The sequence below is a fragment of the Manacus vitellinus genome, unplaced genomic scaffold (genome assembly GCF_001715985.3).
Source record: "Manacus vitellinus isolate BGI_N305 unplaced genomic scaffold, ASM171598v3 scaffold_13_pilon, whole genome shotgun sequence".
Taxonomy (NCBI): domain Eukaryota; kingdom Metazoa; phylum Chordata; class Aves; order Passeriformes; family Pipridae; genus Manacus; species Manacus vitellinus.
This window is the reverse complement of record NW_021938999.1, coordinates 2,285,012-2,357,100: the sequence shown is the minus strand read 5'-3', so window position 1 is coordinate 2,357,100 and position 72,089 is coordinate 2,285,012. Positions and strand designations below refer to the sequence as shown.

Below are 72,089 nucleotides of genomic sequence, written 5' to 3'. Positions count from 1 at the left end.
CTCTACTTGGTGTGAAAATTTCCAGTCTGACAGTTAAATATTGATAGCTGCTCTCTGATGACATAAATTATTTTATTTTAGACAAATTATCAGAGTCTGATCAGTACATGAAGAATTATTGAGCAGATTCTGTGAGGAAGATACCTGCCCAAAATTTTAAAGATATGGGAAGAAAGTTTTAACAAGGAACAGGAGTTGTTATTTATAATGTTTTGGAATTCTCATTTTACTTCTCTAAGGTGTATTATTTCCATTACGGTTAATACATAGCACTTTGAAATGCAATATCTGAAATGCCATTAAGCCATCTTATTTTTTTATGCATATACACTAGGTATATATGATAACCAGACTTTTTTGATTATTAACCTTTTCTTTGGTGGGTGCAAATCTGCTGAGAACAATGGTCAGTGGCTCTCCTGTTACTTTCCTCTCTATCAGACCTGTACTCGGCACCTCTCACAAGTCATTTAGAAGATTGTAGCAAATTTTTGCAGTAGAAACTTCAGTTTTTGGACGGTGTAATCTCTACATAGCCACAATTCTTACCTGGCTCTCTGGAAATCTCTCTGCCTTGTTACAGTTTGACTAACTGGAAGACACAAAAGGAATGGACACAAAAAAATGAAAGGACACAAAAATGATGGATATAAAAAAGCCTGCCTGAAAGTACCTCAGTGTCAGTAGAGAATATTCAGCCCAGAAAGCAGCATTTTCTGTGACTCCAAAGTTGAGTGTTGCTAAGTACCCCTTGTCCTCCCCAATATAACAGCCCACTAAGAGTGTCTGAATTTGAATCTTCAAAGTTTTTATCAAGATGCTCCAAAAAGGCCCACAGGGAAATGCAACTGATTTTTTTTTTTCTTTTTTTTTTTTTTTTTTGAGAATGTATTATTCTTCTGTGAGGTTTTTGTTCCCCCTAGGAGAGAGCATGGTTGAACAAAACTGATCAGGATTCAGGCTAATCTATTACCAGTCCTAGAGAAGTGCTCCTTCTTTTCCTTCATATGGTTTTCTTTGCTACAGCATCTGACAAGCAGATATCCTTTTTTAACCCTCTGGCACTACTCCTCCAAGATATGTGAGTACTGTTGTTCCTACTAACAGATGGGAACTGAGATAACTATCTGGAAACGAAATTAGGTGTTGCAATGCTGAAAGCTGCAAGGCTCTTGCAACATACCTGAATCTTGGACAGAAATTTGCTGCCTAGAAGTTCCTGAGTAGTGTGTGTGGAAGTCAAGGATCTCCAAATAGGGTTGATAAGACCCATTAAATTGAATAGTGTATCTTAGGAGCTGCCTAAGGTAGCCATTAGGAAATGCTAAAGAGAAAAGTTCAGATAAACTCCAACTCCAACTTTCTTTATCAAGGCTCAGGATAAGGGCACAAAGTCCCTCCAAACTAAAGTATGCATGTCAGAAAAACATTTTGCATCTGGAACTCTCAAGAGACAATTTTCTCCTGCAGATAAGAACAGGGAGACAGATTTGATGCCCTCCTCAACCAAGGGACTTCAGTGGTTTGGGATGAACGCCCACCCGCAAGAGCAGGACTGTAGTGGCTTGGGAAACCTAGCAACCTAAATCTGCACTTCTGAGGACTTACTTAAAAGTTTTGTGGTTCACACTCTTAAACTTATACTGAGCATTAAAGAACCTTGTGTAAGTGTCAGTGGCTCTAATATGACTTGGTGTTTCTGAGTGTCTGTGGCTGGCCCAATGCCACACAGAATGACCTAGAATGGATTGAAGTGAGTGTTCTAAGATCAGCAAGAGTCCACCATCCTGACTGACATCAGTTAACACCAGATAGCCCTTTCTGGGAAGACTGTAAGACCAATGACACACACAGCACCTCCCAAGTCAGCAGTGTAACAGGCAGGGTCCTGGGGTATACGGCACCAGGCTGGACTCCAGAGATGGAGAAAACAGGAGGAATTTCACAGGCCTCATTTCTTACAGTTGCTCTCTGTTAAAGGGGTTGATTTGCTTCCAGATGCTTTCCAATAAAAGACTTATTGACTGAATAACAAAATGTACATACATGAAACATAAAGGTAAGTAATTTCAGCACAGTTCATGCAGCACCAATTAACGTGAACGGAGCATCCGCAATGCAAGGCTTAGCATTGGCTGCAGATAGGCACACCTCTGGAAGCTGTTGTTGCTGATGTATCTCCAGGTAATTCCCATCCTTAATCGCCAGTATAAAGCACAATAAGACAGATATGAAAGTACTTCTCATGTCCAAAGAGATTCCTGGTGTCTAGAGGAAGGTTAAAACTCCTGTTGGCTAATTGCCTCAATTTAATACTGTTAGCAAATGCATTTATAGTTTTAAAACCGTTTTTATGATGTCTAAGTAATTGCATCAATTTGGCAACCATCTACTTAATTTTAAACAGTTTTAAGAGAATGCCTACAGTTAAAAACAATTCTTGTCAATGCTACATAAATTGGCTCATTTTAACTGCTTTTTTTTTGTGTAAGGGGGCAATTTGAACAATTACTTTGCAGTGAAAACAGCTTTTGTCACTGCTAAATTGAGTCACTTGAACTGTTATTTACACATGCTATAAAATTTTATTTACTGGCAAAGGACTTTTCTTGCACTTGAATTTTCATTGTGATTCTTACATTTTGTTTATACTGAAATGGTTAATTTATTGCCTTTCATTATGCATAGTTGGAAACAAATCAATCAAAAGTAGAATTTTTAAAATAAAATTAATCTCCACCCAGCATTACTCAGGTAAAAATCATTACCATTACTCACTTCCAGTATTCACTTTTATTGAAAAGTGGGAGTGTCACTGATTGAGTTTTCATCATCTTCCATCCCAAAGCCCAGCTTTCCTCTGTATTTTGTAGCTGTTACCATTACACAGCCCTTACATGCTAGAGTAACTGTAGATGAAGCAAATAATCCCAGACAAGATGCAAAATATCCACTGCTCATTAGCAACCAGCTAGTCCATGAGAAAAGACAGCCACAGTGGTACTCACTGATGTAACACATCAGTTACATCACTCATATCTCACGTTTTCAGAAGTGAATTCAAGTGGTTGTCAAAAGTGCCAGCTTGCCAGCTTTGGAAAGTAGAGTCTTATTTGACCAGATGTGACACAGGCTGTTTATCCTGCCCTGCCCTTTCAGCCTGCTTTATGTGTTGGTGGAGAGCTTACCCAAGATGAATGGTTTGTCCTCTGACTGCTTGCAAGGTCCTCTGGAAGAATGACTCAGCTCGTGTCAGTCACAGCGGGGCTTTACACGTGGGCTCGCCCATATTAGGAATAGACATCTGTCTAATGAGTAGTTATTTTGTTTGACCTCAAGGCTGGAGGTGAATTGGTAATTCACAAAGTGAAAGGTCTTAATGAAGAGAGGGACTGCTGTGGCTGTTTGACATTTTAAAATACCAACTAGCCTCCACCACACTAATTCAAAATGATCATACGTGGTTCAGTGAAGGGGATTTCCTGGGCTTTCAGCATCCTCACACTCACTACAATGTGGACTTCTTTGCTTTTTTTGGAGGACGGTGGGAGGAAAGCTTGATTGTGCCTTGGGCTAGTAGGTGAATTTAGTGACTTCTCTAGTTCCCGTTCAATCTGATTTTCTCTGTTGATTCTTCAGATTATTCTACCTCCATGTACTCCATCCTCTGTATCATAGCATGTCTCTTGCAACTTTTCCTCAGTTCTAAAAGTGATTTATCCCATTTGCCCTGGGTCCACTGTAAGCCCACCCAGCACACACATACACCTCTTTTCCTTCTCGTTGGCAGTTCCTTGGTTTGTTTCTTAGAGAACCACAGGCTGTTTCATTGGCTTTCTGATCACACACATTCTTTTCACTCATAGGTGCAGCTTGTGGAGGGTATTGTCAAGGTCCTTTGTCCTCATCTTCTTGAGGCTGCTGTCTCAGGGTTTCACTGCAAATTAACTACAGATCTCTGTTTGTTTTCTTCGATTCTGCGGTATGAATGATTCTCTTGTGCTAATGGCAGAACTATCACAGGCAGAAGAATCTGTTGTGTTTACTCAACAGCAGCAGTAGCAAATTGCTGTTATTCCGGACAGTTTTATGTTTCTTTAATGCCATTATTTCTTTTGCTTCCAGAATCTCAAACGTTTTTCATTTTGGTTTCAAGAACTTTTTTGACCCTCTTTTGACTTTGTGTGTGTGTTTTCATAACTGTGGCATCAGAAAAGCCAGATGCCATATCTTCTTTGCAGTTTAAAGGACTTCACCTTTTTCCCACGCCTGCCTATGTATGCTCACTAGTAGGTATTCAAAGACAGGTGGTTATATATATAACAAAATAATGACTTGCTCTGCACATTTGGTCAGATGAGTCAGATGGTGGGTGGGTTTTTTGTTAAATCTCTGTTTACTACCAGATCAGATCTCAGTCTTTAACATAAAAAAATGTTCTCTTTATAGCCACCCACTGAAGCCACCCTGCACCAACAGTGAAGCTACTTGGCATGGTAAACCACTGCATTAATTCTGAGTCCTTAAAATGTTTTGTAGTTCTAGACTTCTTCTTAATTTGCTGAAATTCTGATGCACATTTGGGAATCCTTCCTATATATCACAAATCTGCTGTCCATCTCTAGATATTGTGCAGATATCCCTTTCCATCCTCCTGGCCTTCCACACCATTAATACCATGAGGATATCAGACTGGCATGAGAAAGATTTATGGATCCAAGCATCACAGGCCATTCCCAGCACAGTATACATAAAGATTGTCTAAAAATAGGATGTGCTTCTGTAATCAAAGACTGAACCATGATATCCCTGAACAGCTTGGGGTGTAGGGATATTCTTCACAAGAGTCACTTTGGAGTGCTTAGTTCCGTAGCTTAACACTAGCAGAGTATTTCTTTGTCTTGTATGATTAGGTCTGATGTGGAGGAGACTCTTGAGGGGTTTTTATTATGAGATGCTGTAGATTTAAATATCTTTAAATCTTTCGTGAAGTGGTGGTTTATTTTTTGCAGCAGGTGCACCATTTTCAATCTTGGCAATTAAGCATGGAGCCCTTGTCAGAGTCATGAGGCTGCATTTCAAAAACTGCAGATAGTTGAGAGATGGGAAATAAAAGACTTTGATTATTGAATGGTTTTTCTGTAAGCATTTTCATTTGTAGCATCTATATTTGAAAGCCACTTTAGTAAAACAGGTAATCTAAGAATATCCTGGAAAATTCAGATAGAGACTAAAAAGCCCGAAGTACAGGGCAAAGAAGTTACAGGAATAGAAGTCCTCTCTATGTCCTTGTCATAGTCTCTTTAGATGGTAACTGTTTTTACATCTGCATGAATGGATTTTAATTAAATGTATTCATAAATAGAATACTGAAATGGCACATCTTGTTGCAAATACAATCTGTCAGCAAACAGCATCTGGAAGAGATGGTGCTCTGTCAGCTAAAGCAGATAAAGGAAGCCTGAGTCCACTCCCCTTTGAGCTGAGTATTACCTCTGTTCTCTGAAGGCGATTCATGTGGTCACTTATTTCTCAGAGTTACAATGAAGGATCAGATCTCTGCTCTTAGATCCACACTGACTGTTTCCAGTAACAAATTTCTGATACCCCATGTTAAAAACTATTCCAAGAGACTGTCCATGTATCAGCGTCAATCAGCTAAGGCAGGAAGCCCATCCACCATTCATCATCCGCTAGAAATATCTTCATGGCAAATAAAAGAAGATGCAGATATATGCTAACAAAAAAACCATTGTGGACATCTGTTGTGGACCTACTTGAATTTTAACATGGGCACCTGCTAAAGCATAGGATAATTCTGAATTATAAGTTTGAACAAATGAAGTGGTGGCACATGAGAAGGATAGGTTGTGTGCCAGTACCACTGACTGCCATACTATGCACACATAGCCACCTGCCACGTATGATGGGGTTGTTTTAAGCTGTGCCAAAAGCAACCTGTTTTCAATATTATTTTTTTTTTACATTCTTTCATGCAGTAATACTTTTTGACTGACTGCTTTAAATCATCTCCAAAATGTAAAGCCAGCCACTGCAGGTCATTAATTCTGAGGCACAAATACTTCAGTGAGATTTTCCCTAAGTTTACATATCTGAGACAAAGTCAGTTTACATATCAGGAGGCTGTAGGTGCTCACCTTGGTGCCTGTTGTGATCTACATTGCACATTATCACAGCAGGGCTTGCAGACTGAGGTCTCTGAGTCCTACTGTTCTATAATAATAGCACTCACAACTTCTTCAGGGAAGAAAAGCATAAACCCGGACCTATCTGGAATCTTGCAGGTTTTTGTCTCAGATGCTAAGAAACCACTAGTGACGCAAGGGTTTCAAAGTTTACTTTGGTAATAAAAACAACTGCAGTTTTTAGTAGGTGTATTTAACAAGCACAAGGTGACACAAGCAGTAGGTATACATTTTCCATGAGACATCTATTTGCTAGGCACACCAAATCTTTCCTGTTATGCTAAATCTGAGAGGAAGTTGTCTAGACTCAGCATTGCATTCCTGCATTCATTAAGACAAAGGAAGACCCTTCTTGAAGTCTGATTACTTTTCAGTAGTTCCTTTCTTCCTAAGACAGTGAATTTACTTATCATCAATGCTTTCTCCTCTTCTGAAAAACAGCCACTCTATCCCAAACCCTGTCAGACTTCACTCAACTGCCCGTCATCCTGGACTGCCTTTCCTAACAAAACAAAGCAACAACAAAAATTAATTTTTGTAAACTCAAATACACCATATATTCAGACATTGAAAAGTTTGTCATATGTTTTTGAAAGCATACACAGACTAATAAAAGCCAAAGCCAAATACACAGAGAAGGGATGGAACACCCCATTCTGGCATCAGTGCCAGGAGAGAGGGAAAACAATTCAAGAGACTGTGATGTATTTTAACAAAGAGCATTTCTTAACAACTATAATGCTTGACCCTTAGTCTTTTATTAGTCTTTTATTATCCATCTGGAGTGCTAATTACCTGTAACAATACCGTGCTTCTTGAATACTTGCAGCTGATTTGTCTCTGTCTCAGAAGACATTCTTAAACAAAAAGAAGCAGAAAAAAGCAAAACCAGAACGCTGAGCATTATTGCATGAGAGGGGTTTTGTGTGGTTATGTTGTGTTCATCCTTGAAGTGTGGCACAGTGCAACCTAGTGCTAGAGTAAAATGCAAGACTATGTGCTGTAACTTTTATATACATTACTGGTTAGGTTCTGCATTGCAGAGCAACTGACCACATGAAACTGCTGAATTCAGCTAAAAATTCAGTATTTACAAAAACTGAGTTGCAGAATGCATATTCTTATTCCTAGATATCTAGGCATATCCTTGGGAAACTGGTATCCTTTTATATCCTTTGTTCATCTGGTGAGCTGCCAGTTAGGCTCCTGATTCCTATTAACAATTGCTAAATGGCATATGTGATGCTTCTTATGTAAAAGATTCAAGGAAATACAGCCTGAACAGAGTGGTTCCTTTCCACAAATTTTACATTCCACCAGTAGCCATAGATTTTCAATCATATATTGATACTATATTCCATTAAAGGCACTGAAAAGATGTAGTTTGAGCATTAAGATTAACAGAAAGATACAGCCCAGACGAGCAGAGGAATGTGAAGGGATTCAGTCTCTCAAATGTAGGCATCAGCATAATCAGAGGCATATCAGTTTCTTAATGTATATAAAACTACACAACTTCCATGCAGAGTGTTGTCACTTCCATTTCACAGATGGAGAACACAGGCACAGTGAACCTTAGTTGGATTCCACCCCACCCTGAGCTTATGTCCAAACTAAGCTCATCTTAAAATCAGGCAACCGTCCTTTTAAATGTAATGCAAGCTGTGCAGGAAACGTGTCCAACTGCTTTAAATGCACAACAGACAGGACAAGACAGCTCTGAACACCTCCAGAGAGCTATTTAGAGAGCCTAAATTAGGACTTTGCATGTCTCAACTTCTCAGTGTACACAGAGGCTCAAAGGGCCGCTTGTCCCTGCACGGCTGAGCAGGCCAGCCAGCTAGAGACAATCAATAGCCAACACTTAGCACAGGCTCTCAGCCCTGCTTTTATCATCTGAAACACAGCAGTGCCACTGTCTGTCTTCCTGCATGGCAGCTTGCTTTCCAGGGACCCCTACCAAGCAACAGCAAGCCCTGAATCTGGGCTGTCCACAGCCTGGAAGGGTTTTAGCCCAAGCTCCCTGGTCCAGGGAGGATACCCACACATCAGAATATGAGGAATTCACGGTGGGAACACTGCTCCATTTGCCTGCTCAGTCCAGACCACTATAAAGCTGGGGAACATTAAATCTGGACTGGGAAAATGGTAGCTTGGGAAAATCTGATTTTAACCTAGATGATTATGCTTTTATTCGAAGATGGCAAAATCATGCAATGTCTTTGGGTTATTTCTGCTTTTGTCATACATTTGTCAGAGGCATAAACACTCTTATAGAATCATAAAATATTCTGAGTTGGAAGGGACCCACGGGTGGGTATGACTGACTGGCAAGCGTACGCATGAAGAATACTTTCACATCCTCTTGTTTCTGCCTGATCATTCGGTAACATGATCTTCCTCAACATACAACATGACTTAATTGGATGTATATTTGCAGTAGCTGGGAGTGTGTGTCTAAATAAGTTCTTTGTTTGTCTCTGCTGGGGTACAGCAAGACCAGTAAGGACACACAAAAAACACTGGTACTACAGAAACCTTGCCATTGCAAGCAACAGTAGATGAGGTAAAGGCCCACTCTTGCAAGACTTTAAATTTTACTGTATCAGCAGCCATTATCAAACTAGTGGATGGAGGCATTGCTTTTTCTATCCAAATATTATGGTTCTACTGCTGAAGCAATTAACCCAATAAAGGAAACCAACACTTTGTTCCTTTTTTTCAGATGACTGTAGCATTGTTTTCTTCCCTTTACCACACAGCAGAAAACAATTCAGCTCTTTCAGAGGCTATATTAGCTTTGTTTTCTTTTTTACACACTGTATTGCCACAGAGAAACTCAAGTTTTAGCAGAGAATGCTCTCTGTTTAACTTGTAGATATAATGTCTCTCTGGAAATATTTCCCACATGCAACAAAGCATTTGACTTGGCTTTTTAGAAGCTTCACTGAAGAGGGAATTGAAAAGAAAGCCTCTTCAATTATGCAAACAGTTACTTTCTTATGATTGCTGCCATTAAACAGAGAAAAAAAAAAATCCAGCTGTGATTATCAGAGAGGAGCACATATGGATAACCAGCCATTGCTTAAAAAGTAAAGATACAAGGTAAAATTTCCTGGACAAATCTCGAACATCAGTTGAAAAGGAATCTGTTTGCTTTTCACAACAACATCAGTATATTTTAATTTGGGGGTTTATATATATATATATGTTTAGAAGTCTACAGAATGGCAAAAACTTACTAGAGAGTCTGACTGACCTATTGATATAAAAATAGATTGATAACTTAATAACTACTTTATTATTGTAATAAGATTAGAAAACTCCATTTACCCTTGTAGTTCTTTAATTATATTAGTTTACATAATTAATGGAAAACCTGTGAACTTTGGTGTGTATATTTTTGAAAACAGATTTGTCCCCTCTTCCAACATAACCTTAGTGTTACTGACATCTCAAAGACAACAAAAAGTTAATTCCTCACTCACGTGACTTGAAAATATCATACTAGGCCTGTCAGTACTTTTCTGCCACTAAAGTTGCACATCTCAGCCAAAATTAACAGTGGTATATACTGTATTGTCTGGATTGGAGCTCATGGTATTGGAAACCTAGGAAGACTCATGTTCTATCTGCTGACCTTAATTATTCTATAAAATATCTTGCCATAATATTAGATTATATGAATTAATTGTAAAGAGCAGGTTAGGTTTCGCTTCAACACAGATTGATGTACAGATTAATGAAAAAGGGGGCACAGTGATACTTCAATACAATTCACAATTCCAGCAGTATTTCTGGTAATGAGAGACTAACTGATTTTATATCATACTTTGATCACTGGATACACCCACCAGAAGAATATTTTTTTTCCTAGTTAATTAGCTGTAGAAAACAGGAAACATACTTTTTATATATATGAAAGACAAACCAAAGATGTTTCCCAGATGGAAGCTTCTCAAATTCCCTGATGTCTCTTAGTTATTGGCAACTTGTCCATTTTCCATTTTAGAACAATTTCACGTCTTCCCACCCACAGTAAAGCATTGATCTCATTTTGACACAGATTATTAAAGATGTCATGGATGAAATTCTGGCTTTATTGAAGTCAGCAGACATTTTGCCAGTGATTTAAGCAGAGTCAGGATATTACCTGGCTGTCTATAATGCCTGGAGCCTTACAGTAAAACTAAAGTTGTTCATTTCTCCACCAGAGATAAATCTGCTGCCCCACTCAACAGTCTGGGGCTTGAAGTATACAGTAGCTTTTGAGATAATTCCACTCATGACAGAAGAGATATGTACAGATTTTTGAGGGCCCTCAGACAACACACCAGTAGTTTCTGGAACTTAACCTTATGAGGCTTTGCTGAACTTAAAAAAATTACTGAATAATTAAAGAGTTACTTGAAACATAATCATTTTAGTTCAATAAGAAAAGTTTGGAAGATTCTAAGCTTTCAGGTTGTAGATTACAAAGAATATTGGCAAGGATTATTTGATCACAGTAAAATGCCATGATTATGATATGGTTGCCATTATTATTATTCCTAATAATATATTTTTTCACTTCTATCCTGATAAAAACATAACTATATGCAAAAGCTCTTGGTCTGTAAGGGAAATCACCAAGTAGAGGCAGTTGGAAAATGGTTGACTAAAACAACAAAAGAAATTACTCCTGAGACAGCTGAGTGCCCTCTCTTCTTCAGTCTCTTAATAAAACAACAATCCCCAGGAGAAAACTTGCTGAAAGAGACACTGAGACCAGGTTCCCACAGCCAGGTAACTTTCAAGACTAAATACAAGTTAGTATTTCCCTCCGTCTTGTTAACACCTGTGAGCCTGGCTCAGGGTGCCTACTATGCTTGACATCATATATGCAGATAACAGAGTGCTACTGTCATCTTTCAGTATAAAGATGAAAGCCTGCTTGGAATGTCCACCAGGACGCATTAATCAGTACCAGAACGGCTGTTCATCCCAGCTAGCATCTTCCATGTAATTCCATGGCCATACTGTCTGTGGTGTGTCTCAGAAGCTGCTGCTGCACACGAACAGATAAATCACCCCACTCGCTCCATCTGTGCAGTTGTTGCTGTGCCATATGTTCGAAGGCACTGACTGGATTTTATTGTGTGTGTCATATAACCATCCTGTGCATATATAGAATACCTGTCTGGGATGATGGAGACCTCTCCAGAAGTATTGTGCCCATGTCCTCCAAAATCCTGAATGTAGTCCTGACAGCTCATCAGAGAATTTACAGCTTTCTGGGTTAGGAAGCTGAAATTTTAAAAAAGCAATGGAATTTAACAGAAAAATGAGTCTTTGTCCAGTTTCCTCTCCAATTTTATCATGATACAATAGGCAGAGGGAAGGTTGTAGCTTGAATACATCAGTGATTGTAGTCTGCAAAACAGCAATAAAGAAGATACCCAACACTTTTTATTTTATTTGTTTTTATCCAACATGTACTAAAGGTACGCTAAATTAACAGCTCTGTCTGAAGCGGAGTGAGCAGAGACAGTATTGATCCATCCCAAACCTGTGAGCTCTTTCATCCTATTACGCCTGAAGTGCCAGCAGGATCTGCCTGGTACTTGCTCTGTGAAGTCTGGCTCACAGTCAATGACATCCTACACCAAACTTGTGTGTCACTGTCACATCGCAAACAAATTCAGCTCTACTGAAAATTATTCCTCTTCTTCAAGTATGGCATGATCCTAGTTCATGTTGCAAGGGACAACTTGCATTTCCTAAAGGTATTAGCTAAAAGCTAATATATATAAAAAAATTACCCAATATTTTCAAGGAACTGTGAAGAACTAAGAAAGTCCCTGCTTTCACTGCTTTTATCCAATTCAGTTAAGATAGGAACAGACTTTCCATAGACTAATTACAGTGCAACTGTTTTTCCGTTTCTCCCAAACTATGGAGTGATGGTTGCTGTTCTTTTCAGTGAAAAGGTAGCATTTCAGCAATCTTATTGGTCTGACCAATAACGGACATAGCATTTACTCTAACTAACTGCAAAGCAGGGCCCAGGAAAGTCTACAGAAAGAAAAAGAAGAAAAAGAAATAGCCCCAAGTCTTACCAGTGATTTATGTTGGTTTAAATACATTCATCTTGCTGCAATATCTAAATTCAGCTCAGGGTCTTTCACAAGACCAAAGACAATGGAAAATATCACTGTTAGTCTCAGGAGAGAACGATGAAGGTACAAACAGAACATGTGAATTATTCTGGATAACCAATTTATCTTTCTGCCACTTAACCCTCCTCGGTTGTAAATACAGAGCTGTAGTATCCATCCAATGCTTACTCCATTATCAAAAGCAGGATGAGGTTTGCTTTGCATAACTACTGTGTTTTGATGCCAGTATGTCTATATCTGAAAGCATCTTAGTTTATTTTTCCCCTCCTGAAAGGAGAAAGGGACACACACATTGCACTGCTTACTGGTTTTGGTATAGCACATTGCAGAAGATAATTTCATCAGATTAAGTTTTGCATTAAATTTGTTAAATATTCAGCTTCTAATATAGAGTAGAAAAGAAAAACAAGCAATAAAACTAGCAGTCCATTGACTTACGAAGCAAATTTCATTTCTCTGTGACTGCAAAAGAATATATGCTGAGTTTTCTTTGATTCATTGTCTCTATATGTAACCTCAGCTAGAGCAAACAAGAGATAAAAAATATTTTTTGTACATACATATCCCCCTATTACCCAAAGCTATCCATTTCAGCAATATCTAGGCCAGCAGTTTAATAAACACAGCAGGACACAAATGTCTCCAGGTAGCAAAGAAAAGAGGTTTCTCCAAGAGACAGAAAGGAGTTCTTGGCTATATCAACTCCATGTTATATGTATGTTAAAAGGATCATCACTCGTTGCAGAAGAGACTGAATCAAGAGGATAATACTCAAGGGACTGTCAGATACAATCCCAAAGGTATAAACAACAGCTTAGGCTGAGTTGCTGAAACTTCCAAAACCAAATGACGGTTCAGTTGCATGGTTCAACTGCAATTTATGCACTTTTTTTATTCTTTTGCAGTCTGAAGGTTCTGAAGTCTTTTGCCTTGAGGTAGATCTCACACACTCAGTATTTAACAGGAGTCTTTGTAAAAACAATGGATACAAGTCCATGGAAGAGTTTGGAGTTCTCTGCTGTAGACTATGGCAATATTTGCTTAAAATATTTTCCACATTCACAAATCTTTTGTGAACATGAAAAAATCTCTTCAAGTATATTTAATAGCAGATTTTGCAAGCCTCCTCAAACATCTAGTACTGTGACTACTGTAACACCTACAAAACTCTTGCACTTTACATGCATGAATCATACCCTGCCATGGGTCAGTGAGATTCCCTGCACTCTGCTGGTCACAGGAAGACCCATGGACCTCTTGGACTCCCACACCAGTGGTTTGCAAACCAACATGTGCAGCTAATATAAAAGCATGTCCATCACTCTTAAACACTTCCCAACTTGGAGAAATACTCTAGGGAGCCAAGGAATTGCTGGTTTTCCCAACCTCCTATTACAAAAGATGACAATGTATGCAGGAAAGGGATGCCTTTACATTTGACTGTGACCTTAAAAATAGTTTTATCTCATAAGGTGAAATCTTTAAAAATCGCTTTATCTTATAAGGTGATCTCGTGTCTCTTAGGCTGAAAGCAAATAAAGTTCTTATTTGCTAAAGACAAAGCAGAAAACACATTTGCAAAATGCAAAGTCACAGATGTGCAGAAGTGAAAGTAAATGAGCACTTATTTGTAATAGTTCTCCCATAGTTGAGTAAGGAATTTAGCAAGTTATCTAATGCTAATATTTTTTACCACAACAACCCTTCATGTTGTGCTGTGAAAAGCTCGAACTTCAAACCTTAGCTCATTAATACATGATATCATATATTTAAATAGAAAGTGTATCAGCTATCATAACGTATAGGCACGTGTACATGTGCGTGTTTGTGTACCTACACATGTAGTTTTTACATATGTTCTGCTACTTTAGATTGAGAGCAAATACAAGAGCTAACCAACCACTTTGCAACAACCTTTGAGGTGTGTTGTCCCTGTCTTTGAGGGACAAGGGGCCAATGGCGAGGTTTTGCTCCATTCTCATCCCTTTACCTCCCTTTTGCTTCATTCTTTTAGTAAATAGACCCTGTTCAATATCAATATCTTCAGAGAAATCCACAATGCATCTCACTTCATCAATCAGGTTGCCTCCTGCCAATTGCCTCTCATCCTCAGGAAGTAGCTGATAGTACCATTCCCAGAAGGAAGGAAAAAGCCCTACGATTAATTACTCTCCAGTTAAGTGCAGAAAACACATTTTCCATTACACATTTATCATCTCACAACATTCCAAAAAGGCTAACATCTTACACTCTAAATGGAAACACAGAGACTGTGTTCTAAGAAACCAGAATCTCATTTCAGATGCACCAGAGCAGAGACAATAGGGAGGGACCATAAGAAGGGAACTGGATGTAGAGAGAGGTAACTGCATTATTTCTCAGCTGAGTTTTGGTGCAATATGGTTGGACAGAAATGAGAGCTTGACTCATGTTTTGCTTAAGTGGATCTCCTTATTCTTTGTAAACGTCACAGCAGAATTGAGTCTTGTGGGTAACCTAAAGCCAGTGTCCTATTGTCATTAAAAGCAGTAGGAATCTTCCTGCTGATCTCCATGGACTTGGGCTGCAGCATCAGCATCCCAGCTCTGCTTCACTGTTTCTGTCAGGTTTGTTTCTGTTTGTTGTCTGTTTCTGGCCTGGCAGCCAGAGTCCAGCCAAGGAAGCAGTAAAACAGCTCACACCTGCCTCAGCAACTCACAGATTTTTATATTAACTTAAATTGCCACCTGCATCTGCTGAATGCAACACCAAAACTCTCACCTGCTGTGGCTGCAGTGTAGGGCTGTTGCCCATCCAAGCACCTGTGCTGCAAGGAGATCAACTCTGGCAGGGAAGTGGCATGAAGAGATAGGCAAAAAAGCTTCCTCAGCTGAAACAGCTCCACCGCCATCAGAAAAACCTCAGTGGGGACCAAGAATGAGAGGCGAGGAAGAGGCAGCCCCAAGTGCCCCAGCATTAGTGGAGGAGCCCTGCACACAGGAGTGGCATGAAAGGAAGGGCAGGCAGAGGAAAGTGAAGCAGACAAATGAGCATCATTAGGGAGCAGCACATAAAAAGGAAGACAGATGAAAGGGATGAGGGAAACAGTCACATAAATCTTCACCCCCTTTGTTTATCATATTAATTTGCATGGTTGTTATTTTTGTGAGGAGATTTTTTTTTCCTGAGGAGTAATCTGTCAGTTTTCATTAGGCCCTGGACCAGCAAACCTCAACCACCAATGATGACCTCCAGTTCTCCTCCCTGAAAGGTGCCATTCTCACACTCCAGGTTTTACACAGCATGTTTCATTGTTTGCAACATTTGATAGTGCAGATTGGCTGCACCTCATGCAAAATAAGGGTCTTGAGCCTCAGTGTATCTGTGACTCCACTGACTTCAGTGGCATTTCACTGATTTATAGCAGCTTGGCATCAGGCATTGAATTTTATTACATTAAAAACTAATGACAAAGGTTTCACTGTGCCCATTAAAATTCTCTGTTTAAGAGTTAGCGTATAACAATTAAATGTCATTAAAACTACCCACTAAAATTATTAATACATTTTGTTCTGTACATTGTGAAAATATCTCTTGCTGTTCCCTCATCTTTCATCTCTTGTTTTAAAGACATTGATTTATTAGTTTACAGCTCCAGTAAATTGAGAAATCCTGATGATCAGACTTCTTACATGTGACTTCTGAGTCTCATTTCTCAAATGTGCTGCACAGTTAATTTGACAGTTATGCTAGATTTAATTAGGAATCAGTTTTCCAACAGTTCAACTACTGCAGCATTATTTTGTTAGTGTTTCCCTCTTTTATGTTTAGCTCGACATAGACTGAACTACAACTTTGAACTTTGTTTTGCTATATGTAAGGCAGTATGACAGCTCGATGTTATTCTCAGTGAAAAAAAATAAATACACACCAGTCAGAAAATTATTAGATAAACAAAGTCCTTTTGAATGATAGTCACTCCCTTCAATGAAGCTGCCTTGTTCCCCAAGTCCTTTGTCTTTTTTGCCAAGACTTATAAACCCACTTGTAAAATTTTTCCAGATCATCATATAAACATAAAGGCAAAAAGGGCTTCAGTGACCTTACTATAATGTGATTTAAAACAGTCTAAAGAAGTTTTTAAGCAATGAAATAGCAAATGTGTATAGCATTAATTGCTAATCTCTTCAGCAATATATTTAAAATGTAAGTCATAAATGCATTCCATTATCTTTCTCCGCTCTTATATTTTCAAAACACAATGTCTTCAGAAAGAATGGTTGGTTCTAGCACTATAGATCTAAGTTGTCTATTAAATATTGCTTTCCTTAGGCACTAAAGAAAGTGGGGCATTCTACCCCCACTTTCAGGCCATTCAGGTCTGATTTTTGTGTAATTGATGCAAATGAAGCATGTAATAGTGTTTTCTCAAACGCATGAAAAATGGCTTTAGTGCTTCCCAGTTATAGAAGAAATGAAAATGAATTTAAGAAGTTAAAGAAGGTTAAGAACATGTTAGATGATTTCATTCTTCCAGTGATCAAAATGCCCTTCATATTCTTGTCTGCCTCCAAGCCCGAATGGGTCCTGCACTTGGGAAAGAATGACCCCATGTACCAGTACAGGCTGGGGGCTGACCTGCTGGAAAGCAGATCTGCAGAGAAGGACCTGGGGGTCCTGGTGAAAAACAACCCGTCCATGATCCAGCAGTGTGCCCTTGTGGCCAAAAAGGCCAATGGAATCCTGGAGTGCCTTAGGAAAACCATTGCCAGTAGTGAAAGAAGTGATCCTGCCCCTCTACTCAGCCCTAGTGAGGCCTCACCTGGAGTGCTATGTCCAGTTCTGGGCTCCTCAGTACCAGAGAGACACAGAGCTCCTGGAGCTGGTCCTGCAGAGGGCTACAGAGATGATTAGGGGACTGTAGCATTTCTCTTACAATGAAAGATGAGGGCGCTGGGCCTGTTCAACCTCAAGAAGAGACAACTGAGAGAGGACTGCACCAATGTATAGAAGTATCTGAAGGAAGAGTGTCAAGAGGATGGAGCCAGGCTCTTCTCAGTGGTTGCAAACAATAGGAAAGAGGCAACAGGCAGAAACTGATGCACACAAAGTTCCACCTAAATATGAGGAAGAACTTCTTTACTGTGTGGGTGATCAAGCACTGGAACAGATTGCCCAGACTGCTATGTGCTCTAGGGTGACCTGCTTGAGCAGGGTGGTTGGACCAGGTGACCCACCATGGTCCCTTCCAACCTTACCCCTTCTGTGTGATATACTAAGTTTAAGTTTTGGCAGCTAAAACACTTTTAGTTCCTAGACCACGCAACGAACAGACCAAGGACACTTGCAGTGATATGAATGATATCTAGAATAGGCCATGTGCGTTTGCTGATGGTTGTGGGCAAAACACAAAGCATTTCTAAATGTTAGGCACTTAATAAAGCATCACTATACTAACTAAAAAGTACTCCCAAACACAGATATTTTATGTTCTATCCATTTTTTTGTCATTTAGTGCATTTAGAAAAGAGACAGCTGCTAAACCTTAAGGTTGAAACTCATGATTCGTAGGGTTTCAGAAGTTCAATACAGGTTGGGTCATAAGCATTGAGAAAATCTCAGAGTGCAGGGAAGACTGTGCAGAGTCAGAGCTAGGAGCTAGGATCTGAGGTTACAAAAAGCTTAAAAGGCTCGTTGCCTGGATTATCTGACTTCCTCACAAGTAAAACTAACAAAATAAAGCTCTCAGTTCCTGGAAATAGAAGATAGCCCTCCTGAGCATTTTATAGTAAAACCATATTTTCTTCCATTTCATTTCACAGCAGACTTGCTTTACAGTGACAGGAATTCACCTTTGTCAAAGATGATGGAGTTTTGAAAGGTAAATGAAACATACTTTTTGACCAAGCCATTTCTCCACTCCTAAGGAGGTCCTACAGCAAACCGGTGGTTTTCCATGTGACACAAGGGAATAAACTGGCCGATAAGCAGGTGCATGATAAATCTGGTTTCCTTCACTCACTATGGAAGCTGAAGTTGTAAAAAGATAAAAGAGGTCTTAATATGCCAGCTTTCAGATTGACACTAAGACTCAGGATGCTCAAGGCATCTTTCATCTGCTGCATACCAAGCACCAAGGAAATGATCAGAGTGACAGTTCAAGAGCTGAACTCTGGGATGCTGAGGAATGAGACTTTGTCCCAAGATAGCATATACTTAAGGCTGTCAGATGTGGAGTAGTGTAGGAGGCGTGGCTAAGGTGGCACAGAGGATGTGCCCAGGTACAGAGCCCAAGGAGCATGCCCCAGAGTTGGTGAACTGATTGGTTAAGAAAGTCACATGATGTGTAAGGATAAAAGAGCGCGGGAGTTTGAATAATTTCTCTTTGTCTCACCACCGCACGAGGAGCATGATTCATTCCTTGTTATACAAGAGTTTAACCGCCACAGAATAGTATTACAGGTTCTTCATTCATCTTATCTGGAACCTGAAAGGTACAGTGTATAAAAAATATTGAAATTAACATGGACCATCTTGATAGATTTTTTCTAGAGCACTTACAGACCTCCATACAGCATGAGTACAGCAGAAATGTTTACATATAATCCACATTAATTTCTACTGAAGAGAGGACGTTGGGCTCTTTCTTCCTTGTGACTGATGACCTCTCCTTACAAAAATCTGATTAATTTTGACCTTATTCAAGTAGGCAGGTAGCCAACCACCCATCTGCATGTACAACTACACTACTAAAAGTACACAGATTTACATATTTATATCCAATCAAAGTCCCCACATGGGTATTTGGGGGTTGTGAATGGATCAAGACCTAGTGTGTTTGAAAATAAAGTCTAACCTTTCAAAACACAATTTACTCCTCTCTAGAGACTGAAAAGGAACTACTGTTTTGCTAAAGGTCTCATTTTAGCCATTTTTTGAAGAATATACTTACATATTGTGCAACAGATGTTAAGAAATTGCCTTTGTCTATGATTTATAAACATTCAGCCACTTTATGCATTTATAGACATACATATTTCTATGCTGTCTTCTGAACTATAGAGACATCAGATTAATTTCTTAGCCAGAAAGTTGCATTTCTGGGTACAGAAGCAGTTGTTTACTCTGTGAGATCTACTCATCCCTACAATTTCTGTGTTCATATGTGACTAGAAAGGGGAAGAAAAGCTGACACATAGCATCTCACCACTAGGATTCACCACACCTGCCAAAAAAAAACCAAAAAAGATACAGCTATTTGGTTGTTTTAAAACACTCCATTCAAGTCCTAATGCCATAAACCTGGGGAAGAAGACAGATGAAGGAAGGTGCAAGACACTGCATAAATGGTCTTGACTGCCTTGAGATCTACTCCAGCCTCTTTTTCAGATTAGAGGACAACCTCTCCATAGCATACATGGGGGAGAACCTTCCATAGGTAATGCTATCATCATTAGAGAGGACAGGCTGTCCAAAGCATGGAAGCTCTTTTATGCTTGAAGAACAAGGTTCTTGGTCCAATATGGCTGTATTGTGCAGCCTCCAAATCAAGTGACATGCTGCAAACTTGGATTCCTTGTCCTTTAATTGGTAAATAACTTTAAATACCAGCAGTGCATGTGCCTGGTTTTACATTGAAGGATGGATTAGAGAAATATATTGACTTGTTTCCACTTGAGTGAAAACACTTTCCATGAAATCTATAGATAGCAATGAGGAAAGAGTCAGGCAATGCTGCTTAACAAACCCACTTACTTCAAGTGCACTTATCTGTAAACACCTTACTCCTGACAAAGTATACTGTCTACATAGATGCATCATACTGCTTCAGTCTTTGAAAGCACTAGAAGGCAGATGAGCTACCCTCCTTGGGGACAATTTTACAAAATTATGTGCACTAGGTGCAATCTGGTCCACTCAGTCAAAAAACAAAAGCATTTTCTAAATGCCTATGAGTCCCAGGGATAAATTGCCTTTAGTAGCAAGGATTAGGTACTAAGAGATGACAGAGAAATTACCTCCCTATTTCTTCATGTCAGTGGAGTTTTAACTCCATCCTAGGGTGTGCTGGACACATGAAAAGCAGACTCATCCAGAGCAGCAGCTCTCAAACTAAATTATTACGAGGTCCCACACCTTGTCCACACTATCATGGCCTTGGAGATGCATTGGCAAAATCTACGCAGAGGTAGCTAACCCTTCTGAATGTCTTTTCAGTGTAAATCCAAATGCTCCTGCTGACACAGTCCCCTCCAGAGGAGCCAAGGCCACCAGTGCATCCCAGTAGCAGCTGGGCAGAGTGTGTACCATGGGATGTCACAGGACTGCCTGTCCATTCTCTCAAAAGCTGTTCTTCTTCAAATTTTCTCAGATACAAGAAGTGATCCCAGCCCTGTCCTTCATCAGATTGAGTGCACTCCCTGGTGCCTACACGGAGGATTACCAAACCATGTCACAAAGAGCCTGGCACCCAGCTCATCCTGGGGAAACTGTACTGCAGGGTAATAGCCTTCATCCTGCTCCCTTCCTTCCAAGTGGAGATCAGAGACCCAGAGATGGCTGCTGTGAGCTGTACATTTCCTGACCTTTTTCCTTTTCAAGCCACCAGGCTTTCAAGGCTCAGCAAGCTTTGAGCCTTGAAGGGGCTGCTGGCCCCGCCCCCTTTTGCTGCCATGTGGCTGTGGTGGCATCAGCTTTCTTCCCTTCCCAACCAACCAGTGGAGACCTGCTCAGCAGCTGCACCTTGAAAGGCAAGAGAGGCAGCATTGCCAGAGCCAGGAAAACACAACCACACAGGTAGAAGAAAGGTTAAGAAAAGCAAGGGGCTTGGACACTGTATGCAGCACACAGGCACTGCCATTGCCTGCTGCTTGGCTTTGCCCTGGCTCTTTGCAGAGCTGGAGATTGGTGAAGGGAATCTTCACCATTCTTGTGATACACCACAAGCTCATTTTTTCTCCCATGCCCACACCACTTGGACTGCATTTCCTCTTCAGCATTTCTTGTTAGCCCAATTCCAAACTCCCTTTTATTCTTGGGATCCTGTATGTGATGCCACAATGAAGACAGTGTCCTCAAGAAGTGGGATATGATGTTTTCTTTCAAGGTGACTGGGGTACTGAGAAGACTCTTCAGATTATGCCCATTTTGCCAGGAAGCAGTTAAGTGCAGAGAGAATGGAAACAATAGAAGAGAGTGTTGATTTTGTGCAAAAGCACACAAAAGTGAGACCAAAACTTTCCCAGACCTATCTTGGAATTGTCTAAGTCTGAATTTGGCTCTCACACAACCCAAGCTATGTGAAATGCTGCAAACAGCTCCTGAAAAGGGTTAAAGCCAGGATGGACAATTATCAGGTCATTTGCCTGAGTTGCAGGAGAAAATGGCTGTCTTGGCAGGGGGCCAATCGAGAAAGGCAGAGCTCACCATTTTTGAGGGTAATACCATTGCCAGTAGGTCACAAGTAATCTGGAAAGGCTTCTGCTGAAAGCTGACAACAGAGCAGCATCCAGCCTGCAGTCTGTCATGGAGCCCTTGTGTCTGTGCTGAGGGAGTGGACTGTGACTCCTCACAGATGTCCAATTTCTTCTGCAGTGGAGGAAGAAAGTAATTCCCACCCTGTCCCATGCCCCAAGACTTTTGTATGACCATATCTTCTGAGAACCTGGAATACTGTTTTCCTTTAGTTTACTAGTGATGGTTGGTCTATGCCTGTAGCCTGACTGCATGATGACATGAATCATTTGATTTGGACCATAATGCAACACCATCTCTTGCCAGGGATAAAATTTGATCATATTTGATGCCACATCATGTTGTTCTCATTCACTGCCCCACAGATCACAAAAGCATCCTTCCCCATAAGTAAGGAGGATGAAAGGACATCTCTCCTCATACTAACTTGCTTTCGGTATCTTGTCTCGCATCACTCTGTGCCAACGACGTGCGGCTCTAGATCAGGTTTGCAGGCACTCTCCTAAAGGAGAGTCTCTGAGTCTTAGGTCCCAAGCACAAAAACATAATGGAGAGATACTAAGGCTCCTGCCAGGTTCCTTCCTTTGAAGGAAAAAGTACTAATGTGTCCTGCTCTTTGATGGCATTTCAGTAAGACAGGTCCACGGAAACAAGTGCTGCACAAGCATAACTGTATAGATACCTATTGACTGCAAGGTATGAACTGGACCGGAAATCACGGTGCAGAAAACGAATAGCCAGAAGCCATCCCACCACCACAAACCCCGTTTCCTTACATGGCTTTCAAGCCATGGGGTTATGGCCTGAGCCAGGTGGAGTTTGCTGATCAGTGTGCATGCTACAGACCAGGCTGGGGCACAGTAAGAGGTAGAAGAGCCTTGGGAGACATATCAGCCAGCCTGTTTGGTTTCACAAGCTTTAAAATTTTGGGATCACTATACACAATTCTTGTATATGTTCCATTGGCCTGCTCAAAAGTCTTGTGACTCTTGTATGTACATTCTGTCCTAAAGCACAGAACAGAGGCATTCAATTTAATATGCTGCTCAGGTGACTGAAGTACCAGCATTTTACAAAATAGCTTATTCAGGAACAAATTATGTATATATCACTGCTCTCTGCAATAAATGTGGGAAGTTTTATAGTGCATTTGATAAAAAACTTGTCTTTGGGGGTTTTTTTAAGATCACTTAACCAAAATTTTATGTTCGTGATTGCTTTCTACAATATACAATGCAAACAGAAAAGAAATATGGGGGAAATTACATCGCCAGCAGGAAAAAAATTAATAAATAAAATGTGCTGGAAGTAAAACAGATGGTTGGCACCTGGTGGTCCTTTATAGCCCTGGGAGACAGTTAAGCTCTTCCTACACTTGGAGAAGGAAAAAAGGGAAGTGAAACATGTCTGTATTACTGTTGCATTTGTGCTGTTCTAGGGCTCTCAACACTGTAGGGTCTGGGGTTACTAGATGTGCCTAAATTGAAGGTTAGTCCTAGCTCCTCAGCTGTCCACATCCCCCAGCGCTGCTCTTTTCCCACAGCCTGGAGGATGTTGTGCATGTAGACCATATCAACACCACGCAGACCTAGGAATCAGGAGCTCTGAGCACAGCAGGGCACTTCCCACCTCCCAAGCAAAGCCAGAGCACAACAGCAGCTTCTACTGCTCTGTCGCAGTCAGCTTCTCGGGAGTGCTGAGAAGGAGAAAGCAGTGTGGTCACTCCATGTCTCTCCATGCCCCCCCCGCTTCTGAAACTCCCAAATGTGGATCTATGCAAGGCACTGCGTTATGTGTTACTGTCTAAGCAATGGGACACCCCCTGCACAGAGGCTCCTGGGCACAGATGTTTGTGACCTCTCCAAACAACTGCGCTGCAATGCTGTCTATAGTGGTCTACATCTCTGTAACCCTTTCTGGCCATATAGAGTCTTAAAAATAAGATGTCAGATTTGTCAGTCATCTACAATTCATCTTTCTCAGAAAGTTATTGAGTATGACAGTAAACACTCACCTTCAGCTGAACTCATTCCGAAAAATTACCTGAAGGCAAATTGTTGAAAAACAGACAGGCTGTTTCAAATGGGAACAGTGAGACCAGTGCCTGCGCTGATTTGCCTTAGGTTTGGATACAAGGTCACATAATAGGAGAAAAGAGAAAAGGAATCAGCATATGCTGTATAATGGATAATTTCAATAACAAAAATTGCTAATTTTCATCTCATTTTCGCAGAGATTCATTCAGCCAACCTGGCACTAACCTCCTCCCTCCAAAGGTTTTCCTTAGCTTGCGCTGGTACTTGGTGGCGTGTATACCACATATAGGAAGTTAACTTCTCTGGTCATCTCCCAAGGAAATGCTACACTGAGCAAAGCAAGGGAAGCATAGGAGCCAACACCACTTTTCTCATCAGTGCTGGCCTGGAAAACTGCCTGGTTCCAATCAATCTGCGAAAAGGTTGTGTCCACGCCCACAAACCTCCTGCAGCAAAGGGGCAAGACTGGTCCAGATTAAGGAGTGATGCAAAGAGACTTTATGTGGAACTCATGCCAGAAGCAAGACCCTCCATGCCATGATGGTAATTTGGAATTATGAGGCACTACCATAAAAAAGCACAACCACTGGTACAGAAGTGGCTCTTCTCATGTGTTATGTGCATAATGAGTGCAATTCTAGTATATTTTGCAATGGCTCTACTCCTTCTCAAGTCCATGAACAACAACAGTATTCAAAATTCATCACCTTTGACATCTAGTGCTGTTTTTTCAGCATACAAAATGTCACTAGATGGATTACATGTCAGATTTTGGAAGGTCATTTGCAACATCCCATTTCAGGAGCATCCACCATTTACTTATTTATTGAGTACTCAGCACTTAGTCAAATTGTTTTCACGTTACCATAGAACAATGAGCCCCTCTGGCCACAATTCTGCAAGTTAAGACTGCAAACATTATAAATAAGTGCTATAAGCTGACTTATCATGTTTGTAGTAGCATTCCTGTGACACTCAAGAAAGATTTTTATCAAGTCTGTGCCATATGTTTTTAGCAGCTTATCAGAGCCACCAGCCCAAAAGCATCCTCAAACAGACATGACAAAAAAATGCTGCTATTTTTATAGTTCATGTACTTAAGTGCAAGAACTGCATAAATTACTTATAACCCTTTCAATACTACAGCAATCCATCAATTTACCACATCTTAGAACACCATGCTGGAAATTCTCCCTCCTAGATCTGCAAGTGTCCTTGAAACACTCAGCCACTGAGCATCTATCTCCTGTTTCTTGACATGAACTTTCCATATTTAATAGAATTTACAAACTCACAGAAAAGTTCCCATCAGAGTGCCTTTAAAGTGAAGCACTTGGAAGCAGGTATGTGCAAGATGTTAGCAAAGCATCAAAATTTAAAAAGTGAATTTCTTCTTTAATCTGTTTCAAAAGGACTAATCCTACTTCAGAGCCCAGCTATTTTAGGTTGTATACTTGAAAATTCTACAGGTTCAGGAATGGAAAGAGTACTCCAGAAACACCATGAAAACTATTTCATTTACAGTAAAAGTGCTTAAGAAATCTATTAATTTGGGGTTAATAATGTCAGAGAGGATGCACATGATCTCACCTGCCATCTCTATTTCATTCTCTGTTTAAGAAAGAAAAACATTCACTGCAATCCTAGACTCTTTCCTCTCTCAATAAAGAAGGATAGGATTGTCTAGAATTTGATTTATTTTTCAATTCCAAAACAATAAATAATTAACATTAGTGACTGGAAAAACTAAATAACTACAGATACATGACTTTGGAAATAACTTCTCTCCAGAGTATTTGAAAGTGTTCTGAGTATCAGCATTTTGTTCAAATAAGAAGCTCTTAAATATAGTTTTAATTGACTATTGATACTTAACTACATGTGTTTTCAGGGAAAACATTCTGTATGAATAATTACACGCTACATTAAAAAAACTTCAGTAATTTCTGTTTCCATTGTGCAGTTTATTCAGTTTCAGATTAGAAAAAAATTAGTATGTTTTTGACAATTTGCATGCATAAACTCAAACATTTCAGCCCAAAAAAGTACTGATTTCTTCCAGGCTTGTATTAAGGCGTTCAGGAATTTCACCAAGGCAGACAAATATCTTGATTTAAAAACAAAAAACAATCAAAATAGAGAGACAAGCTACAATTCAGATTTACTTCTGTTAACAAATACGACCACAGTGAGTCCTGGTAGTACACAGTTGCATTCTTTCTCTTTTCAGTTGTGTACAGCTGAGGAGTCAAAGTGACTGAGGAAGAGTTATCTTCAGTCAAAGTTTTCTTCAACAGTGTCTTGATTTAGAGTGCTGAATAAGCCATTGTAATGTTATGTCTGCCAGGACAGATGAAACAAAATGAAAAACTCAACAGCCTGTCTGCAGAGTGTAGAAGCACTACAGAACATCAGCAGCTTAATACGAATACAAAAACCCCAACCAAACGAAACCTAGAAACCACAGGTTTTCATTTATACATAATTAAAGCTCAGCACTTAACCTCTAGATGGGTTTTTTCTTAGTTTTCTAAATGTTTTTAAATTATATGCATTTTGTATTCTTGAAATATGATGACTGACATCCAGTTCTCTAAGCCAGAGATGAGGGACTGTTGAAAAAGCAAAGATTTAAGATGACCATAAAATGGACTGTAAAATCCAGACTAGAATGAAATGCAATGTGAGAACAAAGGCAGAAATACACAAACAGAAGGAATGAGAAGGGCAAACGTGACAATATATTAAACACAATATATTAGAAAGCTATTTAGGTAGGTTGTTGGACTCCAAGGTCTCTGAAAGACGTGCAACACTGGACTAAAATTTGATGGCTGAAATTGGCACCCCTCCTGATGCAATCTAATGCATTGGGCTGAAATCTGCAGCAGTTCACAAACTGATTCATGAGTAGATTAGATGTTTTTGCCTCAAGGCAATAACATCTGTCAGGAAGGATGTCAGGGGGCAGCAACAGCTCTAGCCCTCAAATTGAAATTTGTTGCCATATATGTACTTAGTTGAAGACAGCACTCCATGAATATCCTTGCAGAACAGCTTAGACACCGTGACTGCAAACAAAAGCATCCCACAGCATCTAAAATAAAGCTAATAACTATATAATAATCCTCCACAGTCTCTCAGGACACAGAAACTGGCAGCCTTACACCTACACCTCCTGATGAGACCAGTTAGCTAGGCTGCAGTGTGCACTGAAAAACAAGTATCATCTCATTCAACTGCACTGACATTAATCAAAAATGCATAGGAAGAAGACAGCTCCCAGTCTTCTCCTTAACAGACTAGTCGTTTCATCACTTTAATAAGCTAAATATATTTTCATTATAATCTTTCATTATAAATGATACTTTCCAGCCCTTTGATCTCCCTAGGTTCTTGTTCAATCTCTTTTCAGTTTCTCAAGGGCTTCCTCAAAATACGTCACAGACTGCTCCAGCAATGCCCACACAGTTCCAAACACAAATGATATACACAGTCTGCTCCCATTTATTACTTCTCTGGGCAAATATTCAGGAACCAGGCTAGTGTTTCTAGGCATAATGTTACACTGGAAGGTGCTTGACCAATTCTCAGTTAGGATTTGAGTCTTTTTCACCACTACTCCCAGAACTTCCACAAGTAAGTGATCTACACAGTTCTGCATTCGTGATCGTTCTTTTCATTATTTCCTTGTTTGCAAATTTTAGCATCCTTTTTTTTGCATGCTTTTCTCCTCCAGGACATCCATATAAATGAACCAGGATCAAAACCTATTTTCTCCAGGACTCATTCAGAATTTAAGCTGGTTTTGCCAGTTTCCAGTCACAATACCACTTCTCAGAACCTTCTCTGCAGTCTTGCCAATTTGATGAGGATCAAGCACAGCATTTCAAAAACCTCATCCATCTTCACTGCCTTTCACCTATTGAGATTATCCTACGTTGTCTTCTGCAGTCCTTATATCCTGAAGCCTAATCTTCCCCAGTGTAAAAGTATGTATTTCCCCTTGCTCTGAGATAACAGTTGCATCCCAAGCTGCAGGAGACCTGGGGCTGGTCTCCTTCAAACTAACACATCCCAATCACATACACCACTTCCAGGAGAAGCCCTCACTCCCTAACACGTCTCTGCACAGAGCTGAAATCTTCCACAGCTCACTGAACCAAGGTATAATGGCACAGTCTTCTCACCATCTCCACTACCTGGTTCTCTCTGTGTAGGATGGAAATTTCCCCTGCTGCTGAGAGAAACTGGCTTTCCTCCCACTCCTACTCTCACAATCCCTCATTCAGCTGAGCCCTACAGAGCTGCCCAGCTCTTCTAGCAAGTCTGGCTTCCCCAAGTAGCAGCTATAAATATGAACCCAGGCTGCATCCCTCCCATTCAGCACCACTTGTTTTAGCAGCATGCAGAGAAGGAGGGTGGCACAGAAGCAGCGCTGCTCCCAGGCAACTGCTGCTGCTGCTGGCTCAGTCTGTGCTTCATTCCCTTCTCCTGCCCTGTGGAGGGAAGGGAACAGGAAAGTGGAAGATAGGAGAGACAGGAAAATGCAAAAATCAAAGGCAAATGGAGGACAAATTCATGGGGCTTTTATAGGTCCTCACTACAGGATACATCCTTTTCATCTCCAATGGGGCAAAAGCACTATGCCCTCAGTTCGACAAACACCACCATAGAGCCACATGCATGTAAAACCTGCTTACCAAGTAAAATCTTGTATAGAGTAAAATACGTAATTTTTTTAGGATCACCTAATAATTGCAAGGTCTTCGTATGCAGCCACTGTTTTTTCAAAAGTAACACAGATTTCTTGTAAAGGATTCAATTACTATGGGCTTTAAATATGCTTTTCCAAGGTCCCTGTCAAATTAACTTCTCATGGAACTAGATAATTCTACAAATTACTTTTAAATTACACATAATTCTAGGTTGAAACAAATACAGTTGCACACAGTATTTGCAGAATATCTTTCAATGTAAAATGATATTAAAGGTAGATGCTCAGATCTCATCAACATTTTTAAGATTTGATCCAAAGTACAAAGCATATATTGATGATGCTGGAAAAACCTTACCAATGTTATCCTTCTCTTTACAGGAAATAGAATAGCAACAGATTTCTCTGTCTTGAATAGCTGAAAGGTTTCTACAGAAACAAAAATAATAAGTACTGTTATAATGCCACAAAAACTGACAACAAATTTCCATTAAATGTAAGTTTTCTGCATTTTACTCAGTGGGTTCAGTTTTGTTCTCAGATGTTAAACTCTTAAAATTTGCCACACAGAAAACCACACATTTCTTAAAACTATAAAGACTAAAAGGTTATAAAGTCATTTCACAAAAATTCAAATCTCTCATTAAGTCACTGTAATAGTGTGTAATAAAAACACAGAAATCCATGAGCTAAAAATAACATTTTGTAGTGGCAACCAAGTATTATCCATGTCTTATCATTCACCTTTTACTCTTTTCACTTAGAATTCAGAGTTCTTATCTCCAGTAACTCATAATCAAGTAACAGTACTCAACTGATTACACCATTTATCTTCAGGATGTTTACTATATCGTATTTAATATATCAGATCTGATTCCTATTGAAAGGATGCCTCTACATTCAGGAAGAAACTGATTTCTTAATTAACTTCTTTCTGGGAATTTCCCCTCTCAGAGTTTCTGAGCACTTTGTTATTTTTTCATTTATTTATCCTCACACAAGCGACACATATGCATAAAAAAGACTATGCCCCTGAAGCAGATAGGGAGTGGAGGCACTGAGAAGGAAAGAGTCTTGAGATCAGAAGAGACTCTAATCAAGAAGACAACTAAATAGTGACTTCCCTGAACTTCAGTAAAGTAGACTTGGCCTCTTCAGGGATCTGCCTGGAAAAGTCCCATGGAGTAAGGCCCTATAGCAAAGAAGTGTTTGAGAAAGCTGGTTAATATTCAAAGATCATTTCCAAGCTTAAGAGTAATCCATCCTTACAAGTCCAAAAAAAAAGTCAGAAAGCACTAAGTGAATGAATTAAGCTCATGGGAAGACCCAGTAATAAAAAAGAAGTATACAGAAGGTGGAACCAGAGACAGGTAACCTGGGAGGAATACAGAAACATTGTCCAAGCATGCAGAGACACAGTTAGGACAGCCAAAGCCTAACTGAAGTTGGACCTCATGAGGGATGCCAAAGAAAACTAGAAGGGCTTCTCTAAGTACATAAGTGACAAATGGAAGACAGAAGAAAATGTGGGCCCACTGCTCAATAAGACAAGTACCTGTTTACAAATAAGACAAGTACCTGTTTACACAGGACATTAAAATGCTGGCCGCAGAGACCAAGGGTAAATCAGGAGCAAGGAAGTTGTACCCTTGATGGAAGAAGCTCAGGTCCAGGAATAAATAAGCAAACTGGATATAGAGAAGTCTGTCAGCCCTAGTGGGATACACCTACAAGTGATAAAGGAGCTGGCTAACGTAATTGTGGGCCACTCTTGATAACCTCTGAAAAATCACGTCAACTGGGAGAGGTGCCCAAGAGTGGAGGAAAGCAAATGTCACTCTTCAGAAAATGCAGGAATCAGGACCCAGGGAAGTACATGACAGTCAGCCTCACCTTGATTCCTGGGAAGGTGATGATGCAAATAATTCTGGAACTATTCCCAGGCATGTGACAGACCAGAAGGTCATTAGGAGTAGTCAGTATGGATTCACAAAAGGGAAAGCATGCTTGACCAACACAATAACCTTCTACAATGAAATCTACAGCCTGGTAGGTAATAGGGGAGCAATGGATACTGTTCACCTTGACTTCAGTACATCTTTTGACAATGTCTTCCATAGTATCTTCATAGACAAGCTGAGGAAGTACGGGCTGGATGAGCAGATGGTGCACTGAAGACTGGCTGAACAGTCAGGTGATCAGTGGCACAAAGGTCAGCTGGAGTCCAGTGATTAGCAGTGTACACTAGGAATCAATACTATGTCCAGTCCTGTTCTACATCTTTGCTTGTCACGAATGATGGGGCAGAATCCAACTTTGCTGATGACACAAAACTGGAGAAGTGGTTGATACACTGGAGGGTCGCGCTGCCACTCAGAGGGATCTCCACAGGCTGGAGAAATGGGCTGACAGGGACCTCATGCAGCTCAACAAGGGGAAGTGTAAAGTTCTGCCCTCGGGGAGGAACAACCCCAGGCACCAGGACATGTCAGAGGCTGACTGTCTGGGAAAGCAGTTTTGCAGAAAAGGACACCAAGTCGAAAATGATCTAGCAGTGTGGCAAAAAAGGTTAATGGTATTCTGAGGTGCATTAAGAGTGGTGCCAGCAGGTTGAAGGAGATGATCCTTCCCCTCTTACTCAGCACTGATAAGGCTATATCCATGTCCACTTGTGGGCCCCTCAGTACAAGAGGGATGTGAAGCTACTGGAGAGAGTTCAATAAAGGACCACTAAAATCATTAAAGAACTGGAGCAACTCACATATTAGGAAAGGCTGAGAGAGCTGGGACTGTTTAGCCTAGAGAAGAAAAGCTTAGAGAGCCACATCTTATCAATGTGTACAAAAATCTGAAGGGAGGTTGTAAACAAGATGGAGCCCAGTGATGGGACAAGAGGCAATGGCCACAAACTGAAACACAGGAGGCTCTCTCTGAACGCACAGAAACACTTTTTACCTTTGAGGGTGACCAAGCACTCGCAAAGGTTGCCCAGAGAGGGTGCAGTCTCCATCCTTGGAGAAATTAAAAAATGCCTGGACATGGTCCAGGGTAATCAGCTCTAAGACACAAACGGTTCTGCTTGAGCAGGTGGGTAGACAAGATGATCTCAAGATTCCTTCCAACCTCAGCTATTCTGTGAGTCCCAGTTTAGCTGTCTACACTTCAGACCATCCTTACTATACCAAAACTTCACTCCTACTAATTAAAATTATGTGACTTGTGACATAGAATCTTATTCTACAAAATTAGTGCTATACTGGACATTTTTACAAAATTGTGTATTTCCTTTACATTTGCCCTTAAAATCCATCAGTTTATTAGTTTCAGTAATCCTGAAACTAATAATAAGTGAATAAGTGTATGTTTTGGATATAGGCCAAAAATATCTGAATTGCTCAAATTTACAGACAGTAGTCTGAAATGGTTCTGTTCTAATGCCATTCGAGCATTAAACTGCCACTACAATGTACTCTGAAAAGTCTAAGTGACCCAATTACCATCCATAGCAGTTGTAGCTACAGTGATGGAAAAACAGAATTGTCTGAAACAACTTTACACAACTGAAACAACAATCAGGAAAGGTTCAAATCTACTGCAGTCAATTATCAGTGTAGATCACTATGTCAAGTGCCACCAGAGCTTCAAGTGAGAATGTAAAATGGAATCTTTTATAGCAGGTTATTGCCACAGACTTCCAATGATCTTCTCTTACATATCAAATTTCACAGTGCCTCAGCTTTTTACTCAAGTCACTTACTTACAATTTCTCAATTAGCTGCTTCTCATCCAGTGCACCTGGAAGGTCTCTTTTATTTCCAAGAACTAACACCTGAAAGAAATAATTCATATGCATATTAAATCCACAAGCGATAAAAGTTTATTTTTGTTTTTAACCATTTGTTGGTTATTCTACCAATATGAAGAACTATTCTGGTTCTTGCAGCTAAGTATTCAGAATGCAATAGAGGACATATTCAAAATGACCAATGACTATGGCAGCATCATGGAAATCCCACTCTTAGTCAGGGCCAGATGCTAAATGCACAACCTCTGAAAAGTGGATCCAATTATTTCTGGGTGTATTACTGTCAGAAGTCTCCTTTGGAAGTGAATCCCTCCATTCTGGATTGCATTGTAGGATGGCAACAGATTGCATGCAACTAAATGTGGAAGAGAGCATGCACCACGTGCACTTAAGCACCAATAGACAATCATTTCACAGGACCAGACTAATGTGAATCAAAAGCAGGTCCCCAGCAGCAGAGGCTAGATCCTAAAGACCCACACATGATTCTCTTTACAGTTTTGCTTCCCTGCTTTTTAACACTGAAACACTAAACAGCCTGGCATCCGAACCACATATCACGCAAGCACCAGCCAAATGACCAATCCTTCTCCCTCCACTTTGAGCATCCATGGTAGAAATCTGAAAGGAAGCCATTAGGAAAGAAGTCGGAGAAACGCAGATAATTTACTGAATAGATGCTGGAACTTCAGAGTTCCTATGTAATACTTAAGGCTTCAAGTATAAATGAAGATTAGATAAATGGGTTCAGCACATTCTATGATAAAGTAAGCAATTGAAGGTTTTTCTAATTATGATTGCATTAATGTTTTCCAGATGTGCTACAATTTTCTAGGTCAAGATTGTCCCATTATTTCCCATGAACCTAGAATATATTAAACTCATTACCTGCAGTCTCAAATTAATAAAGTTACTTCAAAATCTATAATGCCAAAGCCTGAGCACAATAAATTGAAGGAAGTTCAATACTAGTTACTACCTATGAAATAAAAGTAAGTAAAAAATACATCACTGCACCTTGGAAATTACCATGCTGGTCAGGCTGGGCATGTGGAATGTGGTATTATAACATATAAAAGGCAAGGAAATTAATTAAATACTTCTGAAGATACGAGAGACCTATCATTTCTGGAAGGAAAAGTGAGAAGTACAACAGCATGTGAAGAGAGCACAGACAGGCAATGTCACTCACTACGAACAGCATGACTATAGATTTCTGTAGGATTTGTTCAATAGGTAATTACTATATAAAATCACAACAATAGCAAACCTTATAAAAAAAGATAGTCACTTGAAAAATTCTCCTTTGAGCATGGATGTGTGAGATCTTGATTCTCAGAATGTTTTTATGTTGGCAGGCTGTCTACTCATCCTCAGATGACTTCAATTACTTCCAGTGGCCAAGCGTCCAAATAATTGCTTACAAAACAGGGGCCAAGAAAGAGCCACCTAGTTGTGAGCAACTTCTTCCTCATTTCTATGTACTACTGTTTTCTTTTTTACAATCACAGGTATGAGCTCTTGCTTGGTGATGTCAACATAAAGACCAATATTAATTGGATGGATTTCTAAACTGGCAAATTATATTTAATTAAACATTAGTCTCCACCTCCATAATTCCTCATTAGAATTTCAGCTGAATACACTATTCTTTGATGCTTCCTACTGAAGACAAGATGCGTATTTGCATTTTTTTTCCACACAATTTAGTTTGAAAAACTTAGTCAAGAAAAAGTCAGGACACACAAAAAGCCAAGCTCCTACACAATCTCTGGAAACACAGGACACTACCTGATGTTAGTGTCTGCCAACCTGCAGAAAGACAAATCTCACATGCCTTAAGAAACATGCCTCAGGAACATATCTGGGTCACTGGTTCAAACCCAGCCAACAAGGGGACTGACTCAAAGTAATTACTGTCTGATAATACTACACACAAAACCAGATTTTTTCCAAATCTATTCTGACCTTTAGACAAGAAAACATACAAACACACAATAATTTTTCTAATAGTGTTCAATGTATCAAGGTTGCATCATATTTAACTTAATATTTTCAAGAGTCCAGAGGAACTAATTCATGAGAATTTACTGTCTACATTCCAGTAAGAATAATAATCAAAATACTTACTGGAATTCCATGCAATTGTGGCTTATCTATCAAACTGTGTAGCTCATTCTTTGAAGCTTCTACTTTTTCTAAGTCTGCTGCATCCACCATGTAACTGCAACAAGAATGTAGTTATTCGTAGTATTGCCCACTACTTGCAGAAAGTTGCATTAAAACATCTGAAATGTGACAAACGTGTTCATATTGACAACAGCATTAGAAAAGTCCTGAGTTGTATAAACCCTGCATTTATTGATACAGGAAAAAACAGAATTAAATACAGCCTGTGGGGAAAAAATGGCCTGGAATATGCAATTACTCATATGTCTGGGTTGCTGGATGTGTAAAACACACTACTTTCATTGTATTGGGTCTTCTTATGTAATGGAGGTGGACAGAAAGAAAACCTTATCTATATTATTTTTATATATAATATATAATACTATAATAACATATATTGCAGAGTACATTTTCTGTAGGCATACAAAAGAAAACTTACACAACTGCATTGACTCCTCTGCAATAACGCTCCCACATGCTTCGAAATCTTGGCTGTCCTCCAATGTCCCATACCTGGAAAAGGTAAGAACACCACAGCCCCAAAACATTTTCAACTACAAAGTAGTTACACAACAGATTAAATGAACTCTTACATGGAGCATGCAGGTTGTATTGCCAATGACAAAATTTTTTAAGTGACTTTCCTCAAGAAACTGGTCTTCTCATCTCCTTCCAGTTAATGGAAAGGGACAGGCACATTCACAGAGCAAGTCAGTCCTGTGACATCAGAAGCTCCAAATATCCATTTGAAGAATCTTATCCTTTCCCACTCACTTTTTAATGCGGCTACGGAGACCTGAGTTAAGAATATATCAGACCTTCAGCAGGCTAAAAACAGATATTAAATAAAGAGTTGGTTGGAGAGCAGATTGAGTCCACATAAGGGATGATATACTCTAGGGAGCACCAATATCTTCACAGCTCTCCCATTTGTTCATCAAATATGCTTTAAGAGACAAATGGATTAACTGATCAGAATCAGAAAGGAAACAGTAGTATAGGGTAGGCCTCAAGTGATTAAGCAGTGTGACCCTTAAGGAAAAAAAGCTCAAATTCTACTTGGGATTTTATAAAGCTCCAATTCTGCAAATACTTATTCATGCTATTAGTGTCCAGCAATCCCACAAAATTCCTTATTGTTAAAAGGCTAACACATTATTTTTCTGTACAGAAGTTACTTATTCTGTCTCGCTTGCAAAAAATTCAGTATTTTTGGTGGATGACAATAATCTTGTTTCAAAACTGTTTTCCAGATCAAAATACCAGGGAATATATCCAAATCACGCAGGCAAGGGCTGCGTGACAATGTAGCTATTGCAGCTACATCCAAAGACAGTTACAAGTGACACACCTATTAAAATAGTGATGAACACTGAAAAATAAGTCATGGATTTGTTCCTCTGTCAAGGACAATCAGAAGTAATTATTTCTTATTTCAATCAGATTTAGCTATCAAAACAATAGGTACCATATACCAGATCTAGGAGGCATATACATTACAGAAGAAACTGAATTTGGAAATAATATACAGAGAAGCAAAATTTTAGGACTTGTCTTCACGTTTACACTATAAATCCAAATGTAATAAACCTGCTGTGGCAACAAAGACTTGCACAAAAGAGTTAGACTTAACAGACCCTTGGGATAAGGCCTTTTGCAATTAATGTCCACTATTTTTTTAATTTCACGGCTCATAAATTGTGTTTATGTATCAATTTCTGTATAATTTTCAATATCTTATGTTCATACTTTAGAAAGAAATATTTCCCAATTCACCATTAAAATCAATCCCTGATTGATATCTTACTGTTCCTTCTGACATAAAATTAGTATTTCTCCTAAATGTAGATTGCCTTTAATCCCCTGTGTAAGATCAAGAATTTTACATATGAGAGAGTTGAGGGAACTTCTGACCATGGAGTGGGTATCAATTATTATCTGCACTGACATTTGACGCATAGTTTCAAAAGTCTTAATAAAATTAACCCTTATATTATAAAAGCTTGAACGTGATGAGTACACAGTTCAGCATTATGGTTAGATGACAAACCTTATACCAACACTAATTATTCCAATAACTCATCAGGACCTTGAAACTATCTGTAGCCATCTGGTGCACATATGTGTGTCTGGAAAAAGAAACTAAATTATTTTCTTGGTAGATCAGAGAAAAAAGAAAGGGAAAGAGGACAGGGCAGGCCAGTAGTCAGATTAGATTTTTGCAACACTGGTAGCCATGAAAATCTACAAGATTATGTAGCCTGGACTATTCAGAAAATAAATAATACAAGATAAAAAAATATTAGTTTTGTCCTTGTTTGATGATATACTGTATCTTACTGTATTAAACTGCATTGCAGAACAAGATTACTCTCATTAGGAGAAAAAGTCACCTTGAAACAATGGAAAGATAAGTAATTTCCAGTCAGTTTCTCTAATCAGGCTTGCAGCTATTCATTAAAATACAACATGAAGGACACAAGATAGACTAGGTGTTTTACATAGTGCTTGGGAACTCAGTTTATGTCAATATATTAATCTATAATTATCTGAAATAGGGTAAGAAAATAAATGCATAAAATGAAAAAAAATCTTCACCTTTCTGCCTATGAAACCAAAACAGTTCTACTAGTAACTTTCTAATACTCTTTATTATACTGAATAGCCAATGAGAGAGTTAACTACTTTATTAGAAACACAAATTGCTGCCCCAAAGTATTTTCACAGTACATGACTGAACAGACAGCACTGTGAGAATACAAGAGGCACCCAGAAAGGAAAGAGGAGACGTCGCAGCATTCAACAAGTTTTCTTGCATGAGCCTTGTGTGTTTTCCATATCAACTATTTTTGTATCCCAATATTTAATACACAGGTAAAAATTATATTCTGGGTGTGAACAGGGAGAGGCAGGAGACTACACTTTAACAGCTGAACATACAGTTAGTTTTAAAAAGAAATTTGTTTTGTCTGGATGTTTTTAAAAAGAGACTGGACTCCAAATTTCTCCCATGGTTTTCACTGGTCTCTCAGGAATAAAAGTTTCATAATATTTAAGAGGTAATTTTATCCTTAGAAGACCAGCTGATTTTAAGAATCATAAAAGGTCTACAGAATGACCACATCAGGAAAACGTGTCTTTGATAGCCGGTACCGTTTCCTCACAGGATCAAAATCTCAAGGAGTTATTCAGGCTCAATCTCAAAGATACATATTTTGTTGGTACTGCATTTTATAAATCACTATTTTATTTGTTCCTGTCTACTCCTATAGCATAGTAATTCTTATTGTGCTTGCAGGTCTACACTCTCATTAAAAAGTACAATGTTTTAATCTGTAAACTAGATCACCATCACGGAATCATTGTTGACCATAGTATTTATTAACTAGCTATGTTTAAGGAGCAGATCCTTTTCTTTTGCACAGTTTTATCATGACAGTTGAGCAAAAATGCAGCTGAGGAACAGGTTTGAAGATTTTTGAAAGTTCTCAGTTACAGGAAGGCTCATTAACACTCTAGCTGTGTTTCTTTTAATTAGCTTATATTGTGGGAAGGCTTGATGGTTCATGAGAAAGTTGCAGGAAAAGTATTTTCTAGATGTCAGTTTACATGGCTTTTTCCAGACATGCTGGGTAGGATATTTCTTGTGGACAGGGACGTGTACAATGACACATTTGTATTTTGATGTCAATGCGTGGGTTCAGTACCTATAATCTCACAGTAGTCAGCGAAGTCTAGACAGCCATTCAGCTGATCAGATGTAACATCTTCAGGATGACAGAATTATGCTCTAGGCTTGACAGTACTCACTACAGCTCCTCTGACTATCATTAAAGGAGCTTAAACCTCATTGCAGATATACAACTGTTTACATTCAGACATCTTAACTTGCAAGATGAATCCAACACTACAAATACTTGAACTCATAAATGTATCTTTCTTCTTGGAAGTATTCAGAAAGTATCAGCCACAAAAACAAACAAGTAAGGAAATCGTAAACACAGAAGAGTATTTAGGTAGAATAAGGTGGCACCAGTAACATCCAACACCACCATGTTGTACACACACAAGGCTCCAGGTGCTAAGATGTGACCAACGAGCTCAAGCACACACAGCAGTCATTGCATTGACAGCCAACTCTAAGTGTAATAACAGGGACTTAAAACACCTAAAATGTAGGCATCTAATCCAAGTGACCAAAATTCCTCTGTGTCTACTGAAGAGCTCAGAGGGCACCAAGAGCAGGAAATTATCTGTCTCACCCACCCTGCCTACCAGGTGAACCATTCCTGCAAAGCACAGGCTGCTCTCCACTGAGTTCAGACAACTGGCTCAGGCTGGCTTACTTATCACCTGGCTAAGCTCAGTGGAGACAAATCCTAAATAGTCACCTATTCTAGATGGAATCTTCAACTAACAATGATCATCTTCTTCATCTAATAAACAGAAAAATAAAAAACCTAAAATTTTTTAATAAATTGCCCCATGTATACAAAACTACAGAACTTTACTTGTACTACCAGCCACGTAATTTATTAAGGAAGTTAGAATACCTTACTACTTTAGAATACTTACTACCTATTATCCTATATTTTGGAAATGCCTTTACATTTACAGCTCTTAAAGCTGACAAAAGTATGCTACATGGCTACATTTTCTGCAGGAAATGCTTTCCAGAACACTATGGTTTTTGAAATCAGTCTTTGCCCTTTAAAGAACCCTATTGTCACTCCTCACTGGCAATAAAGTCCAACTTTTAAACATACCAATGGGTATTTTATTTTAGTCACATCAGACAAAAAAAAGATCTATATGCACACTTCAATGTTTATCATTATTTAATTTAATCATCATACTTTCACTGAAGAACTGGAAATAGACTTGCAACACAAAATGGCTGAGTATCTTCAACTCCTGACAACAAGTACAGAGGCATTTTAACAGGAGACAGTATTTCTCAATGATCTGCCATTTTATCACAGACACAAGGTAAAACGTTGGAAGGATCAACAGCCGGATTTTAAACAGGACACAAAAGTAAAGTCTGTTCTTAGAAACTGTTTTTTGAACCTCGTGGTGCTTACCTCCACTCTGGGTTCTCAGACAGGAGAGTACCAGGGAACTCAGCTTTAAAGATAAGACTGCAAACCTCTTGATCAAGACATAACACACACAAGGAGCCAAACCATCCCACCCTCAATATTGTGTCCTCCGCATAGCAGAAAGCCTTGATTCTGCATGACCACATGTACCCTCTTTTCACATGATCTTGAATTAGTCTCTGGACATCATAGTCCAAAAGGTTCTGATGAAAGCAGGCATATAGAAGTTCTAAGTTGTAGGCAGAACTTGCACTTAGAAGACTGAGACCAAGGAGACCAGAGGCAAGGACATAGATAGCTCAAAACAGCTAATCAATAACTACTGCAGTGATTATTATTTTTGCTTGTCCTTGAAGAACATATATAATCATGAAAGCAAAAATTAGTATTTGCTCAGCATCAGAGAAAATCCAAGAGATGTGCTGGGAAAAGGTAATCTAATATTGGTAGATAGTACAAGAAAAGGACATTCTCCCATGACAGATTTAACCCCACGGCTCTCTGGCACTCTCCTCGTGTATTCTCCTTATCCTTCACCTCTCAAGTCTGAGCAATCCTGACAGATTCACAGTATTTAGCAATGAGGCAAAGATGCTGAAGACAGAGCTAAGCAGGGACAGCATTTATGGTTCCCAGGTGTCCCAACAGGATGTTGGAACACACCATGTGTTTATATAAGCTGCAGATAACTGCAATCTGAGAGTGGATAAACAGAAGAGATCAGAATCCTAAAGTATCTGGACCAGACAGAGGAATGGTCTGAAATAAGGCAGCTGAAATTTCACACAAAGCACCAATGGAACCAAATGCACCCACACAAAATGGATAATTACCAGGTAGAGGTGCAGGACAAAAAGCTTAAGTAGTTCACAAACTAAATACAGATTGCAACAGTGCTGTAGATGTTAAATGAGCATGGACTATCAGAAGTATCATATGTACAATTTTGGAAGTATGAACTGCCCCATCCTCAGTGTCAGGGAGGCTTCTATGCTGGTTTTGAGAATCAGTCTATAGAAAAACACAGACAAATTTCAGATTCTCCTGATGAGATAAGAGAGGGTGAGATTTTGACAATATGACATATACAGAGGGGAGGAGGGGGGAGCACAGCCATAATGTTTCCCAGGAAATGGCTGCTAGGTTTATAAGAGAAGAAAGAAGCAGCTCAGCTTGTGATGACAGCAACTCATGTCAGATACTAGGACAAGAGCTTTCTAACACGAATGAAAGAACATTGTGCAAAACAAGGGATGTTATAGAACCTTCTTCACGGAAGAACAAATTTTAAGAGGCAATTACCTAATATATTTGGTAAATATCTGATTTACCCTTGAGATCAACTCTCAGTTCTTGTTTTTAGGAGTCCTAACAGTTATTCTGAATGACTGGTGAAACGTTCAGCATTGCCTGTTCTGCCTGATGACACTGCCTTCTGACCACAAGTGTCTGGGCCACTGCAGAGGTTCCTATACAATGTGTCATCCTGTCTTAGACTCTGCAGCACACAACTCCCAGCACAGATACAGTCTCCAAGGCTTTTCTCAAACTATCAGAGGGGAAAGTACTTTCATACTTTTCCTTCTTAGTTGATCCTTGAGTAATTCCAAGTACGCTCCATATTTATTCTTTTGAGCCACTCTCTAACTAATTTAACTCCTCCTCACAGAACTACTGAGGCATAATCTATAAGATTGCAAAATCCAACTTTTCCTGGTCAAAGTAAGGTCACCTAGAGCAGACTCCTCCAAGGATGGAGTCTCCAGAACCTGTCTGGTTTCAATGTTCAATCCTCTTCAGACTGAGAACGCTTCTTCTTGTGGTTTAAATGGAACTTCTCATATTTCAGTCTGTGCCCACTAGACACCACAAGAAAAGTTTGGCTACATCTGGCTACACTGATGAGATCTCCCTGAGCCTTCTCTTCTCTAGGCTAAACAGATATCTCAGCATCTCCTCATATGAGAGGTGTTCCAGTTCCTTTATCATCTTCATGGCTCTTCGCTGGACTCTCTCCAGTAGCTCCACATCTCTTTTCTACTGGGAAGCCCAAAACTGGATAGTATGTCAGGTATGGCCTTACCAGTGCTGAATAAAAGGGAGAGAGCACCTCCCTTGACCTGCTGTCAGAGCTCTTCCTAATGCACCCCAGGATGTTTTTGGTCTCATCTCTCTGCTGCCAATGATCAACTTGGTGTCCATGAGCACCCCCAAGCCCCTTTCTGCAAAGCTGGTTCCCAGCCAGCCAGACTGTAGTGGTGCCTGGGGTTGATCCTTTTCAGCTGCAGGACCTTGTATTTTCCATCTTTTTACCTTCATAAGGGTCCCATCAGTCCATTTCTCTAGCCTGTTGAGGTCCTTCTGGATGGCAGCAAAACGCTCTGCTGTACCAGGCACTCCTCCCAGTTTTGTATTACCAGCAAACTTGTTGAGGGTGCACCCTGTCCCATCATCCAGGTCATTAATGAACTAAACAATCCCCGGGATTTATCACTAGTAACTGGACTTCCTGCTGTGGATCACAGTCCTTTTTGAAGCCACCAATACAGTTCTTCTTACACACAACTATGATAATCACTGGGACATTCAGCAAAAACTCCTCTTTATAGAAATAGCCACTTTGACTTGAAATCAGCCCAGATATGGCATGGCCTTTTCAGAGTGACTCAAGCCATACAGAGCCAGTACGTGCTGCAACACTGCTGAGCTATACAGGGAGTACACACAGAGGCTTGTATTACTGCATGACACACAAGATGATGGTATGACAGGTAAGACAGTCTGAATAGTGAGATGAAGCATTACAAAGCAGGAAGATTCTGTCTGTATGAGGATGTGTGGAGACCTGAAAACGCCACTGTCCAGAGGAGGAGTGCTGCAATGAAGAAAGCGAGAGGAGGAACGCACAGAGCCAGCATCCTTCCCCTCCCCTCTGCCACACCAGAGCAAACAGCAAGTAGCAAGAAGCCCGGCATCGCCCTCCTGCAGCCGGGCCCGCGCTGAATGCAGTGGAGGGACGCTGGCACCTAGTGGTGACAGCCGGGGTGACCATCCAGCCCCGGCAGCTCGGTCCCCTGAGCATCTACTCTCCACTTCCTCGGTACCGCAAAAACCGGGCTGTGCAGAATCTGCCTGGCAGTGCAATTTTAAGAAAAACAAGTGCAAGAGCAAGGAAAATGAAGCTGCGGCATTATCTGTGCATATGCATACCTTGTGGTGCTCTATTTCCTTTTTAAACCTAGCCTAAGGCCATCACTAAAGTTGGTTAGTTGGAGTTTCACAATCACTTAAAACATGATGCACATCTTCTGAGGCCCTGGAAGCCTGGTTTGTTAAAATAAGTTTTTTTAATTGCTGTCTACCTTGTTGAACAGTAAATCTCACCAAAGCAAAAGGACTACTAATACTGAGAAAATCTAAAAATACAGAAAATCCATCAAAATCAAATTACTCAGCAAACAAAACTTGTTTGGAATTAAAATCTCAAAGTAATTCAGTTAGAGTTTTTTGTTGGGAAAAAAAAAGATAGCCCTCAGTTTTGTAATGGACTTCATCAAAATAGTTCTAATAGATTCCTAAGTTATAGCACATTAGATATTTTGATGCTAGAAATCATCCTGTATTCTAATACCTCTACCACAACCTCAAAACCCATAAAGATTCCTGCTTAGACTTCAAATATCGTGTGGTAAAATCTTTCCTTTTTGCCTCTTTGTTTCAGAAATAACAGGTGATAGGTTACTAAATATATTGACAAGCCAAAAATTTGACAATTCATGGTTAAAGCTGACAGCTTTACATTTCTGATCATGTTCAACTTCAATTAAGAGCACGACACTGACATCTTCCTACGAAACATTTAGCTTTTATATATCAGTGTTTTTTTTTTTAGCGTGCTTCAGACAAATTCTCATGCACAGAGGCATGCCAGTGACCACACTTTTACACACTAAGACCACAGACTAAAAATGAGAATAAATCTACTGGCTTCTCGAAACGACTGCCAAAATCAGACTATGTTCTGGAATTGTATGGAATCTGCAGATGGAACTGTAGTAGAAAAACCAGGCAGTGACACTGCACTAGCACAGTACTTCCTTGTTAGTGGCCTACCCCAAAACACAAGAAAAAACAGATAAAGCATTACAATCACCTACTTGCTGGTGTTGCAACTTACTTTGCCTAAGGTGATCAATCTTTCACTTCTGGAATGCCAATTTTTCATTTGATGACTTTTTGACCCAGATGGTTTCTCAGTCTCACTTTTATAGTAAATTTAATTGATTATGTTTTGCAGTGTCCCCTGAAACCTTTGAAAAAGGTCAGACACAATGTTGAATCTCTGCTTAGCATTGAGATCATTCCTTTCATGTCTAAAGAACTTCACAGGTTTAGCAAAATAACACTTTATCCAGGCATTTCAATAGCTGACATTTGGATATTGTAATATTTCTATGAGAAAGGTAACCTGTTTTGTTGAGATAAAAAGGATAAAGAAAATTTCACTTTGAATCCTTGTTACTGGGCTCCAAATAGCTCATAAGAGGATTCCAGCAAGGAGCACCCCCTCACCATTCCTCAGACATCAACTTATCAGCAAATGATGTCATTCTTCTCACAGTAAAATAATTTTGGAAATTTTATCTAGCAATTAGGCTGCAATATTTTAACCCAGATACAGGAATAGTAACATACAAGTACTTCATCTTGACAGGCTTTTAAGGAAATATGCATTTATACATAAGAGCCATATTCCCCTCCACCTCTTACTTTCACTGTACAGTGCTGTAGAAGAGAGACCGAGAGAACTTGTTAAGATATTTTTGTGTGCAGACTGGCTTCCAAACCAATTATCGTTCTTGAAACCAACAAACACATTAATAATGTTAGCATTATTTCCTTATTTTTAAAATTGTATTATAACAACTATATATAAAATTACTTTTGAGATCAAGGCATAAAACAAGTTCCACAGAAACTCACACCCTCCCCTCCCTGCACAAACTTAATCTTCTAATATCCTTTGTGTAGAAATCTCCAGTACAAACCATTAGTCATTTTGTTCTTGAGCTAATCGTGGCTCAAAAATTAATTTATTTTGAAGACTCTGCCTACTTATAAAGGACTTTTGTCTAGTTTAATAATGACCAACAACTTCTTAATTTTCTTACATATCTGACAATTCTGCAGCAGCATCAGTACAGCACTCAAACTATCCTTATGATTTCTGTATATAAATCATGGCCTCGCTGTTTTTAGGCAAAAGACAGAAAACAAAAGAACTGAAAGGAAATTCCTATTCCTGTGAATTATTTATGAACTATGGTTGAATTCACTAACTTTTTTAGTGACTGTGCCATCCATGGACTTCTTTGATCAGTGGTAAACCAAGGCAGCTGAGATAAAAAGGGTATGAAACTGACATTTAGGAATATTCAAAACAGAATTCTCTCCTGGATGAATTAAGAAGCATTGCTAAAGCTCAGGTGGAAGGTAGTGCTTTGGTACAAATGTACCCTTCTGAAAGAAAGTGGAAGGCTCAGGCAGATGGACAGTAACACCTGCATGCCTGAAAAAACAGGAAGAAAAAAATACCTCTGAGTAAGTGAAAACTTAAGACAGTTTGACTATTTAAGCTCAAACAAACAGCTTTTGCTTGTGAGTCTGCATTTGTTGCTTTGTATCACAATGCTAATCACAATTTCGTTACTGGTCCTGGTCTCCTGCACATCTGCCATTGACATATAAGAGCATGGGATGGCCACAGGATACATTTGCACTTTTAAGGTGGTATTTCTGATGTTTCCATTGTAAATACATTATTCGATTTGCTGTCATAGCTAGTGTACATGATAATTTGTGTGTAATAAACAGAATATTGGGGGAGAAAATCTATACAATTAGCACATCAATCAGACTGTTCTGGTATCAGTGACCACCACACTCCTCCATAAATTCTCTTTCATAAGTAATATGAATCATGAATTCATCATGAGGCCTAGAAAACTTAACACTATCCAAAGTTATAAATCCTACCAACATAGTATTAAACTTTTTTTTAAAATATTATCCCTGATCTATCTGAATCCAAGAGCAGTCTGTGTGTGGGTACCAAACACGTAACTCTGGCAGTCCTCTGGCAACAGGTGGTGGTAGTTGTACTCAAGTTTGCAGCTACCAGTGTGGAAGGATGAAGGAAAACTTTGTTTTTCTCACCAAATAGAGAGACTGCTTTCTCCCAGTTCAGATTTTGTGCTCTAAATATGGTGTTTTACAGCTAAGTCAATCTGTCCAGGCTGCCCCCGAAATGCACCATTTTGCCTGTGTCTGTATCCTACTTTTCCACACTGTGGTGGCAGCAGCAATCACATAGCTGTTTAAGGAGGACACTTCTTAGGCAATCTGACTGAGGAGAAGCCAGCATGGATGTGTGTTTGGTTTGGCTGGGTGGCAGTTTTATAGTGGCTGCTTTCACCTAGACCAGTTATCTGATCTGACTACTGCTTTGCCATGTGATCACTAATGCTGATGAAAAAGGGGTGCAAGGGTGCAGGGCCAGGCCTAAAGTGGAAGGTAAAACCACACAGTATGATTTACTTAAGATCCTTGTAAAAGGTGACCTTTAATCTCTGCCACCTTACTAGGCTGGTCCGATTCTCTCTTAGGTTTCCCAGAAGATAAGTCTAGTTTGTCTCTAGCATGAAAAATATCATACTGAGGTTCAGAAGTCCTATCATGGGCATGTGTATTAAAAGGCTATTTTGCGATTTATTTTTTTTTTTTAAGAGGTCCTGGTTTTACTTCCCTTTCAAGAAAGGCTTTGTTTGGAAAGCAGAATTTGGTCACCAAATGAAAAAAAGTTCAAGTTCTGGTTTTTGATTAAAAAGGCACTCTTTGTGGAGAAGACAAACAGAAATGCACCACAATACTGTTAGGCTGAAGCATGTTCTTTCTATAGGAGAGTTCAGCTCTTTCCTCAACAACACATGGACGGTTGTTGAGACACATTCAACAAGAAGGATCCAGAGCTGGAATTTCTTTTTTGTCCTCCTTCTCTGACAAACTCACTCCTGAATCAAGCAATGACAATTGTTGCTTCCTCTTTAAGGGACAGGAGCAGGTAGTTTGGCGTTCGTGTCCATATGGAAGCAGATGCGACACAAGGAAACCGGACGGTGTAAGAGGGAAACATGTTTGATGACAAGAAGCTAATGGGCATGAGGAGAGTTGGATGGAAACTCCACAGCAAGAAAAGAAGAGGAAACAGCTCACTGCTGATCAGTACACCTTCTTATTGTACAGCATGAATACTGCTCTACTGCAGACCAAATCATGGGTAATGTTAAGAGTTCTTATTTCAGCCAAACATGACATGAATTTCAAGAGGGTCTACGGGAAGGAGGGCTGGGGTGATGAGAGGAGGTAGTTGGGTGACATCAGACTTTCCATTTCAATAGATTTTGAAAGACTACCTTATTAGGCACTATAACATACAGGCAGCTGTAGAGAGGAACCTGTTGATTATTCTGCAAGCTTGTAACACAGAAGGAGATACACAAGTGAAATGTACAGCTCAAGGTCCTAAAATCATGCGAAATCTTGAAAAAGTATAGCAAGATACTAAGACCAGAAACAGACAGGTAGTCACACTACTTCTACTACTATCATCAATTTTGGTTTAGGGTTTTTTAGTTCAGCTTTAACATCCTCCAACCAACAGAAATCAGTTATCACCTTTTGCCACCCTTTACCTGCTCTCTGCTTAGAGAGAATGGGTAGACAGTGAACTACCGCTCATATTCACATTACAGGTAATTTCAGAAAATCCTCACAGGTTTAGGAGTCATACCAAACAAGAGGAAGAGTATCTATAGAACTGAGGGAGAAAAGAAAAAACGTGTTGGAAAAGGAGGGAAAAGTCAAGGTAAAGACAAAATTCTATATTCCCTTGACCTAATTTTAGCTGGAAGTTGTGAATTTGATTGAGACTAATCAATCAGGTTCACTTCATAATGAAACAACAGTGCCTTAATGCTACTGGAGTGACTTATCTCTACTTTGATGCCCATGGCATGTATCTCAACCAAAGTGGCATCATTTCTATTTCTCTATAGCCCTAAGAGATGGTTCCCTGACAACTGACTTACATCAGATGTTCTATTTCAGCATAGCTAACTTGTGAGCTAAACCACACCCTCCACTGAGATATGAATGTTAGGAGTCAAGTTGCTTCAGATTTCACTTAGAGTTGTGAGGGAGGGGAGAGAGAGGGATTGAGAAAGAGAGAGAGAGAGAGCAGAGATTCCCCCTCAGAAGTCAACTCAACTACCTTAGTATCTCAAAATTGTATGACTTTTCTAGCCCAAAAGAGTGCAACAAAGCTTCTGCCTGGCATGGAATATAATGAAATAAAACAGATTAATGTAACAGAAAAATACATGACCATTTGATTTAAAAGAAGTTACTCTGGAGCTACAAAAACGGAGAAATGATCCCATAATCTTAAATGAAATGTCCTATGCTTTCATATTTCCAGTTGAAATTACTCCATTATTTATTCACTCTGTATTAATTTGAACATGCAAACCTACCTTTATGGTAACATTTCCTTTTGTTATTTTTCTCATATTGAAGCCTACTGTAGGAATCATATCTTCTGTGAACTGCCCCGACTAGAATACAAAACCAAAATTATATTTATTATAAAACAGTTGATACAAGCAAGAAAAGTTCACATTTGCAATCTAAAAATTTTTATTTTACAACACTGTAAAATATCACACTAATTTTCAGCAAGACCACTGGCCAGCACTTCAATTACTGCATTGTCACGCCAAGGAAGACTGCTCATTTCAGCTCCTTTAAATGATCTTTTATTCTCTTCAGCAACAAAGATCACCCCACAAACCACGAGACTTCAGATAATTCTTCATCTGATCTTTCAGCAAACCAGAAAGAGCATGGCCAAAATATAGAATTATAGGATGCCTTGAGTTGAAAGAAACTGTAAAAGGTCATCTAGTTCAACCCACAATATGATAAAACATTATAAGAATTACTATACCAAGATATTTTCCTGCAGTTTCTCACTACTGTTACCAATGGTTTAACTTCAAAGATAAAAAATAGCAAAGGATTACTTATACAGAGTACTATGTAATCCTTTCTTCCTGAGTGAGAGGAGTCCCCCCATAAAAGCTGAGAATGACATTAAGACAGAAGAATACAACATACTAACCAGCACATCATAAACCCTCAGCCATAAAACCAAAGTGCTGCCTCCTTCCCCAGTACAGAGAAATATCTTCACAACAGAGAGACTTGCCATCATGGCAACAGGAATCTTACAGACTTCCACCCATTACAGAAGACAGCTTTTGAGGAGAAAGACAAACTCAAATCTAAGTAGATAACTCATTATTCATTCTTCCTCTTGAAAATGTATCATTAACAGGTTATTGTGTCTCCCAAGCATGGTACAATAAGATATGCAGTTAGTTTCCTAAGGTACATCTACATAGAGGCCCAGGCACTCTCTGCAACCTATGCAGCTGTCCTGGTTTTCGAGTCATCCAGCAAGGAAAGCAGGACCTTCTTGACTTGCCACTGCCCTTCTGTATCTATCTGCCCATATCCACCTCTTCATTCCATGTGCCCTAGGGTTTTTTTCTGGAAGAAAATATGGGTATATGGGCAAGGAGGGATGCAGCCTATGAAGTACATTTATTTGCAGAGGACTGACATATAAACACGTGTGAACACATACACCCTGAAAATGTAGAATCATTACTCAAGGACAGGAAAATCAGACAGCTGACTCAGAAGGCTATTGTTTAAACAAACTCACAGAAAGTCAGGATTCTGCTTTTGTCAGCAAATTATACATCATATGTAATATGCTAAAGTTGAAGGTAAAAATAAATAAATAAAAAACCCAAACCATCATAACTGCTCTGGTGTTGAAGATAGAATGTAAAGAATTAGCAACCCATTCACTGGACTTCAGACTTTTGCTGTAAAAATTTCCCATTCTGGTTGAATGGAACCAGCTACAAAGAAAGTATTATATTTCAGTTCTTTATTTTCCCACACAATGAAGAAAAGAAAGTAATAGGTTGGATCTTTTGCCCACATTACTCTAACAGCTCTCATTACAATGTTTGAGTGCTGTAAGCACCATAAAGTAAAAAAAACTGTTCCATTTTGCTTGCTAAGGAGGTTTTACATGACAAATTACCTATTTTTGTGAATATATAAAATGTGCAAAAAAGTTTATTGTCGTATCTCAGTAAAAAACAGATTACATCCTGATGCAGATGAAAAACAACTGATGCTAAAAAGTTTGTGATGTCCTCTAAAAGTTGCTGAATATTGAACTGATAATGAGCACAGTCATTACCCCCTACCATATCAACAACCATGGGCCACATTCTACTCTATCACATCAGTGCATGTCCACAGTAAAAGGCAGTGACATTATCCAAGGTTTTCACTTGTAACAGAGGACTAAATATGGCTCAAACTCTTGAGGGGAGAGACTGTCTCAAAGGGTGTTTATTCAGTGTTAGCATGATAGGATCTTTGAATGCTACTGCGAAGTGGAAAAAAGTAGTCATTTCCCATAAATTTTTTTCTTGATCCACTGCAGCTTGCATTTTAAGTAGCCACTATTTCACAATAGTTATTTTCATCTTGTCATATTCTAGTCACATATACACAAACACACATAGAGTTCCCAACCTATTTACCATTCCTGTATCAACAGTACTCAAGAGTAAGCTATCATCCATTGCCTTATCCTGAATAATTTTTTCCAAATTCTCCAACCACTTTTCTTTGGTCATTATCATGGCATGTCATCTCCGGACTGAAAGACTCAAAACCTGCAATCTGTGGCCCTCCCCAAGTCAGAAAACATGAATGCCTTGTAGAATATTCTTAAGCAAATACATCTGCTGGGAAAATCAGACCTGCAGTAACAGGAGTGCTCTGGTGTTCAAGGTATTAGCATGAGAGACAAACACCTATGACACCATTCCACAGATGGTATAGTACAAGGGAGTGGATGAACATGCATAAACTCTGACAGCACACACTTCTGAAGTCTCTGAACTGCTCTATTCTTCTTTGCTCTGTTCAAGAAACCAATCCAAGAGGCAATGTTATCTCTCATGCCTTTTTCCCTTTCCTCAGCAAGGCCCAGCTTTGGGAGATGCACACTTCCAGTGGGCATGAGAAGCACTGAGGCCTGTGGTACTACAACCACTTGAGTGCCTAACAAACCAACTAAAATCCCAGCTACAGGTATATTCTGTTCACTGATTGCTGATGTCACCCAAAACATATTTTCATTGAACACTTGCACTACTGCATTGCTTTTTCTTCTGCTCTCTCTGCTTCTTCCCTTATGCTAATGCATAATCTCCTATGTTTCCCTTAATCTATAATCATATACAAAAGTAAATAACGAATACCATATACTCATGTTTTCATTGTCTCAACCTCCTTGACTTTAGGCCATACACCTCCTGGTCTGCTGTGATTCATGATCTAGTAGTTTTTCAAGATAAGGACTGAAGAACATCTGGGAACTTTTATCTCATGGCACGTGAAGATGCGATCCACCTCAAAAGAGAGATCACCTTGCAGAAAAGGGTATGCACTAAGCTTCACGATTAGCAGTAAGCACATGTAACATATACGTATTTGCTTTCATCTTCCGATGGAAATCTTTGGGATGGACCCAAATGCAGGTTGGAGGGCACAGCATACAAAGATGAAGAACGTATTTCAGCATGGTGACAAAACGGAAAATATCATGGTAGGTGTTGGTATTAGAGGCTGCAAGGCCATCACCACAGGGAATGCTGGAATCAGGCTTGAATGCTGGAAAAGAGCTATGGAGGAATTGTGGGAGGCATTTATATTGATGCAACTGATGGGAGGAGAAAATTCAGTGGCAGGCAAGTTGTGGCCTTGGGGGACACAAAATGTTTTATTTAGGGATACACTGGCCACGAAAAGCCAACTCTGGATCACAGCAAGAGCCCATGCCCGTGAATCTGCTCTGAGATAGGCATGCTTTGCGGTCATATATAGGAGATATCTTCTTTCTCTCTCTGAAAACACTTCCACACCCACCTGAGCCTGCTGTGAAATTCTCGAGGTTGCAAACGACGCAAGAGCTGCCCCATGCCGCCGCCCGCCCCCCTCCCACGGCATCCCACCGCACAGCCGCGGTACCCCATGACAAGCGGCGGCACAGCCCGCACTTGTTGCCGGAGGATGGGCGCGGAGCGGCGGCTCCGGGCGAGAGGCCCTCCAGCTCTGCCGGGCGGCCACGCCCGCATCGCTCCCGCGCCGGCCGCCCCTCCGGCGGGCCCCGCACCGCCCTGCCCTGCCGCTGCCCTGGGGCCGGGGACCGCGTACCGCCAGCACGCGTGAGCAGCGTGGTCTTGCCGAGTACTGCAGCCCCACCAGGGTGAGCTCCATCTCCTCCTTCCAGAACAGCGAGCGCAGCCACTCCAGCAGCCGCGCCACCAGCGACAGCATGCCGCCCAGCGCCCCCGACCTGCGGCAGGCGCCCAGCCCTAGCGGCACCGCCTCGCTGCTGGGCATGGGAGCGCCGGGCGAGGCGAGGCGAGGCGAAGGGGCTCGGGACGGGCCCGGCGGAGGCGGCAGCAGCAGCAGCGGCAGCAGCGGCAGCAGCGGCGGGGCTCCGCGGAGAGCGGAGCGCCAGCAGGGCCCTCACGTGACGGCGCCGCCGCCCTTTTCCGCTGCCACTCGCCGCAGACAGGGGAGGGGTCTGGGCGCTCCGGCCGGCCGGGGCGGGCGGGGAGCGGCGGCAGCGCCGGCGAGGGGCCGGCGCTGGCGCGGGCGGTGATGGAGCGCGGGGCGCGGTTCCCTCCCGGAATGGCGGGCGGGGGGGGTGTGAGCGGCCCTGAGGGCCTGAGGCGGCGCGCGAGACACTGCGAGCCCCAGCGAGCGGCGGGGCGGCCCCGGGCACCGCGGGGATCCCATGGGGTGAGCAGCGGATCCCTGAGGAGTGCGGCAGGATGGGACAGACCTGCGCCATGGGTGGACTGTACAGCATCCCACATCCAGCAAGGGTGGCCGAGGGCCGCGCTTGCTGCACTGGCTTAGGAGAGTTGTCGGGCTTGGGCTGCTTGACAGGATCGATTTCCTTGGTCCTTCACCTCCAGCGATGGCAGTTCTCACACCCCTGGGTTAGGACCTTCTCTCTTCCCATGAAACTCTTGTTGAATTGTTCATCGTGTAGTGAGAGGCTTTCAGGTCCAGGGCTTACCATGGTTTTATTTCTGTTCTCCTGTGACAATTTTTGGAGAGTCATGCTTAATATGATTCCTTGCCTTAGAGATGCTTGTGACAGCAGTTTTGTATTGTGGCCAATGACAGGACATTCCACTTCACCAGGAATCTTCTGCCCGCATTGGATAAGCAACATTTAGCATACAGTATTGCCACACAGCGTTAGGGAAAGGCTTTTTTTATCCGTAAACACAGAGCTAACACTTCACCTGGATCCATCTGCCAGTCTCTGAAGTTGTAACTGAAATTATATGTGATGCTCTGTAAAGGTTACAGTGCTGGTTGTATTGGTTGATGAAGGACATTCATGCAAGTATAAACAAGGCACACACTGAATGTGGATACCTCTACTATTGAAACATAGCAAATTCATCAAAACATTTTGAAATTGGTTTTTGTGGTCATTTTAGAGACACAATTCAGCAATTTAGAGAATGAGGTTTGCAACAAAACCTCACTGGTTACGTCAGTCGGGCCACAAAATCTGAAAGGTCTTGAGACTGCTCTGAAGAGCAGTTGGTTCTGGGCTAGCTGTAGAGGTGAAAAACTTCATGTTTTTTCATACCTCGGTATTAGATATAGTCAAAATTACTCATAGTGTAATTCTAAGAGATTTTTTTTTTTACAGATGCTCATTTATTTGCCCTTGTAAATTTAATTGTGCATTTCCAAAAGGAAATTGGACACTGGAGCTGGCCCTGCTACCCACTGGGATTTTTCATTGCTTCTCTTAAATATGTCAGCTGTCCTCCTGATTTTGTGTTCAGTGGCAAGTCTCAAGCAAAAGAAGGCTTTTTTTTTTTTTTTTCATTTTTCTTCTATGTATCTTTTTTTTTAAAAAAAGTTTGCTTTGGCCAAAGCAATTACCAAATTTTGGGTGAATAGGTGAAATGTTTCTGGCTGCCTTAAAGCTGATAAACGTAAGAATTTCCACCATCTCCATATATCACTCATCTGGTGATGTGTGGAATAAAGACCATCCGTTTGTGAGAGTGGTTTCTGGGAATGAAGTGGTTCTGATTACTGCATGGGTGAAAACTTACATAAAATTGAGCAGTCTCTAGAATTTTTGCAAGAAATATTAGATTTTTCAATAGTACTTAAGGCTCATAGTGATGGAAGTTTAATAAGCAATATATTGCAGATACAGTAACATAGTCTCAAAAAGTACATTTCGGGCATATCCTCATAAAAGGCTGGCAGAGGATGTACAGATAAATTCTAAAATATTAATTTAATTGTACAATGACTGAAGTCTTTTACAGTATCCAGGGGTCAAAAAAATACATGAAAAAGTCTTGGAGGGTTTGACCCAGTTCAAAGGTCTGTTACATTGTTCTAAAATCTGTTACATCTTTTGCAAAGCTATATGATTATAAAAGGCAATTCTTTATTTTACAGGCAGTTGGGTAATAAAATATTGTATGTAAAAATATTGCTGCCTTGCTAAAATTACCAGCTCAGAGGACATTTGTTCTTGTCACTAAAAGCCTGACCTGGGGCCACAATTCGTTATCCTGTGTGACTGTAGAAAAGTCACTTAATCCTTCTGGGAAACATTTTACTACTGATAAAGAATTTCACTTTTCTGTCTTGTCTATTGAGATTTACACAATGCAGGACCAGTTTAGCAGTGTTACGGGACCAGGCAGCACCTAACTTACTGGGTCTTCCAGTGCTCTGTCTCTGAAGGGGTGCTAAAGCAGCTTACTCCATTGCAAAGACTTATTTGTGCTATATAACAATGTATCTTATGTTTCTGGTGAAATTGTGGTGATGCTATAAACACATGGTTAGCAGAACTTGACCTGAATTCACACTGTATATCCAGATGTTTCACATTTGGGGAGGAACGAAGCATTTGAGACTCAGACCTGTATTTCAGAGCACTACCAGAGATCAGATCACATTCTCTGTAGTTTAAGCATGCATTTTAGTGACAGTTGAAGATCATAGAATCATACTTCCATGATTATCAAGTCCAACCTCTGACCTTTTCAACTAGACCATAACACTAAGTCCATGTCCAGTCGTTTCTTGAACACTTCCAGGGATGGTAACTCCACAACCTCCCTGGGCAGATCTTAAGGAGAAGAAAACTTCAACTGAATGAAATCTCCAGAGAGGAGAGCATGAGAAGAGGTAATATCTCACTCATATTTTCACGTTTGTCCTGATATACCAAATGTTTGTGAAAAAAACCTGTCGAATAAGTCGTGCATCTTTTCTGCCATTGAGTCCCTGTGTTAGGGAGTGACTAGTCCTCTTTTCTGTTTGTAGGCCAGAGTCAAGCAGCTGTGTTGCTGAAGGGAACAGAAAGACTGTGTTGAACTTTTCAGTGAGCGCCTTGTGATGTACCCACAGGTGTCTGCATGCATCATCCATGTCCTCTGCTGGCTGGAGCCTCAGAGGCTCTTTAGTATGTACCTTAAATTCTAGTCACACTCCAGTGAGGGAAGAGGTGAAAAAGGATTCCTGTAAGGATTGTTACGCTGGTAGAGCGGGGCAGATTAAGGTATTTAACCCAAAAATGCTGTGGTTTGAATACCTAGACTTGGTCTCTGTGGTTCATGCTGAAACAATGCATAGGATTTACAGACAACCTAAGTCTGTTATTAGTCCAGCACCCTTAATTACTGGCTGCCCAAAAAGTAAAGTACTTTGTGCTTTGTTGTACCATTAACCATTTTATCGTTTTGGGACTGCAGGATGCCCTTAGCCTCCCTTTAAATGGGTGGTTGTTATGTCCCTGCCTCAGGAAATCACTGCTTGACACAGCCAAGCTGTCATCTTGTCTCAACCTGCTATTAGCCTGAGGGAGCAGTGTCCTCCATGAGACTGCCAAAATATAGTATATTTCTTCTGCCGGATTTTGAAGTTCTGTTGAATAAATATATTTCCTGATATGAAAACAAAGGCAGAAACAGGTGACTGCATGTTGTCTAGTGTCCACGTGTATATACCGCTGAACATGACCATCTGGAATTGTGTGCACAGAGCCAGAATGTTGGCTGAATATATAAAGTAGTGATTCACATTAATTTTCATACTGTCTGTTTGTGTCTGATTGCTAATCAATAAATACCTTATCAGTTATAAACTAAGGGTTATACAAGCATACACTGAAAAATGTCATCTAATTACTACTGACCAAGGGGAACTGTAATCAATATACCATGATGCTGATAACACATTAGTGAGCATAATGAAATCCAAAGTTATTCCCTTAAGGATGCTAATATTGATAGGCGCCCTTTACCTCCTTGCCCTTTACTTTCTTGTATATAACAAGGGGACAATAAATAGAAGCCTTTGCAGTCCTGAGTAGTACTGACAGTGAAAGGTAGCTGCAAAAGGTTCAGAACAGCTACACAAAAGAACGGTTCTATAAAAACCCAGATCCTTGTCTGGTATACACAGTAGCTTAGGATTGATCTTGAATATGGCCTGTTTACATGACCATCATCATAATGAAAAATATCATGAGGCAGGGTTAATTTTCAATGGATTCTTTTCAGAAAAACACACAGAAGGATCTGGGATAGCCATACACTGGGAATCACTTAGCAGTGGTAAGGAATGAAGTTAGACTAGGAAGCTTTTTGAATCTCTTTCCAGCCACCTATACAATGGTTTTCAGTAGCACAGGAGAAAAAAATGCCAAGAAAGAACAACAACAAAACGTTAAGGAAGAAGTTGTTAAATAAAGCAGTAATTATTATTTTCTTTTTTTTTAAGGCATGCAATAAACATTTTTTTCTATCAATGTTATTTTTTGGAAAGAAACTCATTACTCCAACTTGAAATCTCAGACCCTAGTTTTGCAGGCTGTTCTGCTTTGGCAGAATGGGCATCTGCCAGTGCAAAGGAGCTGACACAAGCACATTGTGAAAAATCTTCCAAGTTTTAGGTATGCATGTTTGAAGGATGGAATTTAGTTGTCATCTTAAAAAGGTCATCACTGCTCCATAACTGAATATGTTTTAAAATTATATAACTGTCTTTGCTGTCTTGTTGTTGGTATTGAAAAGTGATGGATAGGTACATGTACAAATCTAATCTGTCTGGGAGTTGTCTAGTACCTATTGCACAGGTCTGAAATCTTCCACACAATTCTTTGCTGATATATATACAACATGGTGTCTTAGTGTGATGCAGGGATTGAAGCAAATTTTGCTGAATTCCTTGAGATACTAGTCACATCCTATGCTGTCTACAAAGTGGTCTTACTGGCCTCTCAAAATATCTCTCCATGTTGCTATTTTTAATACAGAAAAGCAAAAAAAAATGTAAGGCAGGGACTGTGTTTCACTTCTGTTCAGTTTCTCTAAGTGTCAACTGCCATCTCTCTTTGAAGTGCCAATATCTTTCAGTGTCCCAGGATAAGCAACACAATAAATCAGACTCAGATTCTTCAGACAGAAAAGCAGAATTTCAGTTAAAATTTTAGCAAAATGTCTAGACATTGAAGGAGGTCATTCCAGGTAGTTAAACTGCTTTCACTTAGACTCTTTCATCAAACCCACTTTAGCATTTCCCTGTCCTTAAGTATTGCCAGTCTGAGTTCAGCCTAGAACAGAAGTACGAAATAATGAATGGCAATCAAAGTGAACTGTTCCTCTAGTATTTAATCTTTTGAAAAATACAAGAACATAAGAAATTAAAATTGTAAGGCTAACTAATGATTACAGGAAATAGAGTGAAGGGAAGGAAATATTTTTGGAAGGGGGTCCACTTTAGTGGAATACAAGTTTGGCTTTGAACATAAGATGGTCACCAGCAATGCAAGACATAGCACCCCTTTCCTTCTTTTCTGCTTTTACTCCATGGAGACTCATTGACTCCATGATGACTCTTAATCATAGAGTATAGGTAAGACAAATGTAATACAGAGCAAAATAATATATTTGGAAAATGTTGTAATTTAACACATATCAGACCTAATTCCTGAAGTTTGTAAGATTTCAAGCATGAACTGCAGATACGTCTAGGTAACAAAAACAATCCTGAATGAACATTTAAAAGGAGGTTGGTAAAGTATGCATCAGAGCACAAGAGAGATAGCTACTTATACATGCATCTTAGGAAGACACAGTTTATTGCAATAGTCTGCTTTCCTCTCACCTTCCTTTTATTTTTCTGGTCCTGGCTGCTCTCAAAAAAAAAAAAAAAAGAGATGGGATCAGATGAATAGGTCTAACATATCAGTTATTGTGTTCTGTTATCTTTACAGTGAGCCTTGGGGAAAGGTTTTTAACATTAAGTACTTGGTAGATAAAAACTTGAATGGGAAGAGTCTGGTCTATCTCCACAGCTTCACTCTCGCTTTTGCAGTTAACTTCCTCTGCGTCCATTAGGTGGTCCTGGGTACTCTGTTTCATCTCTTCTGCGATTTTAACTTCTCATTCTTTCTTTTCTGGCGATTTCCTGCTTTCTCCATCACAAATGTTTTGCTTGCTATTACTTGGCTGATAGTGAAAATATTTACGGCAAGACTTGTAGATTTTGCGAAACCTGCAAGTGGTCTTAGCACAAAGTGCTATAGATCCAGTGTCTTTCAGAGCTCTGGATAGAAACAAGCCTGACCTCAGGAAGCTTTGCCAGACATTTAACAAAATTGCACAGCCTTTAATCTAGAACTCTGTGTACCAGCATAAAATCTTAGCCATGTTAAGGCATTCTGAAAAAAATCAAACTTCATATAAGTCATGAAAGTTTTGGTAAGATATTACCAGTCATGTTTCCAGTGAAAAAGCATGTTTTGACAGAGGTGATCAAAACCAGCTGGATTCTTTTCTGCTGAGCAGTCTGTTACATATATATATATATATTTGTGATTCCACTTGAAACATTAATGGCAGAAATAGCTTTGACTCGTGGACTTATCACCGTAACTGGGATGAGAAAATTGTCACATCCTCTTGATAACTTGCTGTTCAAAAGCCATAAAACACTATTTCTCCATGTTAAGTCTAAAGGCTTCATCTATTTTTCTGCACCTCTGTTATGACCAACAACCTGAAAATTCAAAGAGAATGAATATAATTTGTGTTTTCTGCTGGATTAAGGAGTGAACTTTTTATAAACAAATGGCTACTATGAAATCCTTGTTATTTTCACTAGTGAGGCAGGCTCTATCTGTGGAAGGGGATGAATTATTTATGTAGATCATGCCTAGCTCAAGGGAGATTTTTTAATGTATCCATGCCAGCAGCCACTCTTCACTCATCAGAAGTCAAACTGTCTATTGAGCACCTGACATAATAATTTGAAAAGGTTATTTTATCAAATAAACTGCTGTTAATTGCTTCTAAATGCTTAAACTGACTATATGTAAATCATAACCAGATTCCTGATATGATATTGGGAGTACTTTTCTGAGGTATCTCTGCTACTTTCACACTGCTTTTGGCAATGGAATAGTATTAAGCAAATACTCTCAGTTCTGTCAGCAGACTGGATCAAAAAGGTGGTTCTGAGATTGAGGACCATGGGAAGTGAATAAAGGGAGTCTCAGGTCCTCAGAGTCACTCATCTTGCTGCCTCCACTACTGGGTTTTCCTGAGGAGCAAGTTGGTTTCCACCAAAGAAAATATGCTCAGGAAACAATGAAGCATAAAGTCACATGTTCACAGACTTTTGTCCAAATACAGCCCTATCCAATTGCTAGGGATGGCTGGATGGGGAAACTGGGACTGGTGACCAGTGCTGGCAAGGAGTGCAGAAGCAGAGCAGATGAGTTGTCAGCATTGGCCAGATAAAACAACTGGAAGCCAAGGAAGGGACATCTGAAATAAGGGGGAGAGTTTATGAGAAGAAAGGATAAACCATTACAGCTCAAATTTTAACTAATGAAGCTGTAATATTTGAAGTCAACAATTACATTAAAGTTAGAACCTTTTGAAGAATTAGAAATATATTTAATTACAAGAAAAACCAGTGTCCCTATAGATATTGTGAAAAGTGGAGAAATATTACGTAAGATAAATTTTATGCTACAAAGTCCCACAGATCTAAAGTTAAACCAAATATTTTTAAGAGCTAATTCCATTCATATGAAATGAAATTAATTCTTGCATAGAGCATCAAACCTAATGAATTATTTTATGTATTATATATTTACCTGTCTTGACTGGAAGTACACAAAACAGCATTGTCACATTTTTTTTTTTTTAATATAACAGTAAAAAATGTAAACTGTAGAAAATGTTTTGTATTCTGGATTATCCTCTCATATAGTATAGTCAGTATAACAGACCAGTATGTCTTTGGCACAAATAGTAGTTTATAGAACTAAACTGAAGAAATACATTCAAGCTGAAGTGTCATCTATGAATTATGAAAAGTTACCTGATACAGATAAGACCATAAGCCTTTAGGAAATTGTTTGTTTGTTTGTTTTGTAAATAAAACCTTTAGAATTTCAAACATAGCCAGGGAAAAGAATATTCTCACTTTCATGGGTCATTTGTATTAAGGTTCTCAAAAACACAATTAAGCAAAACAGATTAAACATCTTTATCTTATAAGATGAAGAGCTACTGAAAGTACGAGTATCATTTGCTTCTAAATCATATCTACTGGCAGCTGTGACAGTGTTATATTCTGCAGTTGTTATATTAAGTGTATTATTTCCAAAGGTAGATTGGAAATCTTCTATTTCAGGATGTGTAGATAATGTCACCTTACTCTCAGAGGCAAATGAAAATGCAGTTCTGTTAGTCAGGATCTTTTCTTCAGAGGCTTCTATGTTAGAAAAGGAATTTGGGGATATCTGAATGCAAGTATCTTCTGAAATGCAAGCGTGGAGGTAATGGATGTCATTGATATCAGCTCTAGGTTCACAGCTGTACCCTGCATAACAGTGGCAATCAAATTTTTCTGTCAATGTTTGCAGATCCTGAAATGATGGTTGCCCTTGCAGACTGTATTTCCCATCCTTTGTCATTTGAATTACAATATTCTCAGGGTTCAAGTGAAGATAGTCACTGGAATTCCATTTTTTCCGTGCACAAGCACCAGAGTCTTGGCATAACACTTGGCTACAGATTCTGGCTGCCATTGTGACGTTGATGAGGTATGGGATCAAAGTCCTTCTGAGGTAGTTGTCCAGAATTCTACAGGTATTCTGTGAAAAGAGCATCATACCTCTGTAGTTTAGTATAGAAACCATTTAAATGCTATCATTCCAATAACACTACCATAGTGTATATTTATAATTGTTTCTCCTGAGGTTTTGATAATAGCTATAACTGGTTGTTGGAAACAAGTTTATCTGAGAAGCTGTTATAAAATTCAAGGATCACAGCAAATTTATGTTGTGTAGTTGCTGGAGATGTTACAAAAAGCAGACAACTTTAAGCTTTCATTCTATCTCTATATTTCATGTAGTTTTTTGAATCAGATGCATTTAAAGAAGTTTCATGAAGGATTGAAGTTCCTTTTAATGTCTTGAATAGTTCAAAGGGATCCAGTGAAAAAACCTCACATCTTCAGCCTGAACAAATATCTTTTCTCTCAAGTCATCTCTGTGAGACTCTTCAGATTTCCCCTGGCCTGAATAGCTAGGCTGCAGGGTAGGGAGTTTTCATGGCATTTTGGAATTGAAAGAATTTTGGTTGGATGATCAAACTGGAAGTATACTGAGAGAATACTAAGAGATCATTCTAACTGATTATGAAATTGGCATATATTCTGTGTATGCTTAGCACAGTTTAATAACAAGAGGTTTTGGGAACTCTTTCTTTGTTTCTGACACTGCCTCCTTAGAGCATTTGCCCAATGCCACATATAGATTCAGATAATGTCTATATCCATGGAGATAGCTGAGGTATATGTAGGGTTTTTTGTTTTTCTTTTAGGTATATATAAAAACACAAGAAATTTTGGTTGATGCAAAAGTACAATAATATTTCATTTCTGAAGGGCTAGTTAATGTGAAAGCTGTAAAAAACAGGTTGCAATTAGTGCACAAATGCATAGTCTGACTGGGCTGTGGAAAGTTCATTTAACAGGAATTTCAAAATTCAGGTAATAAAACTTGCTGCTCATCTATGTTATAATATTGGAATAATGGGCAAAAAAGTTCTAGGTGCAACCTGATATCCTTTCTCAGGGGCAGGCACATACAAAGAATCAAAGTGGAATGCCTTGGTGAATAAGACTCTTACAGAGCTGTGGAGGTTTATTTGGCCATGCTTTCTGTAACAGGAGGTGTGGCAGGACTGAAGAGTTTCAGTTCTTTGAACGCAAAGGACTTCACTAGAGTCTTCCCAGTTCATTATATCTAACTTGCCTGGTTATGAATGTACTAGCTAGAAAGATTTTTTGAAATATCCTTGTAATAGTGTTTCTCAAACTATGTATTTCCCCTTCCTAAAATAACCTAGAGGTTTTTTTCTCTTCTGACTCAGATCTTTCATACAATTAAATGAAGTAGTACTTAACAACACACAGAACAGGCTAGGGCTGAAATTTTACAGACTGACTCCTCCTAGCACTCTAAATGTTATTACCAAGTACATTCAAAAAGCAGAAGGGTCTTCTAAAAATTGTTCTGGGCAAAACCAAGTAATTTTTTCTTTATCTCATGACTGGAATGCAAAGAAGATTTAGCAATTCTTTACTTGCATTAATTAAACAAGTGCTAACTTGCCTACAGTTATCACGATAGTTTGTCCATTTACTCAGGGCCAACAGCACTGATACTTTAAAAGATTGAACTCTTGTTCTGTGAAGTCAATGATGATCTTCATAAGCCTCAGATGTGCTTGGGTTTTGACTATAGAAAGCTGCTGGCAGTATGGAATCATCATTTTAAAAGTAGAAGATATGATGTAAGTAATCAAAATGCTTTATATCCTCTCCACTTTATTGCTTCTTAAAATTTTCATATAATAATTGATCTGGCATACCTTATTTTGTGTTAAATTCATATCACCCCAGATCACAATTCCAGAAGCACCCAGTGCAGCAGATTCTCCAATGGTATTTACCAGGTCATCCTGAGGGAAAATGTGCAAAGAATCATACTAACACAAGGGGCAAAAGGTATAATGCATATAGAAATTACATATCCAAAATAACTATTTTGAAGACAGCAAGTAATTATACATGGTGCAAATGTTTTACTCTCAACTGCACAATTTTATTCTGGGATTGAATTGCACAGGTGATGCCAGAAAATGTTGCCAACTATATCCAATTTATATATGTCATCTGTTAGAAAAACAAGGCTGTAAAACTAAGCCAGTGGTCAGGCATATGACATACACTCCTCCAACCATTCTAAGGTTTATTTTGCTGCATTGCCTCCTTACTGCTCAGAGTTGGTAGCAACGGGTTTCAGTAATATTGTGGGAAGAAGATGTGGAAAGCACCACTTTTTTTTTTTTTTTTAAACTTAATTCCAGTTAACAGGAAGTGCTAAAACAGAAAAGTAGCAAGAGAAAGAGCTTTCACCAGCAAGAATCTCTCTTCTCCAGAGAATGGCTCTGGCCTTTTGCAGATATTGATTGGGGAAATTTGTTTCTGTTCAGTTCTCCTTTTAGGGTCAGCTATTAACACAGTCCTAGCAAAATGTTGAAGCCTATCTGGATGGGAGAGGACTATGGTAATGAAAAGAATAATATAGAAACAACTTACTATGGGGGGACAACACTAGAAAAGGATTAATGTAAAGATTATAGGAATTAAATTATTAAGTAGGATCTCAGCAGGGCCTCTGACATTACCCCTTGCTCCCTGATAGTATACACAGCCTGGGGGGAATGCCTGCTGATGTTCTATCGAGAATATGAAACGACACCAGCTACAATGCCATCAGCAGGACCACAGCCTCTTAACTTCCCCTTCCTCATGTCCTGGAACACCAGAAAGAGATTCCCCAGATCGATGGTATCTCTGATGGAGTGAGTGTCTATAAAAATGTGAAGGAAAAAGTATAGCCAGAACTGCAATAAGATGATTGGATCTTAATCAGAGCCTAACCTTAACTAACCCATGAGATGCTGAAATACCATTTAGAAAGCTACCCAAGTACAACTAAGGACAGAATTTTCTAACTAGCTTTTAACACTTTTTAGGGAAAGAAAGACTCCATTTTATTGTATTTTTTTTCTTATAACCTAAAATGCAGGCATTAGATCAGCCCAGTTTTAATAATTCTCTTTGGAAGAGGTTACCCATATTTCTTTCCTCTGACTTAATGTACTAAATATGCTTTCTAGCTTTGTAATATTTTGTTATATGTGAGGACAATAAATATAATGAGACAGGTTTGAAAATAGACCTCAGTGTTCTGATTGATCAAATTTCTTTGATGGATGAATTTAATTTTTTATATAAAATTGCACACTTTTTTCTGATACAAGTTAGCATATTTGCTAAATAAGTGTCACCTGGTAATTTTTTTCCACATAAATTTGAAATATTTAGTGTCTAGCTTCACTCACCTCAGAGAGATATTCCTCATAGACATCGGTGAATACTGGACGTGTATATACAAAAACTGGAAGGGGATGGGTAGAATTAGAGACATAGGAAGTTCTAATGGCTTCTTGAACTCTGTTGCGAACAAAGAGCTGGGCATTTCTGGAGGATCTTAAAGCTGTCTCTAGATAGACAGATGGATAAAGTGCTGTACTTTTCTTCCATAACCAATTAAGCTCATTATTTCTTTCTATTTCAATATCTAAACAGGCTCCTGTATAATTATGTGGGTTTTGTTTGTAATCATAGTTATAGCAGTCTGGATAAAGGTAATATCCCCACAGACGATTTGGCTTCATTTCTATGCCCAGCTTCAAAGTTTCCAACATGAATGATTTTGCTGCAGCTTCAAATTCCATTTTAGCTATAGTTCTGGCTTCGGCCTCAGATAGACTGAGGTCTCTCTGCTGAACCAGTTCAATGGATTCCTGTCTGTAAATGTCTTTTGATCCCCAGTTCCTTATCCACACAGGTCTCCAGTTTTCCCAGTCAATGACAGCCAATCCAAGCTGTTCATCTGAAGGAATGTAAAACTGGATGTCCTCTTTGGCTTTTCTTAAATGATTCTCCAGCAGTGAGAGCTGAGGAAGTCCTCCATTGAATGCCTCTCCTGTGACTTCATTTTTGTAAGGGTAGTAGCCAAGCCTGTCTGGATAGAAGAGTGTGATGTTTTGCCCGATGGATGTCTTCAGTGTGCTTCCAATGAGAGGAAAAAAATTCATGTCCAGCTGCACTCCAGCCCTTTCAGTACAAAGTTCTGTAGGAGCATTCCAGATAGAAAGAAAAGGTGAATTAGGAACAAGTGGATGAGCTCTTATGGTCAGAGATGAGCAGCAAGAAACTAGAAGAGCGGTGAACACCACACCAGATACTACGGGATACGTACGGGTAACACAGATGCCAAAGCTTTGTATTTGTCTTAGAGTTTCCATTGTAGCGTGTGCAGTGACATTAGGTTCTTGTGATTAGACAAAAATTAAATGCTCTCTGGGTGTTCAGAAGGTTGGTAGTCTGTCAAAAGCCTTACCATACAATATATTTCTTCAGATTAATACCTATTAAGCAATATTCTCTAGGCATAAAATAGGGGTGTCCTTTTTACAGTGCTCTCTGTCATTTCAGGCTGCAGGAAGCTTCTCAACAATTTCTGAGACCTAATGCAGAAAAGGGGGCAAATGTAAATAAAGTAAGAAATTATAAATATTTCATTTCTAACCATGAAACAAATACCATTTGTGATTTTGAATATATTGTAATGTTTGAATATAATTACCTTTTGAAGGAAAAGAACAATGTACAATCATATACATATAAACTGTATATATATAAAACTGTAGATATAAAACTGACAGTGGAATAGTATTCAGTGACTCACACATCAGAGTGAGTGTGCTTGGAAGTAGTCCTGATTGTGCCAATTACTAATATCTGTAAACATGAGCAGTTTCACAATGGCTTCTCTTAATCAGCAGTAATGTATATGTAGTATTTCTCATCTACCTCAAAATAAAATTCTAGCTCTTAAATTTGTTAATTTTGCAGAGCACTTAAGGAAAGATATAAGATAACACAAAATTGAAACCTGGACTGTTTTACACTTGCTAAAAACAAATCCATGTATACTCATTTAAATCAATGAGGTAACTGAAATATTGTAGGCACTCTATCTTCTGTCTAGAGCTCTTTTAAACAGGCTCAAAAACCTATGGTAAGTCTTGGTATATAGTCATCTGTGTGTTCAGGCCATTTGAGATGTACAGATTAAGTGCCCCGAGTCAAAGTCTGCCCAGTTCATTAGGAAAGCTGAGGCTGTCAGTGCATCCACAGTGAGCAGTCACATTTAATTTCATTCAAAAACATACTAGTGGTGGTAGCCATGGTACAGTCATCAACTTTTACATAGTAGCCCAGAAGCTAAAGCATTCCTCTGTGTAGTAACTCCTGGATCCACTTACCTTTTGATTTTGAAATTGGTCAAACCTGAATCTGTCACTTTCTGTAGAGGCCTCATGATGAGGCTGTAAAGTATGTAAGGATTATGTGAGTGTGCGTGAAAATATAGGAGTCACCATGAAGAGGGCCCCAGGGTGGCTGACAGTGCAAAATCTCTGAGGACAAATTAAAAACAAAGCAAAGAAGATTTTGCTCTGTATTTATTTAATTCAGCTAGGAGCAGAAACTGCAAACCTTGATATAGAAGCAGTGAGTGGACTGAAATCTAAAAATTCATGCAGATATTTTATCATTCCACAGCTGCTGATGTGATAACTAAAGAAATCATGCCAAGAATCAGTTTCATAAGCTAGACTTAGATCATAGATCTGATCACCAGGAAAGAAGGTATGGCTCTGTTCATTTAAATTGCTCCAAGAACAATACCTCATTTGCGTGGGATCAGCTTGATGAGACTTGTAGAAAACAGGGCTGCATGTACTACTCAGAGGTGACAGCAGAAGAAATACATCTTTCCTTTGAGCTAACCAATTTTGTCTCTCTCAGCCTCTCCTCCTATGACAAATACTATAATCTCTTATTCATCTGTGTAGCAATTTGCTGGACTTGCTCCAGTATGCCCGTTGCTTTATTGTACTGAGAAGCCCAGGGGTGCACATAACACTGCAGGTGTGGCATTACCAGTTTTAAATAGATGGGAATAAACACATTACTACATTACTTGACCTGTTGGTGGCAGATACTCTTATTAATGTCATCCAGGAGGCTCTTGGTCTTCATTGCTGCAAAGATGCATTGCTCACCCTCTAAATGGCAGCATGATTCTCTGGTATATCAACCATTCCTCCCAAGTTTGGATTGTTTGTAAAATTGCCAAGGGAGCACTCTAACCCATTGTTCAGCTAATTAATCAAGACCTTAAATAGTATTGAAGCCAGTATGCACCCTTAGTGTACATTACAGGGAACAGGCTTCCAGCTGGACTTGGATGGGCCTCCAGCTGGACTTCCTAGCACTGATCACAACCCTTTGAGCCTGACAGTTCAGCCAGTTTTCAGTTTCACTGTCCATTTTTGTAGCTTGTACTTAATCAGTAAGAATGTTACAGGAGACAGTGTTGAAAGACTTGCCAAAACCAAGATCAATAAATTCTCTCTTGTGCTGTCTGCCAGTGCTCTCCCCTTGTCCACCAAGCCAGTCATCTCTTTGTAGGAGGCTGTCAGGTTTGGCAGGCATAATCTCCTCTTTATTAATACATGCTGACTACTTCCAATCACATTCTTGTCCCTAACATCTGTAGATGTTTTCCAGAATTATTTGCTCTCTCAACCTCCCGGGGATTGATGTGAGGCTGGTCTAACCAGCCTATAGTTCCTTGGACCTCCTTTTTTAACCTTTTTTAAGACATTTACTTTCTTTCAGTCCTTGGAACCTCCCCCAGTCACTGTGACCTTTCCAAAATTATCAAGAATGACCTTACAATGACATCAGCAGCTTCTTCAGCACATACTGCTCCTTGTAGGCACTTACTGTTGTGTCCCATAGACTTGTATGTCCACTTTGTTTAAATGTTCCCTAACCTGGGCCTCCTAAATGGAAGGTACATCTTCCTTCCTCCCATGTAAGTCTTTCCCATGGGTCTAGATTCCTAAAGGCCAGTCTTTCCACTAAAGATTGAGATGGAAAAGCCATTGAGTACCTCTTGTCATTGAGTACCTCAAAGTCATTGAGGACCTCCTTGTCCTTTGCACTGGATCTCCTGCCTGCCCCATTCAGTGTTAGGCTGCTGTTTTCCCTTGTCTTCTGCTGTTCATAGACCTGTAGAAACCCTTTATGTTGCCCTTCACATATATTACCAGAATCAACTCCAAATTGGCTTTGGCTTTCTTAAACCCCAACCCAGCACCTCAGACAGTGTCTCTTGTTCACTTGTCCCTGCTTCCACCTCATGTGAGCTTCCTTTTTGTGGCAAAGTTTTGTCAGGAGCTCCTCCTACCATTGCTTGATTTCCTCTATGTGGAGATTTTTGAGCTTGGAAAAGCTGACTCTTGAAAATCAATCAGATCCTGGACACTTCTCTCCAGGGCTGTCTCCCATGGAATTCTTCCAAGCTGATGCCTCAAGATGCCAAAGTGCACTTTCCTGAAGGAGTGGTTATGATCTTACCATTTGCCTTGTTCCCTCTTTATAAGATCCTGAACTCTATCTCATAGTCACTACAGCCATGACTGTCCCCAGCCTTTACCTTCCCTGTTTGTAAATGTGAGGTCCAACAGAGTATCTCCCCTTGCTGGTTCCTGCATTATCCCACGTGAAATTTCCTGAGATGGTACAGACTGAGACTTCGAGGACTTAAAGAATTCCATACAGTAATTCTGAAGAAATATATTTTACATTTATGCAAATACAACTTATTCAAATGAAATAAAATTATCATACATAAACAGCTTATACAAACTGACATTTGCCGGGACAATGATCCTTTAGGTAATTGGTTTTGTCATTACAAAGTAAGATCACCTCAGAGAGGAGCTGTAGGAGTAGTTCAGCTTTTACCGTGCCTCTGGCTTTGATTATAAAAGACTTTTTGTCCCCGTTGAAATCAGAAAACTACAGGACCAGGACACAAATTGTATTATTAGTTCCTGTAAGGTTTTTTTTTTAATAAGTGGATTTCAGTAAAAGACTGATTTGATGTAAAGGAAAAGGGGAAAGCATTGTTTTAAATACTATATTTACTAGTTTAAATAAATTCATTTATTATTGGCTAATCTTGCGAAGTTTGATTTAACTGATTGTTGGGAAATGGTTTTCCTCCAGATCTTGCTCTAATGTGCTCTACTGGGTATGAGTTAATAGGTTATTTTATGTGATAGTTTCTGGTTAAGAGGATTGCCTTTGACCCAGCCTAATAATGACAGCTCTGATAAATGTTACTCTCTTCAGCCTCCTCGAATGTCTGTCTAAGTGAGCTGAGTCATAAAGCTGCCCTTGTCTTTGTCAAAAAGTCAATATCTTTACAAAATATTAACACTAATTGCTCCGGGTCTACCTGACTAGAAGTAGATACTGATGGATCTGCATGCCCTTAGTCTATGGAAATAGCTTCTGCTTTAGATTTTCCCAAATCTGGCATTTGTAAAGGTTGAGTATTAGAGGAAATCATATTTATTTTCTTGGTTTAATTATTCCATCCTTTTTCACAGCATAAACAGAACCACAGAAACATACAATTGAAATTCAAGTATGCTCCTGTGTTTTGGTAACCACAGAATCATAGATCTGGGCCATGCCATGTATCCCTGAAAAAAAAAAAAAAGCTTCACTTGACCAAAGACAGCTAGAAAATAAAAGGGAGAGGAGTACTATACATCCCCTTGAATGTCACACAAATGGATGTTGTGTGTTCCACCACAACTGGATGGTGTATCTCATCAAAAGTCATTTATTATGCTGTTGGGCTGTTCAAAAAGTTTCAGTTCAAAAGGTGCCAGTAAACATTACAGGAATCCAGCTTTGAGTTTTTTATGAAAATTAGACGTGAAAGTCCACGTTTAGCCTTGAAATAATTAGACATTGCTTAGTCAAGTCAGATCTGCTAACCTTAAACTTAAGCCAATAAGCACAACCAGTATCTGACATTCTTGTGTTAACAGTCTTAATTACACCTACCAAATTTCAAGCAAAAGTACATAAAATCTTGCACTTTGCCTGTTTTAACTTGAACATATGAAAGCAAAGGTTCGTATGAACATATGAACAACAGCATGTAAGAACACTTCTAAGGCTGAGATCAACAATGTAATTATCACTTTAGGTGATAGTTCTCAAGTGTTTATTAACTGTTTCTTGCATTTCAAACAATGTGTGTGCTATTATCTGTTAATTAGTGACATAATAACAAAACAATAGTGATGTGAAAATTGGCTGGTCTTTTCCCTGTGCCAAAGAAACTATAGATACAGAAGTCTGCATGTGGAACTGCAGTTTTTGATGGGGCAGAAGAATCTAGGTCTTTCATGTAAGTTTTTAAATCCCTGTGAAGCTGTGATGTAAAATGTGTAGTCAAATATGCAGGCGGGACCAGAATATTGAGGATTTAGTCCCTATTCTTTTTTTTTTCATATAAGCACTTGCTATCTTAGTGTAGAAATATCTCCTGACATTACAGACAAAATACAGTACTAGACAGTGTACCTTTATAAGTTCTTGGGACAAATTGCTTTCTGTCTTCGTTTATCTGAAGGTTAGAAAAATGTAAACATGTAAAAAGCCTAAAGACTCAACTCCTGCTTCTGTGAAGATATCAGCACTGATTAATTCCTAAGGAGAAATAGAACAGACTCCTAAGGAGCAGAGGAACAGACTAAGGATACATCAAATTAAATGTTAACATATTTAAACCTGGAACCCAAAGCAGAATCCAAAGCTTTTTTTAAAAAAAAAGAAAAAGGTGCCAGCAATATTGATACAGCCATAAACTTAGTTTCTCTATATAGTATCAAAGCAGCACACACTGCTAGGGAAGAGCTGCCTAAGGTCAACATTTGTGTTTTTCGTAAATCAGTGCAAAATATTTAAGGTGACTGATAAATCCCTCCTGCTCTGTCCTTGGGTGCCCCAGGTGGTGCTATTGTGAGAAATGACCCTATTCACTTCCATTCTGTTCTGGAGGGGTCTTTCTTCTGGTTGAAGGGAACAGTATCACTGTTGGAACTTCAAATTAAAACTTCCTGCTATTTTAGAGGTACATGTTCTGGGCTAGAGACTGTTTGTGATAAACAGGTGTCGGAGTCATGAAGGAGCCACAGAAGAAAGGGAAGAGTAACATTGTAGTTATATTGCAATCCCCACTTGTATCATTTTGGCATTTCTTAAAGAGAAGGCAATGATCTTCAATTAACAGAAACACACATGGGTGTTGTGATCATAACATTAACATTTGTGAGGAATAGGAAGCTCCACAGAAAGAACATCCACTTCTAGAGGTATGAACTGTCTGTGCTGCACAGCTGATGGCAGGTTTGACCTGCAAAGGGTGGTCTTTGCATATAGGATGTAGCCTCATTGTTACAAATGCGTTAAGCTGCACTTGTCTGTAAAGTCAGAATTTGGTAAGCACCAATCTTGACAGTGGTTTTAAAAGTCCACCCTCATTTCAGTCTAATCTTCTCAGCTGGGCTAAGGCAACTGTTAATGAGGCCATGTAATGAATTGTTTAGGTTGAAAACATGTCAGTCGAAATATAAGAGAGAAAGGAGTTTTTTATGACTGAGTACATGAACCAGCAAAACTGGCTAGTTTAGCCAGCATGTCTGATTTAAGACTGCTTGTCAAACTACACCCCACTCCTGTGGGCTGTTCTTATCATCAAGAACTGCCAAACCATCGCTTTCATCATTGCTTACTCCCATTCTTTATTTCTGAGCACAGTGCAATGAGTCCATGAGGACCTGAAGCCTGAAAAAACTCCAAAGAAATTTCATTGCCAGCATTTCTGACTGTGGAAGAACTCAAAATGTGCCAATGAGGTAGAGATCAAGAACTGAGGATCCAGGTTGTAGACAGCCCCCCATAAAAATGTGTATGCAAAAGATTTAGTCACACTACTTTTTAATTATTTAAATGAGTTAAATATATGTTTTTAACTCATTTTATTTAAATGAGTTAG

The 72,089-nt window shown here is 39.6% G+C and overlaps 2 protein-coding genes across 2 annotated transcripts; both read right to left on the bottom strand.

Moving 5' to 3' along the window:
* Positions 1–25,796: 25,796 nt before the first annotated feature.
* LOC103760126 (ADP-ribosylation factor-like protein 8B) lies at positions 25,797–52,393 on the bottom strand. Its single transcript, XM_029958091.1, has 7 exons — positions 52,076–52,393; positions 48,238–48,318; positions 34,984–35,057; positions 34,506–34,599; positions 32,332–32,399; positions 28,929–28,999; positions 25,797–26,193 (listed from the first exon to the last, which is right to left on the bottom strand). Exons 1-7 carry the CDS (start codon positions 52,262–52,264, stop codon positions 26,144–26,146), a joined length of 627 nt encoding a protein of 208 aa, XP_029813951.1. The 5' UTR covers positions 52,265–52,393; the 3' UTR covers positions 25,797–26,143.
* An 8,005-nt stretch (positions 52,394–60,398) lies between these two features.
* SPAM1 (sperm adhesion molecule 1) lies at positions 60,399–65,397 on the bottom strand. The gene is made up of 3 exons (XM_008926585.3): positions 64,429–65,397; positions 62,890–62,979; positions 60,399–61,103 (listed from the first exon to the last, which is right to left on the bottom strand). The coding sequence occupies exons 1-3, from the start codon at positions 65,395–65,397 to the stop codon at positions 60,399–60,401; spliced, it is 1,764 nt and encodes a 587-aa protein (XP_008924833.2).
* Between the last annotated feature and the right edge of the window lie 6,692 nt (positions 65,398–72,089).

Excerpts from the sequence above, each read along its gene's own strand:
- LOC103760126 (XM_029958091.1), bottom strand. The coding sequence starts at position 52,264 with ATGCCCAGCAGCGAGGCGGTGCCGCTAGGGCTGGGCGCCTGCCGCAGG. Across the intron at positions 32,400-34,505 it reads CACAATTGCATGGAATTCCA|GTGTTAGTTCTTGGAAATAA; the intron begins GTAAGTATTTTG and ends TATTTCTTTCAG. Across the intron at positions 29,000-32,331 it reads AAGCAGCTAATTGAGAAATT|AAACCTTTCAGCTATTCAAG; the intron begins GTAAGTAAGTGA and ends TTGTTTCTGTAG.
- SPAM1 (XM_008926585.3), bottom strand. The coding sequence starts at position 65,397 with ATGGAAACTCTAAGACAAATACAAAGCTTTGGCATCTGTGTTACCCGT. Across the intron at positions 62,980-64,428 it reads ATGAGGAATATCTCTCTGAG|GATGACCTGGTAAATACCAT; the intron begins GTGAGTGAAGCT and ends ATTTTCCCTCAG. Across the intron at positions 61,104-62,889 it reads TGAATTTAACACAAAATAAG|AATACCTGTAGAATTCTGGA; the intron begins GTATGCCAGATC and ends CTCTTTTCACAG.